Source organism: Anoplophora glabripennis, unplaced genomic scaffold (genome assembly GCF_000390285.2).
Source record: "Anoplophora glabripennis isolate ALB-LARVAE unplaced genomic scaffold, Agla_2.0 scaffold339, whole genome shotgun sequence".
NCBI lineage: Eukaryota > Metazoa > Arthropoda > Insecta > Coleoptera > Cerambycidae > Anoplophora > Anoplophora glabripennis.
Genome location: NW_019416451.1, coordinates 381,826 through 453,914, shown reverse-complemented (window position 1 = coordinate 453,914; position 72,089 = coordinate 381,826). Strand labels below are relative to the sequence as shown.

Genomic DNA, 72,089 nt, shown 5'->3' with positions numbered 1-72,089 from the left:
AACCAGTTACAATAGTTCACTCTTTTATCATTATCTAATGGTAACAATTCTTGCACCGTGGAAACTTCATATGGATGTAAATGTAATTTTCTTACAGCTCTGTGTACTGAACCATATGACATTCCTATAATTAATATTTTTAAATACTGATATTTAACGTTTTATAAATATTTACCCGCCTGAGCTGAAATTTGTCGTAAAGGTTTAGTGGGGTTTGCTGCTAAACGCCCTCTAACATCCTCCAGTTTATCTTCAGTTAAAACTCACTTTCTTCCAGGTGAGTTCCCTTTATAAACACTGCAAGTATTTCAGAATAGTGTCACCAAACGTCGAAAATGCTGAGCAAAAATATAATATTCTCTCGTTGACCATTCCAAAAGTAAGCATCTGCAATAAAATCGTTTAACGAAAAGACCATTTTCTAACTTTCGACAATTCGAGTACTTTATATCGAAGAAAACATCAGTATTTTGCTTCCTTACCACAAAACTAACAGTTAACAGATGATTAGCATTAAAAACACTGCTTATTCAGAAGATTAACAATAAATTAAAATAAAAATACAATCGGCGAACATAATCAAAAGCACAGACGTACGTTTCTGATTTGACAGATCGTGAAGGTCGAAAATCTAAGAACACGAAAAGTAATTTTGATCAAATGGAAGTAAATTTTAATATCTTTGGTAACATTTACGTGTGACATCAGCTTCAATCATTCTGGATCGCTTGGTATAATACGATAAAGTTGAGATAATAATAAAAATACTACGAATATTAATTCGCAGAGAAACTACTATTACTCTCTAAACATGGTTTTTGACAGTGAATAAATAGATACTTCTTTTTTCTTGTTAAACAATAAAATAGAACTAGAAATACAGAATGAGTGGTTTTCTTGGCAAGTGATGAAATTCATTTGACGATAAAAATAAAATTAAGGTCATACTTTCAGTCTTATCTAAAGCTTTTGATATGGATTGCCTTGGAACAGATTGTTGACAAAATTATGTAGATATGGGATAATACGTATCAGACGACTGCAGAATTACCATCACTGATAAAGCTGGAATGTGTATAACTTCCCAATAGGGGTTCCACAGGGTACAGTAGTAAGACCATTGTTCTTCGATATTTGCAGAAATATTCAGATGATACATGTGACAGCTTAATTATGTTAACGTAAAAATTATCATGTGTTCCCCACAGTTGAAACACGATATTAGGAAGCAATATTTTGTTAAAAATAAAAAAAGGCTAAGATTTACGTTATCTATGTTATATATTCTACTGATTTATAGGTTAAAGCAGTAAAAGTAACTTGCGACAAAATTTGCCTACTGATTCCCTCGCCAAAAAAATAAATAGGTAAATAAATAAACAAAAACTCTCCCAAAAATGGAATCCTTATAACAACGTCTTTGATAAATTGTTTATCAACAACCTATACAGGGTGTTAATGATAAGTTTTGCCAAACTTTAATGGCGTCTTCTTGCGATGAAAATAATCAAAGTCTGCCTTTAAAAATTTTTGATAGGACGCTTCCCTACGGAGATGCAGGGAGTTAAAAGTTTCAAATATTTATATTATTTTTTCCGTAACTTCACTGGTATAAAAGATTGAGTGATAAAATAATTTTAAATGTTTTTAAAATGTACAATCAATTTGTGGCAATAAGGTATTCTTATAAAGTATTTGTAAAATTTACTGGGAAATCAAATAAGAAGATACTTTAGTACCTACGTTGCTATTTATCATTTTCTATTGATTGCTAAATATGTAACAATAAATTCAATACCTAATAACTGAAAATTAGGCTGTTCGCATTGTTGTAACAACCAGTGACAAAATTCAATCCTCCGTTGATAGTCATTTTCATTTAATGCATGAATTCGATGTACATGATATGGACGTAATTGCTGCTCACGCAAGACGTTCCAGATTGGTATGTACAAGTGATACACCCAAATCTGTTGATATCTGTCTGGTACTGGTAGATGGGTCTTCATCTACAAATTCCACAATTCTGTTTTTGAGATGAACTGTACAAACAGCTCTTTCTCTTGCTCGACGTTTTAGTAACGACAAACATGCAGTTTCACGAGCTCGACGATGAACTCTTGAAAAAGTATTCCTTGTTGGACAACGTCGATTTGGAAAAGTCTTTCTATAAAGTCGTTCAGCTTGTCTAGCATCGCCATTCGCTCTACCGTATGTAAAATGTATATCTGCTTATTCAATATTTGTATAACGGGCCATAACTAGCAGAGAAACGCGACAAAAATGTGTGACAGTTTCAAAATTATTTCCTAGCAGGCGTTACATAGTGTTTTGAAATCTCTCAAAAATATTAGGTATTGAATTTATTGTTACACATTTAGCAATCAATAGAAAATGATAAATAGCAACGTAGGTACTTAAGTATCTTCTTACTTGTTTCCCAATTATCTAAAGACCAGTTTTTACGAATACTTTACAAGACTACTTATTGCCACAAATTGATTGTACATTTTAAAAACTTTTAAAACTATTTAAAAAGAAGTGGCGTGCGATTTTTTTTAAAAGGTAGGGGACACCGGGGCTACTTGTCGCAGATTTGGTATTAATTAATTTTATAAGTTGTTTTTGGAACTTTTTCAAATAAATATGGTCATAAGATTTTTGTANCGTTTTGGTAGCGACAAACATGCAGTTTCACGAGCTCGACGATGAACTCTTGAAAAAGTATTCCTTGTTGGACAACGTCGATTTGGAAAAGTCTTTCTATAAAGTCGTTCAGCTTGTCTAGCATCGCCATTCGCTCTACCGTATGTAAAATGTATATCTGCTTATTCAATATTTGTATAACGGGCCATAACTAGCAGAGAAACGCGACAAAAATGTGTGACAGTTTCAAAATTATTTCCTAGCAGGCGTTACATAGTGTTTTGAAATCTCTCAAAAATATTAGGTATTGAATTTATTGTTACACATTTAGCAATCAATAGAAAATGATAAATAGCAACGTAGGTACTTAAGTATCTTCTTACTTGTTTCCCAATTATCTAAAGACCAGTTTTTACGAATACTTTACAAGACTACTTATTGCCACAAATTGATTGTACATTTTAAAAACTTTTAAAACTATTTAAAAAACCAGTGGCGTGCGTTTTTTTAAAAGGTACTCTACTCCCCTAATAACTACGCCAATGCGAGTGTATTATGGAATAAGTTATCCAAGAAAAAATAGTCCTTACTAAAAAATGTCATCAATGTTATTACTAAATATTTTTTGCCAGTGAAGTTAATCGAAAAATTATATAAATATTTGAAACTTTTAACACCTCCCTGTAGGGAAACGTTCTATCAAAAATTGTTATTGGGCAAAAGTTGATTATTTTTATCGGTAGAATACGCCATTAAAGTTATCATTAACACCCTGTATAGCTGGCAGGCTTATAATTGGAGCAAAAACTAACCAGTGGCGTTGGAATTTAGAGTGGTCGAAGGATTTGATTTTTACTGTTAACTGTGTATTTCGTTTTAAAATAACGACTCTGCGAAACAGTTAATTAATGTTAAGTTTTGCTAGAAAGCAGCCTTAATCTTGCATAAGAAACCATTTTCAATAATACGTACCTTTCCAGGTTGTCCTACATTGTAGATGAAATAAAAACTACAGAAAGGAAATATCTGGAAGATTTAAATAGAGTGGTTACGGTAAGGATACAGATCATATTTTATCAAGCATAGTTTGTTACTTTTGTCTATTGTTTTAGAAATATAAACCATACATTGAAGAACACACTCCAACCAATTTAATTGGCAGGCAATGTTATATATTTGGAAACATTGACAAGTTGTATAGTAAACAAAAGGAGTTTTTTGTGGCTCTGGAAAATTGCGGGGATACCGTAGACGAAGTTGTCAAAACATTTATAGACTTTGTAATATTAACTCGCTTGCTAATTAAATATTTATCTAATTAAAATATTTTTCAGGAAAAATTATTCAGACTCTACCCCAGATACTTTAAAAATAAACCAAAGGCTGATATTGTATTGAAAGAATTTAGTCACATCATAAAAGTAAGTAGATATATTTCCTATAGATTGATGACATTAACCTTTCCATCATAAGCTTGAAGCTAAAAAATAATAATATACCAAATGAGTCATTCTCATGCAATAATGACTCATATATGTAATCAATAATCATGTAAGATTTTAAGAATATCAAAATAAATATTGATGTACCTATTTATACCTATAATTAAGTATGAAAATGATTAATTATATTAATTAATTAAGCTTACATTGCAATGAGCATTTTCTAAATCGTGAATCGTTTTTAATTTCCACTATTGGTATATCGGAAACCCTAAAAGGTACCCACCTGGTTAAAAAGTCTTTTTCACACACTTGAAGGCAAAAAAAAGTTCGAATAGAGAATTTCGAATAGAGAATTATCTGAAATATATTGAAAGAGCTGAGGTTACTCAAGATAGAAAATTGAAATTAGATTACTTACAGGGCATAATAACTTAGGCTGAATTTCAATTTACAAAAAATAAAAAATTAAAAAATTGTGAGCCTGCTCCTAGTGAGAACATGACAGTAAAAACCTTTAAAATGACTTAATTTTGATTGAAGGTTGAATAATAATTTAATCCTTTTTTTGTGAAAGAAATTTTGAGAAAATTAAAAAAAAAACTACAGTTATCTACCTATACCAAAAGAAGGCTTTGGTAAAGGGATATTAATTTACTATGGTTTTTCTAATATAATGTTGTACAATTTTTTCAGCTAAATAGTAAAATATTTTTTTACAATCGTTTAGATGTTCACGACTTACATCCTTTCATAAATTAACTGGTTTTTTTCTCTTTCCAAATTTATTAATTTAGCCAAATTAAACCATAATCGAATTTACTTGCTAATTTATTGAATGATGCTTATCGTATTAGGTATATTTTATTAAACATTACCAAGAGAAACGTACATACAAGCAATTCAAATAATTTTTTCTTCTGTGGTGCCGCTTTAAATATCTAGTTACTATTTTACAAACAAATCACTATATACCGTCTTCTTCCCCGGTCGTAGGCCATGTAATAATATCATTACAGAAATCTTGAATGTGTCCAATATTCACATAGTTAATTTTTTTTAATATTTATAGCAAACTTTCCATTTGGGTAGGCCTTTTGGTATGATAACTGAACAGTATTGTTAGTATTAATGGCTAGGATGTAAGTACTTTTCTGCAATCCTTCAATAAATTTAAGAGTTTCAACAGTTCCCTTTCTGGGTTTGTCGTAACGAAATTCCATGAAACTCGAAACAGTAAATGATTCCCTTTTATCAGGTGTAGTACTTTTACCTGTGGTTTCTGATGAAAGGCAATTTTTTGTAATGCCTTCACCACCAGTCTTTAAAATTTCAAACATTGCTGTCATATATAATTTGAACAAAGAATTTAAAAATAATAATAAGACTATTACAGAAATGGTATGCACGTGCGCTAAGTGGTGAGTTGTGTAGTTGTGAAAAGATGTATGTCAGCGACTTATACACTTTTATAATGAAATTGGATTATAATGAATTTGGATTAGAAATATGTAAGTCTGGACAGTAGTGACATATATCTTTTCATAACTAAACTATAGATGCATGCCTCAAGTATCGTTTTCCGTTGCTGAATTATTTTTGACAATTTGGTGACTTATATCCTTTCACAAATAAGCGATTCAATTAAAGTATAGTCAATGGAAGAAACGTTAAAGTGACCTATTAAATTAATTGAACGTGAGTACGATTTTTAGCAGCTTCAAAATGTGAAGTTTTATATAAAAGCTCCAAATGGGAGATGTTACAGTATTGAAAAACAGTAAAATAACGTAAAGATTCTAGTTAAATATAACGTTGAGAGGTGGGATATTTCATTGGTTATTCAACTGAAGGTTGAGGTATTAATAAACGCTATTTTAATGTTCATGTCCTCTCGGTTATTTTCAGATTCTTAACTATGTCGTTATATTCAGTGTTTTAATAGACCTGTATGACCTTCAGGTGCATGAAAACCGTAATGGTAGAAATAATCAATTTAGACGCTGAAAAGGCTTCAATAAGTGATGCATATGTACTTTGTTTGCAATCCTGCAATCCTTCATTAATTTAGGGAGTTACATGTTAAATGTTTGATCTTACTTCTTTTTTTTGGAAAGTTCATTTTTTATAAATTATTCTGATTGTCTTATGCATATGATTCACAAAATGCCATTATCAACAACACAAACATCAGGTATACTTTGGTCTTCTGCAAAATTCTTTTTGTACTTCTTTTAACAGGAAGCATCTACATATCCCCACTTATAAATCAGTGCTTTTGTTAGTAAATACTCGCCTTCTTTTTTTGTACTATTAATCGCCGAATAGTATAATCTAATGCTGACTGGAATTTTATTTCAGTTGGTACTCCTGTTAACTTGGTTTGCAGACTTCTTAGCGTTTCGAGAGACATATAGCTCTTTTCTTCAGAAAAAACTTCGGCACCCTAGAGCGCAACGTTTACAGAAAGCTAGCCCACACGGATAGATATCTGAACGCTAAACCTCATTACAGAAACATGGTAAGATTAGTACATCGAGTATCCTCCTGCTGCAAGCCATAACACTTGAATCAAGATCTACAACATCTATCATCTATTCTTAGAGGAAATGGATACATGGACAGTAATATTAAACGCGCTATCAGAAGGATACTTCAAAACAAGGAAGAGGAAGAATATCTTGCAATGATTTTTCTGTGTTATGTACTGAAAAGACAGTCTAAACCTGGGGAAAAAAATTAATACTATCTACAAGATCTCAGGGAAGATAGAATTACCCTTTCTCAAGACAAGTTGCAAAAAAGATCTACTCCAAGGCCCCTGTGTATAAAGCATTTCGGGAAAGTATTCATTGGAACAACACTGGATTAATTGAGCACCAGTGTTAATTGGAAACTAGCACCATAACAAAATTAGCAATTGTGGAGCACAGTTCAAATACAGAACGCGATAGTCTTAATCTCCAGTACCAGGTTTCTTTTGACGAATAGAGCGATATGCCTCTCGAAACGTCAAAAAAGTCTAAACCAACGACATGACAATCAGTCCAGAAATTGTTGAACCATTGATACTTCTGTTATTTAAGTTTCATCTAAATAACAGGTTTTGTCAAAAGTCTGATAAATTGGTTTTGCACGTAGAAGGCTAAGCTTTAAGAGCAGCGAGTTTTTTTGGTAATATCAGGCTTTTTAATGTGGTAGGTTTTTTCTAATGATTCTAATACATTTTTAACTGTATTTTCGATAGTAAGTTTTTTCCGAAACCGGAGGTTCATTGGGATAGCCAGTACTCTGCAATTTTTTGTTCAAAGTACTCAGAAAAATATTTACTTGATTTACCTGACGCTCCACTAGTTGTTGGTATATTTATCACCTTCTCTAATATATCGTTTAATATGAAATATCCATCTATTCATTTTGAGTAGTTACCTATTTAAAAAGTTTTGCATATTAAACAGGTATTCTCGCCATTTGTAATGGATTTACTTATCAGTGTTATCACACTTCAGCTTTAAAAGATTCCTGAATGCATCGTATCAGTTATTTACCCCAAATGTGTTAATGACGTACAAATGCAAAGCAAGTTTTACGTTTTTTTTTTGTTAGCATCATTGTGCTATGTATGGAACAACACTTGTCGAAATATGCTCTTCTGGAGAACATCTCCAAATACAAGTAAATTATGACAGATTTTATGAGATAATTTTTAAGTGTTTCTATAAAGCTAGATAATAGTTCTAAGGGATAATTATTAGCACTTCAACGGCATATTGTTTCCGAAAAGCACATGCTATTATATTTGACAAATAACACAGCTCCACAAAAAAAAAATCGAGAAAATTACCCCTGCAGTCTGACTATGTCTATCATATGTTTTCGAGGACGCTGAATCCAAATTAGGGGTCCATTTAACCCCATCACATCAAGATTTTTCATAACCTCAACAAATATGCAAAAAACGTAATAAATCCCCCTATCCATTGGTTATTGGGATTGAGTGGTCAATCCCAATAACCCAATAACCCCTTAATCTCTTAAACCCCTTAACCCCATAACCTCATAATGCCATAACCCCAAAACCCAAGGTCCCGGTAAGAAAGAGACTTATGCACGTTGAAGCCTGAAACACAGTATGTTCGAGGCATGAACCTTAAACCCACATTCTTCAATAACCCTATAACTCCGAAATCCCATAACCCGGTGAGAACGAGACTGTTGTTGGGAGAACCTACGTTTTGCCGAACCCAGGAACAACGTTGAGTACTAGGTTTCCCTTCCCTTTGGGGTGCTTTTTGAAAGTGTGTTCCCCTTGCCTCAGACGAATAGCAATGATGTCCCAAGATTTGACTCATAAGGGTTCCTACATAAGGCTATTCTTTACTGGGTTATTAAAGAGTATAGAAGAATGTTCATAGGTTACAAGTCAAGGACGAAATTGAAATGCACGTAGAGCCTATACTAGACTATAGCTGTCCCCCAAGATTACATAGGAGAAACCTATAACATAGTGGTATAGGTTTAAGGCTCAAAAAGCATGCACGGCTCGAACATACTGTGTTTCAGGGCTTCAACGCGCATAAGTCTCTTTCTTACCGGGTTTTGGGATTTTGAGGTTATGGGATTTAAGAGTTTAAGGGTTTAAGGGTTTAAGGGTTTAAGGGTTTAAGGGTTTAAGGGTTTAAGGGATTAGGGGATTAAGGGATTAAGGGATTAAGGGATTAAGGGATTAAGGGATTAAGGGGTTATGGGGTTATGGGATTGAGTGGTCAATGGATTTTTTGAGGTTATGAAAAATTCTGACGTGATGGGGTTAAATGGACCCCGAATTTGGGTTTATCGACCACGAAAACAAATGATAGACATAGTCAGACTCCAGGGGTAATTTTCTCGATTTTTTATGGAGCTGTGTAATTATCACAGGTCGACAAAATTTAGTCGTTCCTATAACCCAGAAAGCAGAATATAATTTCCCGAAAGATTTTTGTGCTCTGAATTCGAATCCGAGGAGCAAATTTCTCAATTGGCTCTAATTTTCGAGATATCCTAACCTAAAGTTGCCAAAATCGCACTGTGTTGTTAGTATATTCAAAAATTGAGAGACGAGTCAAACTACTAAATTTCAACTTGCGATTTTTCAAAGACGAAAAATGATATCGGGATAAATCCATATGCGTTTTAAAGAGTAAGTATAGTACTTTAAGACCCCATTAATGATTTCAGCAAAAAATTTACCTTTCCATGTAACATAACCTCAAGTATGTAAAAAAATCGCGATTTTGGCACTTTTAGGTTAGAATACCTCGAAACCAACAGCCAATTGAGAAATTTGGACCTAGAATTCGAATTCAGCGCACCAACCTTGGAAAAAGTACATTCTGATTGTTGGGTTAAAATCTTGTCGGCCTGTGAATTTACTTATTTTAGTACTAGATAATATCAGAAAAACTGTTGTTTATGCAATGTTTTCATTTGTAAAACTTACTTAATAACCCCACTGAAAGTTTTGTTTCTTTTATAATATTTGTATTAGTTTATAACGTTTCATGACGTAACGTATTCATGATTATTGTTTTTTTGCACAATAGCTTAGTCAGGCTAAATTCGACGAAAGACTGGACTTATCATCATATCTATTAACACCTCTACAAAGACTGGGAAAATACAAATTGTTCCTGGAAAACATAGAGAAACAGCTGACCAAATTGAAACTACCCACGGGCAATGTACAAATGGCTCTGGATATAATTAAGGGAGAGATGTCGAAGGGTAATGACTTTGTGGCAATTGAGTCTATTGAAAATAGTCCTATTAATAAAGAAGATTACGGATCTTTTAAAATGAGAGAAAAATTCAATATACTGAAACCGAGGAGGTTTGAGGCTATGGTATTCTTATTCGAAAATATTATCGTATTTACTATATGTGATCCGGTAAGTATTTAGAGTTAAATCATAGTAAATTACTTAGATTATACTTACAACGGGAATAAGTTTGCGGATGTGTTAGATCCACCCACGGGTGCGCACTGGAGTTCTGGATCAGAGCACCTTGAAGAGGAGAGATAGAACTTTTGCGTTTGTATAACAAGTTCTGTACCTCAGCCGTGAACTTATTCCATTTGACTTGTATTTGTTTCTTACAAAGCAGGTAGCTACAGGATGCTTTCAAAAGAAAATTTAGCTAGTAATGTATTCCATTTAAGACTTTTCCTGCACGATCGTTTAACAAGATTCAGAATGTTGAAAATCAAAAAAATCACCTTTTATAAAATATTCCGGAAAATGTTTGATATAGAATAACAAAACTTAAGCTAATGATTTATCTAATAAAAGGTAAAAATTCATTCAATTCTGATGAAAATATGTGTATCAGTGGCGGAAATACCGGAATTACTTTCGCTAAAACCTCAGATATTCGACATCATTGGATATTTTGAATATTCAATCAATAGGTACTTCTAACTTGTTATTTTAAAAAATAGCCATTTTCGACTCTAATTTAAACCTAACATAGAATTACCTGTTTCTATAAATAAATAATTCTCATTTTCCTGGTCAAACTTGCTGTCTATAACGAAATGCAAAATTTCTACGCCACTGATTCTTTTCCGACTAGTCATTTCTAGCAAAAAAATCCTATGAACATTACCTGAAAAATGAGTAGTTCCAGAGTGGTCTTATATTTTATGGAGTTTTGGTAACACAATGAAAGTTAAAAAAAAAGGAAGAAAACGAAGATTATTGTTTAATGGAAATAAGGAGTTAAAAGTAGTGACTAAATTTTCAAAATATACAGAGGCGTCAAAGTTCTAAGGTTTTAACCAAAGCGACTCCCAGTATATGCATCATTGGTACCTGTATTTACATCCGAATTTAGGGGATTTTTAATTTTAATCAGATAAAACATTAGCATAAGTTTCATTTTCTGCATCAAACTCCAAAAGATATTCTAGAAAAAGTAAATTTTCTTTTTTCTTTACTTCAAAATCCTACATGTCTAAAACTGTTGATTTGTAAACCTATAACTTTTTACCTTGAAATCATTCAAGAAATCGCCCTTTAAAGTTTCTGGAATTACTCAATACACACCCTGTGGGTTTTCAAAACACATTATACAAACTACTATAGTCTTTAAAAGTTTTATGTCAAATATATTTCAATAAAAAATAAAAACTGCCTTTTTCTCTAAGATTTGAAGTCAAATAAAAAATAGACATGATATTTTAGAATTATCTAATGTTGTAGACCAGAAAACTATTTAAAAAATAATAACATTTACATTTTAAAATACCTTTTTTGTGCAATAGTTACTATATTTGTCTTCTGTGTTGATGTTATCATCACATTATCTTGTTTACAAGATCAGTTTTAATAATTTTAGTTAGTATTTTATCTTCACTGATAACAAAATTAAGTTTGGCAAGTTATGGCTTCCTTGAAAATGCTCGATTTTTATACTTATATGTATACACATATATATTTTTATATGAATTAAAAAGTTTGAAATTTTATAATCACCATAATACTAAATAAATATTTTAATTATTGAATAAAATGCTGAGAATTTTAAACAAGCAGGGATGGATTTTTTAGATTTTCTAGTTTTCCTAAGAGATAAATAAGCAACTAACTTAAAAAATAGTTTCTAAACAGTTTTATATACTGCCGTAGTACCTATTCGTTTAAATGAAGAATAAATAGATAATTATTGTTCTTAGACGTAAGAAAAACAAATAGTGCCCTACTATTTTGTTGCCTAACTAGGTTTAATAAAGGTAACCATAATCAAAGAGAACAGTTTCATAACATCTAATCTTTTGATAAAATCAGTTTCTCTTCAAATTATTTCTTAGGAATTTATCTCCATTTTTTATCTGTTATACAATTATTGGATTGATGATTTGAATTATAGATCAAGTGATACTTTTCTCCTTGACATAGTTCTTAGAGATATTTTGTACAGTATCCAACACTTTCGATTATAAAAATGACAAAATTAAAATAGGTACAGATACAGATTTTGTAAGTACTTTTCAACATGTTTATTTAAAAATTTGTTAACTATTATGCGAGCAAACTGTTTTCGTAATAACTAATAAAAATTCGATTTATCATTATTAAAATATATTTGTCTTATCCCATTTATATTTATTTTAATAATTATTATAATCATTTATTTACTATTTTAGTGACAGTTTAAGCTAATAAGATCATTCAAATAAACTCAAAAATTTTCCTAAATCTCATCAAAACAAATCAAAGACAAGTTAGTAAATAATTATCCAAACATAAATACAGATCGTTCTTTTGTTTTGTTTAATTAATTTAAATTTGTTAAATTAAGTCTACAAATATTTAATCGTACATACATTTCTATACCTACCCTAAAACATACCCTTGTTACTATTAGCTCTTCTACTTTCTTGTTTCATTGAGAAATGACAATTTTTTTATATCTTAAACTATGAAACGGTTGACTCTTAAAATGTACACAATATAAATGAGACAAAATGATAAAAGGAATTTTGTACATATTTTTTAAATTGAATTGATAAAAATTAAAAAAATCTTCTCCCAAATATGTACAAAAATCCCTACTATATCCATTTTCATTTAATATTTTATGTTATTCATATATGCACAAAAAATATTATAAATTGATGATAAACCATCTTCAAGGAAGTGTCCAACTATATTTCATTATTATGTGAATCTTTATACATATATTTATTTTTCAGAGAAATATGGACACCTATAATTACTATGCATGTATAAAAATGATAGATTTAAGAATAGCAACATTTGAAGATTTAACAATACATCTAACCGACTTTACAAAGAGCAAAAGGTTGTCAAGAGCTGACAGATTCACATACATCCTTGAAGCGAAAACGCAAAAAATTAAAGAAACTTGGAGAAAAGCCATAGAAACTATTCTTTGGCAGCAGTTACTTAAAGTGAAAGGTATGTGTAGAGCACACATTAATGTTTTTTCATCATTCAAAGCAATATATAGAAATTTAGAAGCAATTTGTATCATTTGACGCCTAGCAAAATGTTTTATAGTTGTTTGTTGCAGTAAATTCCTTTATCTAACAATCACGAAAATCAACATCTAAAGTTTTATAATCCTTATTGTAATATCTTTTTAGAAAATACTCTGAAAATGTATCAGTCTCCATGGGGCACCAAAAAGAATAAGGTCTCAAGAAGACAAATTAAATCAGCAGGTAAATTGAGCAAGTTAATAATAAAATGTATTACAAAACTAACACTAACAATTTACATTTTTCAGGTACCTCAAAATTTTATATTGAATGATTTCTCAATGATGCACAACATTTTCACCTCTTAGACTGTCTTGGAAGCAGACTCTTTTTACAGAATTATTTATAAATATATTTGTAATTAATTTAAGTAATTGTTACTTTATTTATTGATTAAATATGCTTTTTATGACTCACTTAAGGAATTTTTACTGATAATAACGAGCGATTGTTTTCACTGGAAGTCGAATACTTTATCTAGATGAGAAAAAAAAGGGATATCAATATCAATTATTGATTTGATACTAGTACGTGTTTCTTTTGTACAAGCAAACATGGTCATAAAATGTTGTAAGAACCAAATTTTTCGTAAATATCTTCGATTTTGAATGACTATAAGGAAAAGTATTTATAATATTCTCTAAATTTGGGAGTTAAAACATCATTATTTGTAGTATCAATTATTTAACTATTTTACAAATTAAAACAAAAATATTGGTATAACATCCATACTGTGGCTTATATCGGGTGTCGCAAAATTCACGCAAGTTTTGAATTTTGCGCCATTTGCGCGGTAAGTATTGCCAACGAAAAAAAAAAGACAGCATGACAGCTAGGGTTATTAAGAATGGAGTGTTACACGAAAGAATAACGCATTTTCTTTATTGAGTAATATTTTAAAAATAATGGTTTGGCAGCTTTCGCAATTTTCTTGCAAAATAGTGATTTATCTTCATCAATTGCGAAGAGATTAATTTAAAAATTTAGGGAAACTGGATGAATTAGTGATCTTAAACACTCCGGCCGTCCTTCAACAAGTCGTTCAACACACTACATCGAAGCAGTTCATAAGAGTGTTGCTGATAGTCCAGGAAGCAGTACAGCACTGTGGTCATCAATTGGACATTTCGAGAAGCTCTCTACAGCGTATTTTTACAAAAGATTTACATCTTCATGTTTATAAAGTTCGTTGAATTTATTATGGAACAAGTCGATGCTGATTTTTCGAACAAAATCAGCGATGAGGTTCATTTTCATCTTGATGGCTTCGTTAATCGACAAAATGGTCGCATTTGGAGTTCAGAAAATCCACAAGCGATTGTTGAGAAACAAATGCATCCACAACGTGTCACTGTTTGATTCTGATTTTGAGCTAGAGGCATCATCGGACAATTATTCTTCTACGAAAATGCAGCTGGTTCAGTTTTTTATGCCCAAATTGCAAGATATGGATGTAGACAACATGTGGCTTCAACAAGACGGTGCCACATATCATACAGCCCGAGAAACAATTTAATTACTGCATGAGTCATATCCTAGTCGTGTAATTTACCGTTTTGGCGATAAGAATTGCCACCCAAACCATGCAATTTAATAACTCTGGTCTTTTTATTTGATGTTTTTTATGGTCTAAGGTTTATGCCAGCAGGGCCATGACCACCTGCACCTTGAAAAAGGAAATTGAGCGCTGTATCAACGAGATTTATGCAAAACGGTTATGGATAATTTCGACAAAAGAGTGCGTACCTATCAGCAAAACCGTGGAGGCCATTTACCCGATTAGCTATTTCATACATAATCTTATAATGTAGGTATATTTTATGAATCCATAAAAAAATTAGGTACAATTTTTAATTAAAAACCTGTGTTTTCTATCTTACTTCTTACGTGAATTTTAGAACACCCTTTGAATAAATCTTTACGAAAACTTAATTTATATAATTTAGTTAACGATGCTGTGCTATACACAAATACAAGTATACTCAGATTGTAAATATAATCAGTTTGGTGCAACGAAAATGTACCTATGAATGGCCATTGAACAAATTATAATACAAATATTACCTATATTACCATTATTACATTTTCTGATCCGTATGTAAGTTTCTTGCCCATATAATTTTTATTTTTGGAGATTTTCATGCATTGATGAAAAGACTTAAAAATATCGTTACCAAATATTTAACAATTTGTTAATAGCCGGTAATTATTTGATTGTATCAAGTGTATTTAAAATTAAAACGTTTATTATGTGGCAGGTATATTGTCACTTCAGCATTTCCCTCTCTAGGAATGCTCCGATATATTTCTCTAGTTACTTCGACTGTCGTTACAATGTCTTGACATTTATAACCCGATTTTAAGTGATAAAATTATATGTTTGAATCATAACTTACGTTCGATGAAAAGCATCGTGTTTTTTAAAATTGTTTTAGTTTTTCTTCCGTGACAATTGACAATGGTTAAACAATTTCCTTAGTTCAAACTGTGTAGCACAGCACCATGCATCAATATGTAGGGTCATTCACATAATATTCTATCTCCTTTTAATTTATTTTCTCTCTAAAAAAATGGTACTGATGAAACCAAAACAAACTTTTGTGTATTTCAGATGGAACATCCTATTTGAAGTTTTTTCGATTCTTTTCTTTTTTCTGATTATAATGATATACATTGTCATATATTTGCCATAATGGTCAGCGCAATAATTTGGTATGTTTACTGATTCTGGACATATTCAAGATTACTGTTAAATTTACTAAACAAATCTAAATTTTCAATTAAGAAACAATAACTCATTGTTAAAACTGTTTTATAACCTTTAACCTCTTTTAGACAAAAGTCATATATTTCAAGAATTTTTTTTATAATGCCTGGTTACCCACCTCATTGATACTAACTCCGTTAAATATTTTGTGCCATATGTCATATAAACAATTAGATCGTACTTTCAGAATCCCAGAATAAGAACTTCTTGCTTATCATAAAATTATTCCTTTATGAGAAAAACTTATTTTAAAATTGTCTTTTGTCTAAAACACAATGCAGTTAGTATAAAACTCCGTTTACAGTATAGTGTCTTTTAAATAAATTGTTGTGTATTGCTTAAGTAAATTTAAATTCACAATGTGCTTAAATAAATAAAATGGTTGTGTGGTGCAATGTTACTACCCTCTCTCTCAAATAGCAACCCATTGTATTTGATTACTGTATTTATAATACTATTCTTACCAAGTCACACACCATCCGTGATTTAGCTGTAGTATTTGATAGTAAACTCTTTTTCCCACCATATTACGAATGAAAGCTTTAAAATGCTTGGATTTGTACTTTGCTGCTCTAAGGATTTTTATAATTCCTCCACTTTTAAATTATTATATTCAGCTTTTCTAAATTAGAACTTAATTTAGAATTAGAAATTTCTACTATAATATTTACATAATTAATACTGAAGGCCTTCAAAAATGTTTCTTAAAGGCTGTAGTTTTTAGAGAGACTGGCAATTATCCACCGATTGGTATTCCTCAATGTGATCTTTTAAATAAATTTTTATTTCGCAGTTTAGAGAAACGTAGAGCGTTTATTACATAACGCAATTGACTGCCCTTCTTTACTTTCATTGTTAAATTTTCCTATACCTAGATTATCATCTCGTTTTTCTTCATTGATTTATCTACCTGTGTCACGAATTAATAATTAAAACTCTCCTCTCTCAAATGTGTGATAAATATAATTTGTTTCAAAATCAGATTTTAATTGTGATATAGCCATAATTAAAAAATGCATTTGCAAATTAAATTGTTTAATACTGTTTAATTTATTTAGGTGTCTTATATGATGTAGTAGGTATATGATATAGTTTTCTGTTTGTATCGTCTAAAAATAAATAAATAAATAAATAAATTTAATATGCGCTGGTTCCGTGGCAATCTTGGATTTATTCTCTGTGGAGGATTGTTTTCTAAAAACGACAATAATAATATGTTGTTCCATTTATAGAAACACAAGTTTGGTTATATCTCCGAAATTGTATTTTTATATATTTCTTTTAAATATTAAAAAAAATTCCTACAGCTCCAGTCACCAACACTTCTTTTCTAAATTGAAAGTCAAAAAAGATAAGGGGGTAGCAAAATAAATATTAACACTTGAACTTAATATTTAGTTTCAAATTTTATTTTAAAGAAGTCTGGCAAGGTCTTTTAAATTACTACGAATTCAAAATCGTCAACTAACAGTTTAACCAGAGTTTCATTGTTTGATTGTGGCTTAGACATGGAAAATAATAAAAGAATCAAAAATTGTTTGTAGCATGTTTATCCAATATATGATTCTGCGAAAAAATATATTCGGCTTATGTAAAAGGTATGAATTTCTTTATATCAAACTGATATTTTAAGAAAAAACCTTATTAATTTATTGCACCTGTTATATTTAAATTTTACAGTTTTCATCCTTAAATGGGATTTATCTAGAATAGTAAATAAAAACTAAGGACGCCTGCAGATTTAAAATATAAAGCTAAAACAATTGGATATTTTAAATTTTGTAGATATATATGTAGTATATATGTTTGTATACTTGTAGTTACTTTGGTAGTACATAATTTGTGAGGCAATGCACATCCAGCTAAAAAATAAAAATAACAGAATTTGCATGAATAGATACTGTTTAGCAATGCTCTTACTGTATTTTAAGATAAACTTGACAATCTGCTTTTATGAAGTTGTATGAGCGATAATAATTTTATCGCAACTGATAACGGCGATATGGTTATCATTTTAGAATACAATAGAATCCATTTTTACATAGAAATGTTAACTTAAGTCAATATTTTACAGTAGGTACAAACTTGAAGCTGACAAGCTCTAATTTCCAATAAAATAAAAAGGTTTCTTCTGTAAACATTTTAGAAAGCTTTTTAGATTATTTTTTAGGGATAATAACGTATATGGTATATAAGATACACACTATATGTATATTATACTATATACAGAGTGGCCAAATGAAAACGAAACAGAGCCATTTTCAGGAACTGTGTCAAGATTGTAGAAAAACGCTCAGACCCGTCGATTTTAGATTAAAGAGGGACATTCTTTGCTAGCATTTGACTCCGCCACTTTCACCCCTAATCACGGGCAAGCATCACCCCAAAATATTCAAATGGCATTGGGGGTTGAGTAATATTTTTTTTAAAAGCTCTTACAATTCTCTTTACAACGAACTTTAAATTTTATAATTCCGCCCAATACTTTGAAAAAAATTTACATTTTAAAATTTAAATTATGTTTAGTTGCTTACTTACTACTTAGTTGATTAAATGTTCAAACTGATGACCGCCTGCTTCCATACAAGAATAAAGATTCTGTTCGAAACGTTCGCGCACATTCCGATTGATTGATCTTCATCATACTCCGGAACATTTTTAATATCAGTCAAGGCAGGGTCAATGGCGTCTTCTAGTAATTGCAAATACATTTGGCCAGTCAAATTACCAGGTAGAATAAAAGGACCCACCAGCCGATTACCGAAAATTCCAGCCCATACATTTAATTTTTCCGGTTGCTGTGTATGCACCTCGTGAAAGACTTTTGGGTTTGAATCGGACCAATAGTTGACAATTGTGACGATTTACCGTCCCGTTCAAGAAAAAACTGCATTCATCAGAAAAACAGATGTTAAAAAGGAACTGTGGATCGTTCCCTGCTCGCTCACTCATTATTTCGCAAAATTGCAAACGGCGGTCATAATCATCCTCATGAAGTTCCTGGACTAAATGTATTTTGTATGGATGGAATTTATTCTTCTTCAAAATGGTTTGTATGCTAGTTCGATTGATCCCAGACACAGATGCCAGCTGCCTCGTACTTAATGTAGGATCAAGATGAACTTGTCCCAAAACTGCAACTTCACTAGCTTCATTAACTATAGGTTTTTCAATTTCTCGTTTTTTATTGGCTACGTTCCCTGTCTCTTGAAATTTTTTTACTAACTCTAGAACATACTTCCTCCTGACATGTCGATCTTGATGTTGTTCATTAAATAGCTGAGCTGTTCTATTCGCACATTTATTGTTCATAAAGTAAAGCGAAATGATATCTACCCTTTCCGCAATGGAATAAACCATAGTGTTTAATTTTCAAAAACACAATTAAATAAACTACCAACCAACGCTTCCAAATAATACTAGAAAATAATTTGGAATCCACTAATTTTACGTTCATTGTGTGTGTATAGCATTCATTTCTGTTTTTTACAATTGTTTTTTTTTTTTACGAAAGTGATAACAAATCGCCAAAAACCAATGTAACGCAAGAAATACTAAATTTATACCATTGGCGTACTTAACTCGAATGACTGACATTTTTACCGTTACTAATTGTTTGTACATAAGTTTCAACTTTAAAATCAAAATTCTTAATAAGTATTGGGCGGAATTATAAAATTTAAAGTCTGTTGTAAAGAGAATTGTAAGAGCTTTCAAAAGAAATATTACTCAACCCCCAATGCCATTTAAATATTTTGGGGTGATGCTTACCCTTGCTTGGGGGTGAAAGTGGCGGAGTCAAAAATACCTGCAAAGAATGTCCCCCTTTAATCTAAAATCGACGGGTCTGAGCGTTTTTCTACAATCTGGACGTAGTTCCTGAAAATGGCTCTGTTTCGTTTTCATTTGGTCATCCTGTATACTAAACCCTATCTACTATTTCCTTTTGATAAAAAAAATCATCTCTGAGGTTCTAGATTTGCCCCTTGCTATCTCAAAAATATCTGTGCAAGTTTCAATATACCTGAGCCTCAGGAGATAGGTACTGGAAGTTCCCATTTTAAATTTTAATTGCATGAAATAAACAATAGCGAGACTAGTTCTTCTAGAGCAGGTGCAAACTTTTATTTATTTTCGGCTATCTCCAAATCCTTTGTAAATAGAACTACCTGAGTAATACCAGGAATTTCAAACAATAAAAGAAAATCAGTCACGAAAATTTTGCATTACATTATTAATTATTTTATTGTATCTAATTCTCATTAACAATTATAATGACACATTCATTGTATACGTTAGTATACTACAAAAATGTAATTTGTAAATAGAAGTGGAAAAGATAAGAACTAGGAGACCACATTTAACATCAGTAAGAAGAGTAAAGTGTTTCGCATTTACCTAAAGTTTAGTAGACGCGCTAAATGTGTACAAATTTCGTGTAGGTAACGAAGATAGTAGTGTAGCAAAATGAGTGGTAGTGCATGTTTTAACTTTAAGTGGTTACTTAGCGGCAGTTTATTGAAAGGGCTAGGCTTTATTCGGAACAAAATTGTGAATTCGTTGTACAAGGCTACGGCAGATTACTGATTAAGGACAAAATGTTGCTGAAGAAGCCCAAAAGGAAGAAACTGACAGTGTTTTTGTTTGAAAATATTATTCTTCTGACCACTGTAAGTACCAATTGTAAATAACTACAGGGTGTCCCTCAATTCTACTTTTACACCAGGTCAACTATTCAATATCATGTTCGTTACTGTAGAATCATACTAATTATGTAACAAAAACACTACCTACAGATCGTTCATAAATTATTACAAGCCGCGCGACCGTCGAACATAGGCAACAAACAATGCATTGTTGATACCACCAACAAAAAATCCCTAAACCTTGGTAGAGTTATTGAAGGGGTTCGATGTAATGAAATATATACATATATATTTAAATTGGTTAACGTGAACTTTACATACAATTAAATATTTCACACTAACGAAAAATACTCTGATTTAAGAAAAAAAATTATTACTAAATATTTACCCATTTATATAAAGACCTACGTGCTTATTATTTTTTTTGATGGTATGAAACTGTAAGAATACAAATTCTTGTTACAATTTTTGTACTGCTAAATTTAAAAGCTGACATTTTAAAAATGGAACAGCATGTAGTAAACAGTTAATTCCAGTTAATTTACTTTATTTCCCGTGATTTGTTACAGAAAAAATACACGGACTAGCAGCACAAATAACTATATTTATAGTCGTACTTGTAACTAACCTCTTGAAATTCGCGAGAAAAGGAACCACTGTTGATCATATGCCAAAACAAATGCATAAACTCGTAGAAAAATAAACATGAGTCGTCATTTAGGCTCAGTGATCTTTCAAATGATTGCTCATTCAGTTTGTGTTTTTTACTGAATTGTTATTATATAGAAGGGTGTAGAATTGACAGTAGGTGAATATAGGTATGTAAAACAGTCACTGCTGAAACTAAAACTGGATAGATTAAAGTTTTTGCCAATTCAAATTTTACCATAAAAAAATAGCCATCATCTTTTAAGTATCTAGTAGGTAGTTAATAGTGGTAGGCGTCTAAAATTTAATTTCATAACTAATCTCTGAAAGTATTATAATTGAGCAGCTTTAAACAAGAATACAGTCAGTACCATTTGTTGCTATAAAGTTCCAAGAAAATTACTGAAACAATTTACGCTAATGTTTTTCTACCTCGGGCCTCGGGTGTCGAATGAGGGCGGCAGGGTCATGCCCTGATATTTTCCGCCAGTGTCTTTCTACCTCAGGTGTCGAATGCGGTTAATTCCGAGAAAGTGACGCAGGGGCGTTCTTGGAATTCTATCTCAACAAATATCGTACTATATCGTACGTATCGGACTTTTTAATAATAATAATAATAATAATAATATCTCTACTCCTCATTCTAACTACGAGAATTAGACCATAANCCCTAACAACTAAATCTTCGGAATAATTGCAAACTTAGAATAAATATATTTTACATTTTGCTGACGCACAGTAATATTTTGCTTAATTTGCTAAATGTTCCGATGGAACACTTTTTGCCTCAGAAATCAAGCATGTGCTGAAAATAAAAATCGGGAAACAATGATATTAAAGTCTTCAGCTGGTTATCAGGCAGCTCCAATCTAAATGTCATTGAAACATAATGACACCATATGAAAAAGTCCTTCTTGAACAACCTGCAAAGGACAATTCCTAATTTAAAAAGAAAAAACCTGATAATTTGGGAATTTTTCTCTCTGAAGTTTTGTAAATCCCTAGACGACTCTACGCCAAAGAGTATCCGTGCTGCTAAAAATGGCAAAGGAGATGTTACAAGTTAATACGACAAGCAAACCCTTTGTTTAATAATAATAATAATAATAATAATAAAATGTCTTCATTGGGTATTGTATAAAGAAAAAATTGCAATACTTAGGCAAGGGCAAAGTTTAGCTTCCGCTACTTTTATTCATTATATTTGTTTATTTTGTGTTTACGTACAATTGATCAAATTATTATCTTTAATTCAACAAACTAAGGAAATTATGTTTCGGTAGCTAAATAGATCCAATAACGGTTTTACTGATTCACCATTTCTTTTAAAGTGGTTAGCTGGATAGTCATTCTTTTTCTAATACTTCTTATTCAATGTTCTAAATGACAATGCCGTATTAAAAAATACCTAATTTCCAGTTGTTATTTTAAAGCATATAGTACTTTAATTTGATAATAGCTTACTTAGGGCCATCTTGACTGTAAATTTTCAAATTCTTCCCAGTTTTCTTATAAAATTTTGGAAACTAAAAATTAACGATAAACACCATAGATTTTTGTTATCAGATAGACAAATATAATATGCATCTTTACGATAAAATCCATGGAAAAATTTATTTACTTTCTCAATGCAAAATAGCTTCGATTATTGTTGGTCACCACTAAAACAAATGATGAAGATAGTACGAAATATGGTAATTTCACCACTTGAAAGTAATTTTCTCCTTATTAAGAAAATGACTTTGAAGACAAATATTTTAATAAAACCGATAGTTATTGCTACCACTTAATAACGACCTTTCGTTGTCTATTTGCGTTAAATTAAACTAATTTTGACATTCTGGTAAATGTAATTCAAAACAGACAGTGTATTTTTCCTTCCAATGAGATATTTATGGTGTTATTGTCCACACAAATCTTGAATACAGGTTACGAATTACTTTAATTTTGGTATTTGTCATTTTGCTACTTGAACTTTTATAGATATATTTCCTTAACTTAAAATGTATTTTTATTGTTCTTAGTCATGCCTGCAGTTGAAAAAACGTGATCAGTTTTTATGATCTTAATTAATATGTATCCCTTCTAGAATAAATATAGAAAAAATCGCAATGGCTGATCTCGTAAAGGTGGAATCCATAGATAAGATAATAATATTTTTAACCGATAATACTATCGGATCAAACTGGATTAAAAATTCTCTTTTCTACACATCTGTCACGTATTTCTCTAAATGCAAACTTATTTAATGCAAATAAATATTTTCATAAAAATATCATTGTCTGTCTTTTACAATTAATTAGATAATAAATTTAAATTTACCTTCTCTAGAAGTTGTACTGACTATTTGTCTGGTTGTACACTATGTTGTACACTAGTCAAACTGGTCAAATGCCACCAAGACATTCTACGATAAAAATTAAAGAAGTAATTCAAATAATTTTTGAAATTTGCTTCGTTTCCGAGATACAGTGTGTTGAGGCAAAAAATATTTAAACTATCTTTAGGCTTATTTCTAAGATATGGTAATAATTGAAAATAATATTACCAGCACTGAATTACATTAGCAATATCTGGCAAATACTTATCATCAGGTTCTGGACTTATTAGTTCTTTTTAGGATTGTTAATTTCTCTGAATTTTTTGGTCAGTTTTATGAAAAAATAACCAATTTATACAATCGTCGTTATGCCATAGATGAGACCGATTGTCTCACGAATGATTTACTTATTTGGAAGTCTATCTATACGACATGTTTTGACTGTGCGTGAAGTATAACCTACAAAGAGTGTTATAAAGTTTATTTCGCCTAGCACCCACACTAATCTTCCTACAGATTAGTAGGTCGCTCTCCGTCAGTAAGCACGTGGTAATAGCTTGTACCAGTAGACACATTTAAGAGATAACACTTTGTATGTTATGCAGGTTGTTAGTAAATAAGTGCGACAAATTTCAGGGGGTGATTCTACATGAGAAAATAATGGCAGTTTGCTTATAAACGTATGTCCGCAAATGATTCGTTTTCCGAGATACGGGGTGTCAAAGTTTTTCTTAAAAACTGACGATTTAATTTATTGCTCTGAAACCGGTCGAGATGTGCAAATGAAATTTGGTGGGTTTTAAGAGGTAGTTATTGCGCATTTTTTGACACGCAATTAAGAATTTTATGTTCATCATTGGCGCGCGTACGGGTAATAATCTCAATTTTTTTAAAGAAAAAAATGGTACGCCACTGAGATATTACAAATTAAAAATCATTTTTGAATTCCTCGTTCAATTTGTGACAAAAAATCTCTCTTGCCTTTTCTTCGTATGGGGCGCCGTTTTGATGCAAAAAAATAAAACATCTTAACGCGTATTTTTTATTTCTTTAATACATTACCTAGTAGGCTACTGTCAACATTTGTCTGTTAAATACGAATATTTTTAAGAAATGTCAAATTAGCGTTTCGTCATTATTAATTTATTAAGCTTTTAGTTTGCTATAACATTAGTGTTAATAAGTAATTAATTTTTCTTTTATCGAAAAGAATGGAAAATTTTACAAATGCGGAATTGTCAGACATGCATTTTGTCTATGGTCGAAGTAATGGAAATGGTCGGCAAGCTCGACGATTGTATGCTGAGTTGTATCCAGGACGTAGGGTACCTCATCACACAATATTTGCTCGTCTTCATCAACGTTTGCGCGAAAATGGTTCATTTAAGAAACAAACGGTTGACTGTGGGCGCCCTCGAGAAGTACGAACTGTGCAACTAGAAGAAGCAGTTCTCGAGTTAATTGCGGAGTCACCTGAAACAAGTACTCGAAAAATTGCCAACATATTGAATGTAAGCAACTTCACTGTATTTAAAATTCTTAAAGAACAGCAATTGTATCCGTTTCATATTGAACGTGTGCAAGCTCTACTACCTAGAGACTTTTTTCCGCGCCTATTTTTTTGCCAATGGATTAATCATCAAATCGCTCAAATTCCTAATTTTTTAAATGCCGTTTTGTTTACTGACGAGGCTACTTTTGGACGACAGTGTATACGAAATTTCCATAACAATCACTTATGGGCTGAGGAAAACCCCCATGGAATCTTTGAAGCTCATTTTCAGCATCAGTTTTCCGTAAATGTATGGCTTGGGGTAATTGATGATCATTTAATCGGTCCATATTTCCTCCCACAACGACTAACAGGCGAATCTTATCTTAATTTCCTACAGGAAGAGTTACCTGTTCTTCTTGAAGAAATTCCTCTACAGCTGAGACAACACCTATGGTACATGCATGATGGTGCACCAGCCCATTTTAGCATTAATGTACGTAATCACTTAGACACAGTATATCCAAATCGTTGGATAGGTAGGGGAGGTACGGAACATTGGCCTGCTCGATCGCCGGATTTAAATCCTCTTGATTTTTGCATTTGGGGTTTTCTTAAGTCATTAGTTTATTCCACTCCCGTTGAAAATGTTGATGACCTGAGGAATCGAATTATAGTCGGCTGTGAGACAATAAGAAATATACCAGGAATATTTGCGCGAATACGACAATCAATGAGGCGAAGAGTTGAATCTTGTGTCACGTCTGAGGGAGGTCATTTTGAACATTTGTTGTAGCTTTGCGCCTTTTCAAAATTTTATTAGTGTTATTTTCTGTTATTGTTCTGGTTTAATGTTATTGTATTAGATAGTTCTTGATAATGTATTAAAGAAATAAAAAATACGCGTTAAGATGTTTTATTTTTTTGCATCAAAACGGCGCCCCATACGAAGAAAAGGCAAGAGAGATTTTTTGTCACAAATTGAACGAGGAATTCAAAAATGATTTTTAATTTGTAATATCTCAGTGGCGTACCATTTTTTTCTTTAAAAAAATTGAGATTATTACCCGTACGCGCGCCAATGATGAACATAAAATTCTTAATTGCGTGTCAAAAAATGCGCAATAACTACCTCTTAAAACCCACCAAATTTCATTTGCACATCTCGACCGGTTTCAGAGCAATAAATTAAATCGTCAGTTTTTAAGAAAAACTTTGACACCCCGTATGTCGGAAAACGAATCATTTGCGGACATACGTTTATAAGCAAACTGACATTATTTTCTCATGTAGAATCACCCCCTGAAATTTGTCGCACTTATTTACTAACACCCTGTATATCAGCCACCCTATTTTTACACTTATCTCGGAATGCGGATCTCCAACATATGGTACAATTTCATGTCAATACGAGAAAAGTAGAAATAAGTAATGATAAATTTAAAATTTTCTTAAAGGTACACTTGTTGCATATCGCCAAAATGTATAGTTTGTGATAAAACGGAATTTTAATTTTCTATTGCAGTAATCTGTGGTAGACAGTCGAGTATTTGGAGGTAATTAAACATTTTCTTAGCAAATTTTTATCAATAATCAAATCGTGCAAACTGCAAAACGGCGCTAAAAGTTAATAATTGTAGTCAAATTTAATAAAACTTATTGAAAACTTCTGGAATCGTCACGAGTTACATACTGCATAAAAAAGGTGAATATGAAGGTGGTATATGGCGTGTCGTCTGCTTCTTTTATCCATTTTTTATCGGGAAACAGAAAAATTGAGTTTTTTTTTTAATTTTTGTGAAAACAGTGTAATTAATTATGATGTGTATCAATAAGTGCGAATAAGCGTACTAATATTGCCGACCAATATACTAACGATAAATTAATGGTAATAACTAGCTTAGTGCACGTGCAGAGTCTAACAGAGCTGGAGCGGGGGCCGGTGACCTTCAAGGCTGACTCGCGTTTTGAACTGTTCAGTTATGGTCCAGGCGGTAGAGGAGTAAAAGTAGATTTTGGCGTTTGTGTTTGAAGTCATCTATTTTGTTGTACAGAAAAATCAAAAATATTATGTAGAATAAGAATCCGAGTTTGCCTATTCCAAAAAACCATTGCTAAAATCAGGGGAACAACAAACATAGAAAAAGAACGGAGAATGACTCGTTTTTCGACATATTTTTCCTGTAACATTGAAAGTATGCCCTAAATAAAAAAGTGATTCATTATTTTTTGCTTATTTGACCTTTTTCTATATAGTTACAACAACTGCGTATCAAAAAAGTTGAATTTTGCATTAACAATGGGCGAAAAATAGTAGAAAATCATATGTATATTTTGAGCAATTTTTAAAATAAGTAAATATTTAAAAATATTGTGAACAAATAGTAAAAACCTAATGTCAATTCTACCCTTTTCGATTGACAGGATTGTTAATTAAGAAAATTCATTAAAGTTTAACGCGTACCGTGAGATTAAATTAAGGTTTAGAATGGGCACACAATTTTTTAGAGATACTTGTTGTCATAATGAAAAATACTAAAAAAACCTATATTTACACTTTTATAACCATTTAGATTTTTTTTTTAATTTTTTACTCTATAATCAACAATTTATTGCCCAAGAAATTTTCTATGCAAGCGACAAAATCTTGCACACATAAAAACTATTGATTTTTGATGACATATTCGTATTCCTCTCATTTTGCTATATCAAAATAAAAAAAAGTTGAAAAATCATGAAAAATATACCAGCAAATTTAGGAATAATATATTTCATTAAATATTTCCAAATATTCGGATTCCATAACTGTTTATTACAGTAGAAAACTGAAATATTTTTTCTCAGGAGCTACGCGTTTTAGTGATATTTAACATGCAGGTGCACCTATTTTTTCTATAAAAAAACTTCTAAGTTGAATTTTTGTGCACCACTGGCTTCTTATATTTACATGTAATTGTATCTGACGATAGAAACCTACATTACCCTTCATGTTAAATCAGACAAAAAAAATGCTTAACGAGTTCCCAAGATAAACCTGAAAATAGTTAATATTTTTTTAACTTCTGTATCTCAAAAATTAAACATTTTCAACAAAATGATAGGAATAAAACTGAAGATAGTTTAAACTAAACTTTTTTAACCACAAACTCTGCATCTTGGAAGAATAGCAACATATTTGAATTTCCCCCTTAATCTTTATTATATTGGTGACATTTTATTAGTAACTGAATGCCTTATACAGGGTGTAAGAAGTTTGACTGCCATTACTTCAGCATGAGATAGAGTAATTATAAATGAACAAAAAAGTTGTATATTACAGGGGCGTAAGTATAACAGTTTTCAAAATACAACGAGAATATTGGGGAGTTCCATCACAACGTGACAACAGCGCTTAACTTAATGCTACACAGCTGATGCACACCACGTGTGCACGCGCAACATTTAGTAAATTTCAAGAGAATTGTTTTCCAGTTTTTAAATAAATAAAATAAATTGTATCGATTTTGTAAAACGCACAAGTGCAAAACAAATTATAACATATGCTCAAAATTTCCATCACCATTTTCGATGCACACACTACATCTTCGAATCCAATTTTCGCGCACTCGCTGGAAAACGCCTCAAAAAAAAGAAAATAGTGGTACGCAAAAAACACTCCGACACGGTCGAATCCAAATACCAACTGAATTGCGTAATGCTGGACAGCTTAGTACCTCGTGTTATCCGCCGCGCCGTTGTCTCATTGCTCGATATGAATTTTATCGAATTTTAAATTTATTACAATAATAATAATTTTTTTCAAAAAAGCGATAAACATTATATTCTATGCACACAGTTATGTCAATATTCCTTAATTAATCGAACTTTTGTACATCAATTTGGTGATTTTGATAATTTTTTTCTCGGAAATGGTTGAGTTTAGGTTTTTTGTTTATTTTAATGTGTTCTATCGTCTGTTAAAGTTAAGGCAGTCAAATTTCTAACACCCTGTATACATACAACTAGACTAGTAGCCAGTACAACTTCTAGATAACGAAGGTTACATAAAATTTAAAAAAACAATATAGGAATGTAGGTAGTAGGAAAGTTAATTATCCTACTCTCTTAGTTAAATTCAAAACTAAAAGTTTATTGGAAAGAAAATTTATTGGAGGTAAAAAACTATGTTGTTATAGGGTTTTTATTACAAGAATTATCGGAAAACTCGTTCCACAATACCACATAATACTTTTATGAGAATATTTTTAATCCCAATAAAAGTTAATTTACAGAAAAAATTAAGTGAATTCTTAGTTTAAAATGGCGATTGTAAGATAAAGTTGCAGTTGCATTAGATAATTTGCTGTTTTAATGTTAATTTTAAAAAAATATATAAAAGCCAGTATATAAAAAATTACAATGCAGTCTAAAAGAAGACCAAGCCAATGCTTATAAACGAACTGTAGTATGTTGCGGCAATTATAAGCCCTTAATTTATAACATTATATCAGCGTAATAAACAGATAAGATAAGAAACTTGAGACATATTTTTATACAAGTAAGCAAAATAATGGTGTTTGACATACAGTGACGGATGCTGACGCTCAGAAAATTTATATATTAGTATGGAAGGCACCGCGACAGCACAGACTGAGACGACTAACAGAAGAAATTCGTTTAGTAATAGACTATGGAAACAACTAAGGTCAAGTGTAAGAAAAAACAAGTCTCAGTCGTTTGTTGCATATTGCACAGAGGATAATGTTTCGGATACGGGACTGAGTTATATTTCCCAGCCTACTAATTTCCACAGAAACGAAGTTAACAGAGAAAATTTTTCGTTGGAATGTAATTCGATACAAGAGTGTCCATTCGATGTATCTGGTTATGGCAAATTACTGATGAAAGACAAATTTAAATTAAGGAAACCCAAGAAAAAGAAGCTGATAGTGTTTTTGTTTGAAAAAATAATGATCTTAACCACTGTAAGTACTTAAATATATAATACCTTTTTATAAATAGCTTAAGACATGTTTTTAGTTACCATATTTTTAATAAGAATGAATAACTAAATCATGAAGTTTAGTGGATGATTATTATTGTTAATTTTAAATTATTTTAATTAATTTTTTTTTGAGTGAATATAAGCATATTTTTTAAAATATGTTATGTTCATTTACACTTATTTTGGACAATGTAAAGGCAATATTACTTTTTCTTTTATTATTAGGAGAATTGCATATTTTACATATTTATATTGAGCGTTTACAATTGCAGCGGCATAAAGTTTGATGAACTGTCTCTAAAAGCAAGAGGGATATGACCAAACGAAAATATCGTAAGACTAATATGTTGAACAGAACTTAGTTACACTGTAAAAAATATTATTGACTTTACTAAATTATGTACCGCGAATTTTAACCAAGGAAATTTAGTAAGTAAAAATAATGGCACTTTGCCAGATAAACTTGTTCTCAAAGCAACACCGCTTTTTGGGATTTAAACAAATGAAACTATCGGAATGAAATTTGGTATGACCTAAAACTAGTGGGGTATTCATAAGGCGTTCTGGTTACATTTTTTTTCAAAAATTATAACGCGCTATTTTTTTTTTCTTTTCTAAAATACAAAATACAAATTTCGAGTAAAAATGATTTGTTGACTTTTTTGCATAGTTTTTATAGGTTTTGTACAAATTAGATTAGTGTAGATAAATTTAAAATTATACAGGATGTTAGACTTTAACATGTCAAAAATAAAGAAAGTAGGTAGGTATTATCCTCGTTCAAGTTTGAGTCTTTTCTTATTTACATATTAACCCTCACTTTTTTAAAGGAGTAGGAAAATATATACAAAAATGTATTTAACAGAATATTGAGGCACAGACACGTCATTTTAAAAATATTTTGTAAAATCATTTAAATAAATTCTACATTACGTAAACGTTTCAAAACATTTTTTCCAATGAAAATATAACCAAACTACCATACCTCATATATACGACACTAGTATATTTTGAGACTGCTACGGTGAACGCCACACCGTCTTTCTACCTCGAGTGTCGAATGCGGTTAATTCCAAGCACGCAGGGGTCTTCTTAAAATTCTATCTCAACAAATATCGTACAGATTGTATTAATTCTATTAAAAAAAAAAACATTTTAAGCCCATGCCCTACGGCTTACATACTATTTTGTTTTTTTTATTTATCGGGTATTTTTCCACCAGTGATAATAATTTAAAAAATTTAGAAAAACCTCTTCTGTCAAAAGGATCAGTATCAAGGATTATCCTTTATGAACATATGTAGTTTTTTGGTGCAAGGTTTTATTGAATTAATTATTATTTTTTAAGAAATAAGTAACTTCAGATAATGTTTCAAATACTATTTAGGTATCCAAAAATGAAAATAGTTTCCGACGACTTTTAACCTTACACTTTTTCCCTGAATCGAAAAGTAATAAAAATGTTAATGATAATTATGATGGTGCACAACATATAAGTTATAGTTGAAACGACAGTAAGTCTTATTAAAAAACAGATTATAGATGTTATAATTTGTTGTTTTGATTAATTTTTTATCAAAACTAGAAAGAGATTACTCATAATAACAATACTTTTTCAATCGAAACAGCACTAAAAATAGCACGATTAATTATATTCATCCTCTTTAAGTTTTACAAATACAAGCACATTCATATTCAGAAAGTGCTTTTGAATGAATAATAAAGCAAATCAAAATAAGGTTGAAGTAATGTTGAAGTTTATAAAGTATTATCTTAAAAAGCTGTTAGACTTACAAGATGACACTGAAAAAGATTTTATGAGATAATGTTTTTTTTTCTGCTCAGTACTGATTTTTAAATCTGACGGTACACCCTGTAGATGCCTACCTATTTTATCATATTTAATTTAAACAGTTACTACAACTGATTCTGGATTTAGATAACCTTTAAAACTGTCTGAAATATGTTACGCACATATTGTTCTAGGAACATAAAAAGGAAGAAACATATTACTATTACGCCAGCATAAAAATAAGTAACCTAAGTTTGGCACCTCTCACCCACAACAAAAAGAAGCTGCTACTTAAAGACTTTACGCATAGCAAGTACAGCAAAAACGATATCGAGTATCAATTGGAGGCAAAAACAGAAGAGATGCAGAATACTTGGAGGGAAATCATACAGAAGTGCTTGTGGTTACAGTTGCTCTCTGCTAAGGGTTAGTATCCAATTTATTCCAATTTAATCGTTCCTGATGACTAATATATATCTTTACAGATGAACAGAATGGTTAAATGAGATCCACAAAACGTTATATACCAGAAGAAGGCTCAGTGATTATCACATTATTTATAACTTCTTATAATGCTGGAAGTTGTAAAAAATATACCTTGAATATTCAACCTAATACTATAAGTCTTTGGATATTAACGGATGTGAAATATTTAAATTTTATAATTCCATATCTTTGTGATAAAATAAACAGTGTCATGACATTTTAGTAGCTATCATTTTCATAAGTTAGAGATTGTTGTATGTACCTAACTTCAGTAATTACAGTAAGTCAGAAACAACAAAACGCGGTTACTATAAAGATAAATATACTACTTACTAACTATTTATATCATAATACCTGGAATAACGAACAGTAAGCAGTAATTTCAAATATTTATTTATAAGAAAAAATGTTGTAAATGTTGAATTGTTTCCAACACAAAATATTCTTTTGTCAAAAATACATAAGTATATAGTATCTTCTAACTTAAATACATCAAGTCATAAACGATGGATGATAAATAAAGCAACCATAGAATCAATATATAGGGTGTTCCATAAGCACATGATCAAAAAGGTACTGCGATATTTATTCTTCAAGGCTCTTCATAGAAAAAAATCTAACAACGTTAAGTTGGGGGACCTGGGGGGCCATTCGACAGGAACATCTCTCCCTCTTCTTCCGATCCACTTGTGTGGAAAAGTATTATTTAAATGTGCAGTTACATGTGCACTAAACTGCGGAGGAGCACCATCGTGCATGAACCACATCTGAGTACGAAGATCGAGAAGGACATCTTCCATTAGAACCGGAAAAGTATTCGTCAAAAAATTGAAATAATTTTCTCTAGTCAAGCGGTGCGGCCTGACATAAGGACCCAGAAGGATGTCACCGATGATCCCGGCCCAAACATTTATTGGAAATTCCACCTAAAAGTGGTTAATACGCCTCACATGAGGGATTTCTTCTGCATAAAAAAAATTTGGATCACGTGCCGACGCTCCTTAAATAAAGGGGCGAAATTGAAGTCTTCTCTCAAAATGGTATAGTAAAAGCTCCTGAATAGACATCGCATGATAAGGATGGAGAAGCTGCTGTCTTATAATTCGATTAATTGTACTGTTTGGTCCGCCAAATTCCACTGTCAGACGGCGAGTACTGATATTTGGATCTTCAGCGATCCTATTTAAAACGTCTCCCTCAACTGCTGCATTTCGTACTTGAGGACGACCCACACAGTCAACGGCTCGAACACCAAATTTCCCAGTCTCCCGCAAACTCTTTTCAATCCATGTAAATCGGTAATTTGGAACTCTTCGATTTGGGTATCGCGTCGCGTAGCCGCATACACTCCCACCTAAGTTGTCTTCGCAAAACCCTAAAGCTTTGGTTTGTTAGAACTGTGCGTCGCAGACGACATACGCGGTTAGCACAATCTGTAGCGTTCAACTTTATCTGTTTTGAAGGGGGGTGTTTTGTTAGATTTAGTGCTTATGATTGTATGCTGGTAAATGCAGACGAAATTATTTCATATTATTTTGGCAAAATTTATTTTTATCATGATAATGGCTGAACATTTTTTGCTGCCAATACTTATTGAGGAAGAAGAACATGAAGAAGATCTTTTGAATTTAATTAGTTGTCGTCGTCAAAATAAAGGTGAAGCTCGAATGTTTTCTAACAGATGTTTGGAAAGGATGGTATACATATACAATGGGAGATGTATCGTACGAGATCAATTAATGTCTCGTCTTCCTTTGGTGAAAACTTGGTTGCCATTTTAAAATTCGTTAAAAATAAAAGCTGTACGCTGTGAGCTCATCTGAACGACTTCGTTGAAATCAAATTAAATTTGATTTCGACTGAACCGACGACGCACATAATTTTCTGCCTACCGTGAGTCCACCTGAGCAGAATCTATCAAACCGGCTACGCATCTTCTTGTGTTCTAGATTCCAACGTAAGTCCGACGCGCACAACTGACTGTCTGCTTTGCGTCGCGTACAGCTCTAACAAAACATCGCTTAAGACTTTGATCAGTGGGTCATCTCTTCATTATAAAACGCCATTCGAAACGAATTGATTGACATTTCATCATTGATTATAAAATGACATCATCGCTTACTACTAGGATAATAGTAATTGTAGTGAGTAGTTGTTGTGCTTGAGCAGTAGTGATAATGATTGTCTGAAATTGAAAACATATTTTTTGCATAAAAACTATGAATGTTACAAGATTTTACCAAGAGCACGAAAATCTCGAAAAAGGACTGATGCATCAATATTAAATAAAATGAATTAATTCCAGCGACCAAATAAAAAGTTCTGGTAATTCTTCACTCACGTCAAGACACTAGCCCAAGGCAGATGGACGCGGTTGCTTCACCAAAACATGAGTTTTACTTAGGAACAAGTCCATAGCAAGTTTCATTAAAATCCATCGTAACATTCTCCAGATATTACAAAAAACATTTTTTTTTCAAGAAATTTGACAGTCAATAGAGAGGAACCAGACATTTTTTCTTAATGAAAGTTAGGTCAAATCGTCTTCTTTTGAGCCAAAGAACGTCGCAGTACCTTTTTGATCATGTGCTTATGGGACACCCTGTATATTGTGCAAGATAGTATTTCTTGCTATATCCTGTATTAGGACATATTCACCTCAGCGTAGGCGTCTGGTATTTATAAACAACTCAAGCGGTAAGTTGATACCCATTAGTTTTGTTTAGTTTACAAATTTCACAGAGTCCCTTTTACCTAATCTTTGAAAAGATATCACTTTAGGTATTGACTGTGTATTGACTTATTGAGAAGTTAGATATTTGATTTGACGAGCATCACTAATTAGATTGCATATTCTTTTTGAAGAAATTTTTACGTAAGTGTTCTTTTCATAGCATAGTAAACTGTCATTTGAGTAAGAGTTGTTGTTATAGAAAGAATTATTTTGTGTTAGTAACTGTTGTTGAATGGATATTATGAATTACGGTGCTAATCTGTACAATTGATTGGCCAATTAATTACTAATTAGTTCAATGACATTTGATGTGAATAAGTTGTCTATGCATTTAAGACACTTTACTGTTTTGATCGTCAGTACTGACAGTGTAGAGATCCATGGCTGTTTTCGTACGTGTCTTGTGATGTATTTGTCATGGTATTCAAGTGGGGTGCATTGTGAGTATTTTCTTTGCATTCATTAACACCTGTACTTGTGGATTAGTGGGCAAACTCACAAAATTACATATTACATTGCACACCTTGAGTTGACCACAATATGCTTAGATTTGTTTAGATGTTTAGTATATAAAAGAGTTTGGTGATAAGAAGTAGTATCACAGTTGCTTATTGATTGTGCAGTAGACATATCACACACTGTATATGTCTAATGTTAAATGGACATGGTCATTATTACAAATAGAAGCGAAGTACATTGATATACTCAGTAATCATTGATACATTTATTAAGTACCTAGATAGAAGTCTTGATCTGCTACGACAAGAGGCCATGTCAGATATTTGTCTGAGGCATTTACGTTTTCCTATAGTTACACATATATTTACACCCGCAAGACAGATAACAAATATTCACATGTCAACGTAATAATCGACAAATGATTTCTACCCTTTATTTCCCCTTAGGAAAAACTGCAAACCTTACAATTGATTTATTTGTTTGTTATAAACGCTAAACTTTTGCTTGAAAATATTGATTCATTTTTTTTATTTAAAATTTGACATTAAAAATTATGATGCAAAGACGTAGATATACGGTTTCACAGAAATACATCTGATATTTTTATTTTTTGAAAGGTGCGTCTCTAGTAACAATAAATAAATAAATATCTACGATATTAGACAATTTTAAAGAAAACGTGGAAGTTTATTTTATTTCGTATTTAGTAAGTATTATCTATATTTTTATCGATAATATATTTACCCATAAAATAAAAAACAGATACGCTTCTGATGGCACGCAATGTTTATAACAAATCCCTTTTCTACAGTCTTTTCCCCTTTTTTTTGTTTCATTGCTACATTATATAACATACATCGTACACAATATGCCAGTTTCAATGGTACATTATAAACATAAATAACGCTACAATAGTATTGACGAGATCAGTAATTTTAAAACGATAACTGTTCCAACTACTTCTGACATCTATCGTAATATTACGTAACGCTTATATGGTGTGTGTAGAATACTGCTGATGTATTAAAAGAAAACTGTAAATGCAACTCTAAAGGCTGTAACAGTTTACCACATTTAATTCTGGAGGAAAATTCATATACATTAGGAAAAATACATAGACGCAAATAAGTTTTTAACAATGTATTCTGAATTCTTCAACTAAGAAGTGAAATATTAGGTTGATAATTTTTGTTCAGTTTGTCCAAGGAAGAAGTTTTCGTAATTCAGTGAGAGATGGCGCAAGCGTTAACTTTAGCAAATATATTGCATTTTCATTACATTTATGTGACTAACTACTTGTGTACAGAAAACAGAAAAAGACTTATTGTTAGTTAACTTTAGTTAAATGCAATTATGCTTTTAAAAAGTTGTTTATGTAAGAAGATTCAGGTATATAGATTTTATATTTTAAGAAATTATTATTTTTTCTCTCTTACGACCAATTTTCTGCTGTTGTGGCATAGACTTGGAAAATACCCTACGTATTAAATATATAATAATAAAAATTACTTACAAGCATATTCCGGATCTGTTCGTTTATGATTCATTACTCAGCTTCTAAAAATATATTTAAAGTTAAATATTTTTTAAAATATAATGAAGCAATAATAACCATTTAAAAATCGATTTTGAGATTCCTTGAAATGGTCAAGGTGGTTTACCTGAAAGTATTTCTTAAATAAATTAAGTTTTATGAAAAACCATGAGCATTTTACGCTAAGACTTCTGTAAATGTAAGTAATAAAAATTCATTTTTTTTTTCAATGAAAATTTGTTGATTATAAAAATCACATATAGACTAGGTGTATCTGTTTTGGTTTGGGTGAATCGTATATTCACGGAGATTTTTGGCTTTTTGGCTTTCAAATATCGCTAGAAATTAAAATTTTTCTATGTGCATAAAAAAAAGTGGGCTTAACTTTTAGCGGCACAATATGTTAAATAAAATCGAAATATGTCATATTTTTCTTCCTATTTAATTATGTATCTTTTCAAGAGTTGATTTTAGGCGAAAATGGAAGAGGAAAAAAATGATTGTTATTAAAATTTTTACAAAACATGACTAGCTATAAATCGAATGAATCATGATTATTATGGTAAAAATCGAAAAAATCGCAAAAATGGGGTTAAAAAAACAATACTTTTTTTGGGAATTTTTTGGGGTGACCAATCGATCTGTTTTTTTTAAAGAAGCGTCTTTCCAAGAGCTTTTAAAACATGGTTTAACAAATTTGATTTGATTGAATTGAACAAAGTTATTCTAATTGTTTATAAGTACAAAAATTCGACCAATGTTTAAACAAGCGCCAAAGCTCTCCTAATTGACGGATTCGAATTTTTCAAAAAAAGTTTGAAATCTTGAGAGCCCTTCTATATATGATTAAATTTTCAAGCATCCAAGGGCCTTTGTTTTTGCTGTGCAAAATTTTGAAAATTTGCAATTTTTTTTCAAAATCTGGGTTGCAATATTATTATGCAAAATCTATGGAACCGATTTTGATGTAATTTGGTGTGATGATTCCACATAACATGAAATTTTCTTTAGCCAAGTATAAAGGTCCTATACCCAATTTAAATACTCCAAAAAAATCCCTAAAAAGTATTGTTTTTTAACCCCATTTTTGCGATTTTTTCGATTTTTACCATATTAATCATGATTCATTCGAATTGTAACTAGTCATGTTTTGTAAAAAAATTAATTACAAACATTTTTTTCCTCTTCCATTTTCGCCTAAAATCAACTATTGAAAATATACATAATTAAATAGGAAGAAAAATATTACATTTTTCGAATTTTCTTAACATATTGTGCCGCCAAAAGTTAAGCCCACGTTTTTTTATGCGCATAGAAAAAATTTCATTTCTAGTGATATTTGAAAGCCAAAAAGCCAAAAATCTCCGTGGATATACGATTCACCCAAATATGGCTTTTTCAAACAGATACCGTCTGGACTAATAGGTATATGTGGAAAGTAGAGAGCGTTAGTGTTAATGCTGTCATTTTAATTTTGTTTCAATTTATTTTTCCCTTTACAAATTGTAATTTGTAATAAAATCAAAATTTTAATAGCAGTATCTAAAGTAACACAATTTAAATTATGTTTCTAAATAACAAGAAACAGTTCGTTGTAAGACTTGGCAATGGCTAGTTGCATAAAGGCCAATATTTTGTTTCATTCAATCGTCATCTGTCAAATTATTATTCAGGTGGTGTCAAAACGTCAAAATAATTTTATATTTGTCAAGATTTGTAAAATGCTGTTTGTTTTTAATTGTTAAGTAAGTACAATTTCGCCAAAATTATTACTTGAAAATGGATGCATCCAAATCGTCGGTTAGAACCAACCCGAAACCCATTAATGTGTTCTACGTATGGTACACCGAACTATGTCGCCGTATAAACTGCACTCCTGCACCCGCCGTCAAACCTGCCAAGCCCAAATGCCAGACTGTCTTAGACTTCGTGGCCGACCGTCTTAGGCTAGAAGAATGGAATCCCATCATCAGTGCCCTTCGTCACGATACCAGTCTTCATGTTATTCAGATCAAGAGTAGAATAGGTAATTGTCAGTTTTTGCAAGATATTGACACCGAAGAGAAGGCCAGACACATGAAGAGGCGTTTTGGCTTACTTTGGACAGCGTATATATTGAAACAGCTAACCAAATCTCTGTCTATATCACTAAGACACACTGAAGTTCTAACAGTCCTGGAACTAGATGGTTTACCTATGTTTAGTGATTACCTTGAGCCGCTGTTACAAGCTTTAAAGAAAAATAAAACCATCAAATCATTATCTTTTGCCAACTGTCCAATAAAAGATGTTGGTTGCCAATTGGTTTGTGCTTATTTACGTTTTACGCCAAACGTTGAGGTAATCAATCTTTCTGGATGTGGTTTGACTGTAAAAAGTGGCGAACAGTTAGCCAAATTAATAAAGTATCAACAGATTAACAGATACTGTGAGAGTTGGCACAACTCCCTTCGTTACGAAGATCCAATGTCTGGAGTTATGCGAGGAATTAAAAGAATTACTATTAATTGTAACCCAGATTTAGGAGACAATGGGTTTAATTATATTTTAGACGAGCTGGAGGATGATCTTTGGATAAAGGCATTAGATGTACAAAGGTGTGGGATAACAGAAAATATATCGAGTAAAACCATAAATGTAGTCGAATATAACAAATCCTTAGAAATAGTGGACTTGAGACAAAATGACATGATGTGCATATCAACAGTTAACAGGATTCTACAGCTGTTGAGAGAAAAACAGTTTGGACACCCACCAGAATATCAGTGGGGTAATACCGCAGTTTCCCTCACTTGGAACTCACTTCATGATTCTTCTTCCAAGTTTTCTTTTGCTGTGAACAACTTATATAAAACTAAATCAGCGCCAATGGGAAACTTATCAAAAAACAGCACATCGACATTTGTGCAACCAGTAAGGAAATCTAAAACAGTTCAAAATGTTACGAAAATGACAGATAAAGAAAAGAACCAATTGAACGAGAACGAACGCAAAGTTTTAGAACTAAACTCCAGATTAGAGGCTGAAATACAGAAACGTAAAGAAATAGAAAAGCGTAATGAAGTATTGGAACATAAATTGGAGGAAATTCAAAGCGCCACGAAGACTGATGAAAAATCCTCCACTTTGAAAACAATAATAAGCGCAATCGGAATAAAGGCAAAGAAGAGCATCTCTGCAGCAGGCGATGTGAAGAAAAAGACTAAACAAGACAAATGTAAAACAGCTAATTCCAAAAAGAACGGTTATTGTAATAAAAACGAGCAAGAGTGCATTGGGAAAGCGAATGGATATAAGAACGGAGTAGCTTGTAATGGTGTGCTCAATATATATAAAAACGGTTATTCCTCTAAGGTAGTGAACGATGCTTATAAGATATTAGAAACTTTAGTAAATAGTGGGAGCAAAGTTGAGGATGATAAAGATGATCAAAATATGCTGAGTTGCTACATAAATGATGCAGAATCCTGTAGAACCTATACATGTGAAAAAAAGGATGTGTCTAATGATGTCTCAGATAGCCAGGTGTCTTTAATTAATTACATGGAAGAATTAAAGCTTGCTAATAGCGCTATCTCGAGTACAAATCGAAATGCGACGTGTAATTCCAAATATTTTATTAAAGAAAATCAGAAAAGATAATTTGTGTAAGGTATTAATTTTACGAATTTATTCTGTAAGTTACAGATAAGACATGGAGAAATCTAAAAGTTATATCGTACTATAAATCGTTTCCCAGTTAGTTCATCAGTATAGTTGTACAACTTTTATAAACCTAGTTGTTAGTGTCAGACGATGTTATTATAGCTATTTGTCTTTGGTTTATGTAACGACAGCAATATATCAATTTATGCCGGAGCTGACCATCAGACACATGCAATTTGTTGTGATAGAATAAATCCATATAACTGTGTACCAAATTTGTAATATATCATAAACCACCTGCAGTTATTTTACTCTTCGTGCAGCAAAAATATATTTAATGGTAGTTAATCGACAGCAATTAATTATACTTAAATTAACTTTTAATTTGCCATTGATATTATTGGTTTATCTGAAAACGGGTGCATACCTGAAAATTAATAATTATATCTGAATTCAATTTTGCTTTTACATTAGTGTAGTGAGAAGTATTTAAATTTAGAAAATTTTAAAATAGTTGACAACATTTTTCAGATTAGGAATTAACGAATTGGTCTAGACTTTCTGTTAGGTAAGTGCTTTTCTATATATAAATATAAATATTTAAGGTGTGGCGTGTAGAATCTATAAAAATTAATCTACAGCTTGCTAATGATATTTGTAATAGAAAAGTCATATACGAAAAAGTTCTATCTTCGCGTTTTTTTTTTTTTTTTGTAAATTAGTTCAAGTTTAACGGAAATGAAGGCCGACCCTGTGTTATTAATTAAAAACTTTGGAAATGCTTTTATGCGGCCCAAGCTTGCATCTCGCTTATAATTTAAGTCGGTATAATCTAATACCAGTAATACTAAAAGAAGGTTAGGCACAAAAAATTTGTGCAGTCAACTGATTTTGTATTTGTATTGAATTCATTATTCACTTAATTATTAAATATTAATCATCGTCCATCGACCCATCACTATTAAAAAGTGAAAGATTTCAGACAAAAGTTTTTATTTTGTAATTCCACGATAGTGACAGTGTAATTTTTATAAAGAAGTAAAAAATAAGAATAGCGTGCAGATAACATTAAAAACGAGATTCTTATTTCTTACTTTGCTTAATATTCTAGTTTGTGCACAAACTAGTTTTACAATGAACAGAGGAAACAATGCATTTCCGACCGTGTCGATATGGTATTAGTGTATGGTGCAGCCGGAGAAAATGCGCTCGCGGCGACTAGGTTGTACCGGGAACGATGGCCACAGTGTCACCCCCCCTCCCCCATGTGCAAATACAATTCTACAGTGCGTTCAGTGATTGTGAGATACCGAAAGTGTGGTCAGCAATGTTGAATATGCAGTGTTGGAAAATCTTGACGAAGACCCCACAATTAGTACTCGACGACTCGCCCAGCAAGTAGGAACCTTATCTTGTACCGTACATCGCATCTTAAGATGCCAGCTGTTGCACCCCTATCATCTGCAACCAGTTCAACATATTTTAAACCCGAATGCGTTTTTGCAGATGGCTTTTATGGCAATGTGCCAATCAAGTAGACTTTCCTGCTTATGTTTGTGTAACAGATGAGGCGACATTTACCCGTGATGAAGTGAATTTCCATAATATACACATACGGGCCGATGAAAATCCTGACGCGATTAGGGAAACTCATTTTCAACATCGGTTCTCGGTAAATGTTTGGGCTGGCATAATAGGCGATGAACTTGTGGGTCCCAATTTCTTTGACGGACGACTAAATGGACCAACATATGCTGACTTTTTGGAGAACCGGTTGCCTCAATTATTGGACAATGTGGCATTACAAGTTCTGGCACACATGTTTTATCTTCAAGATGGGGCCCATCCACACAGTACTCGAGAAGTAACGACACTTTTGAACGAAATGCTTCCTCAGGGATTGACTGGACGCGTTGGTCCTGTGCCGTTGCTAGCGTGGTCACTCGATCTAACTCCAATGGACTTTTATCTTTGCAGTCACTTGAAGTCATTAGTTTACAATACTCCAATTGCAACGGTGGAAGAATTGCGAAACCGTATACTTGAAGCTGCTGATGCAATTAGGGCAACATCTAGAATTTATAAAAATATTCGCCAAAATTGGGTGCGTCGGTGTCATGTCTGTATCCGCGCTAATGGGGATCAATTTCAACATTTTCTCTAGAAATGATAAGTTTTATTTCATTTTGTTCTATATTTTAATGGAGTTTGTTTAGTGCACGCAATTGGCAACTACAGATGCTTACGGATGTGGTTTTGTTTGCGAACTATTCCTGTAGCACAATGCATTTAAGTTAGGAATTATTATTAATTGTTATAATAAGAAAATATCAGTTTTTTTAAATATCTATTTTTCTTAGTTTATACTTTTGCATTAAAAAATTCCCCAAAAATTGAGAAGTATGTTTCTATCTCATCGTATAGCAGACGGACAGGACCGTTCCAGAGAAAATATTTTGATCTATGATTAATTGAACTTTAATTTAAGAAAAAAAAAACGCAAAATAGAACTTTTTCACATGACTTTTCATTACAAATATCGTTAGGAAGCTGTATACTAATTTTTATAGATTATACACGCCACACCCTGTAGATATGTCTAATTTAATTGCATTGGTTTATGTTAATATGTTTTTCTTAGTTAAATCTACATCGCATCAAAAAGTTAGTTGCTACTAAAATTAAATAATAATAATAATAATAATGATAATGATAATGATAATGATAATGATAATGATAATGATAATAATAATAATAATAATAAATGGTCTTTATTCATTGTCAGTAAGTATACAATGAAAAGGTGAAGTATCAGCCAAGGCTGCTTTTCAACTTAACCTTAAATTAATTTAAATTTATACAATAATTGTAGCAATAACAAAAATTACATAATAAAAAACACAGAGAAACATTACCTAATAAAGAACAAATCAGAAAATACTAATTATACCTTAATAATACATTAATAATAATAACAAAATGCTAACAATAAATGCTAACAATAAATAAATAAATGAACCCAAGTGAAGTCCGAAACCTGGCAGAATCCGTTTCCTGATAATTACCTATCCGTATGACACACAAATTCTTTTATTTTCTTTTTAAAATTAAAAATTGAGTAATGTCTGAATTGTGGAGGCAAGTTGTTATAACACTTACTAGATGTATATGAGAAACTACGTTTCATAGTGGCAGACGAGTGTTTAGGTATAAGTAATAAGTGCTTCTTTCTCGTGTTAGTGTAATTCGAGTACAGAAGTATAAGTTTGTTGAATAGATATTCAGGTGTACGCATGATTAAAATTTTATGTACGAGGCAAAAACCATGAATAGCACGCAGTTTATCGAGTTTCATCCAATTAACTTCAGTAAATTTATTGCTCACATGATCAAATTTACGCAGTCCTGTAGCAAATCGAAGACATGCGTTTTGTAATAGTTGTAATCTATTGGCATCGCGTTCCAATAGTGCAGGACCATAAACAGTATCGGCATATGACAATTTTGAGAAAATGAGTGTCTCACAAAGTTGCAATTTTATTTTAAAGTCTAATATATGTCTTTGAGAGTAAAGCTTTTTGAGGATATTATGACTTGATTTGGACAGATAATTAACATGTTTAACAAACCTCAAATCAGAGTCGATCCATACACCTAAATTTTTCCAGCTATCGACTGCAGGCCTCATCATTCAATTTGATATTTATTCTATGACGAATGATATGTCTTTTTGCCTTGAACCCAAAAAGTATCATAGCAGATTTATTAGCGTTCAATTTTAAATTATGGGCCAGTGATATATTATGTAGTGAATTCAGATCAGAACTAATCAACTGTTCTGCAGCATTGTATTGATCAAAACTAAATGAGTGGTAAATCTGCGTATATCAGCATAATGATGTATATTACAGCTATTTATAAATGTATGAAAGTCGGATATATAAATTGAAAATAACAAGGGTCCTAATATGGAGCCTTGAGGTACTCCCAATCTAAGCGGTAATGGGCTAGAAATCTCAGAATTAAGTGAAACACTATGAACACGATTACTTAAATAATTACGTATAAAAGAGACAGCATTAATACTAAATCCAAAGAAATTTAGCTTTCTACAGAGTAAGTCATGCTCCAAAGAGTCAAACGCCTTACTATAATCTAATAACACGAGGCACGTTAATTTCTGGGTATCAGTGGCACGTAATATGTCATCAGTAACATTTAAAAGAGCGGTCGTAGTGCTATGTTGTGCACGAAATCCGGATTGTACTGCAGGTATTATTTTATTGCTAAAGACATAAGAACAGATTTGACCTTTCATTATTGATTCTAAAATTTTTGACATAGTAGGTAATAGACTGATGGGTCTAAGATGCAAGTATTCAGTAGGGTTCGAGACTGGCTAGACGTATGATATATGCATCCTTCCAATTAGAAGGGAAACTGTTGGTTGCAATTGCAGTATTTAAGATATTGGTTATATGATGTAGTAAATGAAATGAAATCATTCTAATTATTCTTAACGAAATCTGATCTGAACCGACAGAATTGCTTTTTAATTTATTAATTACTTTAACAACTTCATGGGGTTGGACTGGGGAAAACTTAAAATCATTCACTACGTTTAATGGACGATCATATTTTGACAACATATCAATGCAAACTTGGGTTTTATTGACACTAAGGATAGTATTAAAAAATTAATTTACTGAGTTTACATCATTAAATATAGATGGAAGATCAGATGATCGTTTATTTTCAATAACAGTTAACTCTCTAAAAGTGTTCCATAATATTTTGCTATTTTTTTGACGCACGGAAAATTGAATATAAGCTTTCTTTTCACGCCTGATTGCACCAGTGACATAGTTGCGAATTTGCTTGTAATAAGTCCAGTTATTTTGAGTCTTGGACAACTTATATCTGCAAAACGCATTGTCACGTAGTTTTATCATATCTCTAATAGTTACAGTTAACCAAGGGCAATGAGATTTAGTAACTCTGACTGTTCTAAGTGGAGCACGGTTGTTTAACACAGCCAGTACATTAAAATTAAAGTAATCAACCTGTAGATCTACGTCATTCGAGGAGTAAATATGGTTTCAATTTATGTCAGCTATGTCACTATAAAACTGTTGGTCATTAAAGTGCTTAAAATCTCTATAATTAACATAGTTATCGATAGGTTTAATTTTTACTTTAGCCAACAGTAAGGTTCTGTATGGTTCTTACCATACGGTAAGAAAGTGATCAGAAATAGTGCTTATACTGTGTCACAAAATTAGTGTACAATAACTTATAAGTAGATTCTGCTATAAAAGATAAGAAAAAGGTTATAATTAACATGGGCCCAAAAATACTTTCCAAGGGAGCTAGAACCCCTTCAAAGTGCGCTTCTGAAGAGGATTTTTCTGCAACATCGCTGAAATGAAATTTTAAAGGTCTATAAACTATTTTATTCTCAATGAGATCAATTGGAAATCATTCTCAGTTTAGTTTCTTGGCTTCCTTGGCAAGTAGTACCAATGGCTGAAATTCTCAGGCTAGTTACCAAGTGGGCAGTTTAAGCTTCTTGACGTTTCAAGAAGAACTTTGAAACTGGAGAAAATGCTGAGCTGTACTGGAAAATACAAATGCAAGTGTATGTGCAATATGTGCAAATCTTCAGGTCGGTACCAAATAAAGAATGGAGTTACAAATTGTCCAAAGACTTCATGGTACTAGCTCTGTTCCATTATCGGCCCATAGAGGCGTAGCAGTACAAGCAACTGATGAGGAAGATCTGTAACTAGTAGAAGAAAAGAAGAAAATCTGAGCCCCCAAAAAATTGTCTGTCGCGTCGGAGGATGATCACAAAACATGAGTTGAAAATTTTATTATACTTATTGCACTCATGAACAATTCTCGATAGCTCCAATAATTTTATTACCATATTCAGACATTGTTATGTACCTTTTTAATCAAATCACCAGAAAGTAGTAAATTTTTCCATTTGTTATAAATAATCAACAAATTTAATATCTGTCCAATTTTTTTTTCTATTAGATATTATTCTAGTTCTCTGTTTGGTGACAAAACTGTAGGTTATAGAAGCAGATACCTCTTGTAGGCTTGTCATTTGTTAATCATGCAGTGGACGATCCTTTAAAGCCTGTGAATAATTAAACGTTTACACGGGCTATTCACTTAACTAAACAAACTAATCAGAACAGTTGTAGTTTGTATCAGTTTCCTTTCATCTGATCTAAATTATGCCGTACGTCACCCGCAAAAAATATTATTAGGTATCTTAATCAAAAGAATACATTTTAAGTTTGATATGATGACAACCGAGATATGTTTGATTAATATCATAGCGTCAATGTCAATGTTGTTGATCTTTGTGCCATACATAGCAACTAAATAAGAAAGCCACATTTGGTCAGATATGAAATTGAAAATAAAATCACTTGAATATGATATGAAGTCAGTAGATAGTATTGTATTTGAACGTATGTAATATTAATTAAAAAATTAATTAAAAAAAATGTAGAAAATTTTGAAAATGGCGGTTACATCAAATAATAACGATTTCTTAATAAAAAATCTGTTTTTGTTTTTATCTTGCAAATTGGTTGACAATATTAATTCAAATTTTGTAGGGGTACCTAATAAGTCTGTAACATAACATTGCCTTTACACTATTTAAATTTTCGCAAAAAATAGTGGCGTTTTCAGAAAGAGTAAGGTGAATTAAAAAAGGCACTTTTATCTCTATTCGAAGATTGCAAAATACGATTTGAAACACAAAAAAGATCTGGTACATGCAAATCGCCGATTGAGCGTCAAAGAAATTGCAGAAGAAGTTGACATCTCAATTGGATCATGCCATGAAATTTTGACTGAAAAATTGAACGTGCATGGAGTTGCAGCAAAATTTGTTCCTCGTTTAATGACGGAACAACAGTAAGAAAATCATGTGGACCGCATCTCCTTGAACAATCCAATGACGGTAAAACATTCATTCAAAAGATCATAACGGGAGACGAAAGCTGTGTTTACGACTATGACATTGAGACAAAAGTTCAATCATTATAATGGATTGGCAAAGGATCTTCACTCCCCAAGAAAGTACTTTAGTCACGATCCAATGTCAAAGTGATGTTCACTGTTTTTATCGACTAATTGAATTGTACATTTTAAATTCTTGCCTCAAAGTGAAACAGTCAACCGTCTGTACGTGCTATCAAGACGTTTTACATTGGTTATGTGAAAAAATCCGCAAAAAGAGATCAGAGTTATGGCGAGACAACTCATGCCAATGCACCTGCAGACTCAGTTTTGTCAATTTGTCAGTTTTGTGCCAAAAATCAAATTACTCTCCTCCCTCATCCTCCCTACTCGCTGGACCTGGCTCCTTGCGATTTTTTCTTATTTCCAAATTAAAATCAATGCTGAAAGGACTCCGCTTTCAGACTGTTGATTACATCAATATGAGTTATTTCTACCCCTTTAACTAACTGGTTATGACAAAACTGTATTCGACATAGGTAGAATACAGGGTGATTCAGAACACATTTGGGCCCGTCTTACCCAGTTTCTACGAATTAATATAAATGTTGTTTTGCTTCACCATAAAACGATATCCAACTCCCGAGTTGCTATACACGTAAACCATTTTTGACACTTGAAGAACTAATGTAAACACTATCGCAGAAACGTAAATACTAACATCGGATTTCAGTATTTGGAATCACCTGGGGCCACGTGGATATAGAGCGCATTGCGCATGGCGCATAACTCGAATGGCGGTAAAGACTACAGTATTCCTGCGATGTAAAGGTTGAAAATACTACTTCAGTATTTTTTTTCTCGGAAATTATAAGGATTTTACTAATATTTTTTACGATACGACTCCATTTTTCATGACGCATCTATTCCCAAATATTTTTGTATAAGCTGTGCATCACCACGTATATTCTCGAGTAGGTATTTATAAATTTTCGGTATTCATAACTTCTCGATATTCATGAGTACTTGAATATTCATGAATATCCTATTATTCACAAAATAATTCCACTATTTATGAATATTGTTTCCGAGTACTGAATCCTGAATACCCACCTTTTATGGTAAAACAAATAGTTACCAAATTTTTATACTTGCTTCGATTTTTCGAATCTAATATTTTAATTTTTACAGATTTCCAAAGGACGTTGACATAAAGTACAGATAGGTAGGTAGAAAGCTTTTAAAACACAGGATTGGATACCATCAAAATTTTCACGTATAACTAATCACTTTGAAGAAAATTTTTTAATTTTCAACACAAATGTAGCCCGCAAACTAGCAAAACATGCAGTTCCCACATTAAATCTATTAGAAATATTAAGTAATTATACTTTATATGTATATTATATATACACAATGTGTGCAACTTTGACCTAGAACACTCCTGTAACATTTGCTTGGACTGTGCGATTTGAATGATTTTTTTTGCATGTAGGGCTCTCTCAATACTTAGTGAACATTTTAATGTTCACCACATAATTTTATAAAAATTATCTTCACTAATAGTTTTTATGAAAATGAACAGTCCCAAACTTCAGATTCTTTTACGTCTCCTATCAGCCAACCTACCACGTTGCAGTCATCATATTTTGACCTAAGTAGTACATCTTCGATGTCAACTTTGAATGTCAGGGATAATGAAAAGATTATATAAACGTTTTAGTGATGATACCCCAAGAAAGAAGAAACTAAAATATGAAGTTAGGTGGCTTTCCTTCATTTCCAAAAACCAAAAAAAAAAGAAATGAAACGTCGTTTAAAAAAGAAAAATGACAATTTAAGAAACAGAAAAAATTATAATTTTTTTAATAACTATAAAAACAGTACACCCAAGCTACAGAAAAATAAAATAGTGTATCATGTATTAAAAAACTTTCTGAATGTGAACATATTTGAAAATTTGCATGAACATCAATTTGGTAATTTCCCTAACAATTGTAATAATTTAATAGAACTTGTAAGGGCTGTATATGAAAATTATATTGATGTGAGAATAAATCATGAAGTCAAAATATTTATTTCAGTAAAATCTACGAAAAGACAAATATTAAATAAACTAACATTATTAATTTAAAGGACAATAAATATTTAAATTATTTTGTAGGTTTATTTAATATAATCAAGACATTAAAATATATTATTTTCTGGATTCCAAACTTAAAAAATGAATATTTGTCATAAGTGTAAAAATATGGCTTAATCTGGACCTGTTCAAAGTATGCGCGGTCCGATTAACTCGCACACTCCACTTCTCCACAGTTTGCATTCACTGGTACCCGTGCTTTGGAATTAGATACAGTCAGTTCAGGTGGTCTATGATCCTCTCAATTTTATTCACCACCTGCCATTCTTTTATTTATAACGTCCTGTATGAAACGAATTTATAGGAACTTTTTTTTTTCATCTCAATAAATACAACACTCAAATACCGAGAATTTGAGTTGTCATGCGCATATCGTCGAAAAGGGTCTTAAAATCATATTTTGCGATTTTCTTGGAAACGGAAACGTCCTATCGAAAAAAGATATTAGTATCTATTTTAATTCACCTTACTATTATTTTTGTAGCAATGGCATAGAGGTACTTCTAAAAAAAAAAATGATGTCTTTGAATCTTTGTCCCTGTTTTATATTATTTGTCCACACTTAAATCGTAGACACATATTAGGTGTATTAAATTTAAACTGATTTATTCCATCCGATTGGAAAATATAAACAAAAATAGATTTTTTTACGAAAGCTTCCGGACATTTGTTCATATAAATTTTTTTGTTTTGCAATTTTTTTTTCGTAACGTAATATTGTACAGTATAAGGTACGAAAAGAAGCTTCTAAGTTGATTCTTGTGAGTAGGTACCTATTAAGATTAAAATTTTAGAAAAATTTAATAATTTGGGATTTAGCTTTGATTTTGGTTTTCTTAAATGATTACAAGCCAGGTAACCTGTAATTTTGTTTGGTACGGTAATACTATTTCCTTCACGTTGGCCATTAAAACAATAAGATCAAGATTACATTAAAACACAACCTTCTGTTTCACCAGCTGGTGATTGGCCTAATTTTTGACGAGACTGTACCGCGAGCGGAGACGATTGAACGGTTTATCATTGTCCATTGTGAACGAATCATTAATATTGGTGACGCCAAAATTTAGGGATTTTTGGTTGACGGTACCAGACGTGCAATGTTGATTGCCTAAACTCGGCGATCATGTGGATTGTAACCATTTATGAATGCTCTGTACTTACAAACCTGTTACAATATGAAACGAAATAGAAAACATTTTATTTTCTTGGAAACATTTTTATTAGGTTACTGTCGCAATTGATATAGAGTCGTAAACAAAATTTATTACATCCCAATTTTCTCTAAAAACAATAGCCGGATACAAGTTTTTGCCTAAGACCCTCCTGTTATTAATGCCAGACCATAAATTCCGCATGTCATGAACCTTAAGATTAAGCGTCCATACTTTGTATAGGTTTATTAAGGCAGAAATAGATGCCGAGATACACATATCATTATTTATAGTCCTTGGGAAATGTGCCACGTGGATCTCGAAAAAATAAATTAAACTGGCTCTGCATGGAATAAAGCCCGGCTGTAAATCAAAATATGCAATTGATGGGCTCATATGTTTTTTACACGAGGACCTCGAAGCAATGAGGAAGTCTCAAGTGTCCGACTTCTATTTATATGCAGATCCGACCGCATTCTGATTCGAGACATCTCAAAGTAAGACGCAAGATTTATTAATTTGCATATTCGTCTGTTGAGCTTCAAGTTGTTTGAAGTCTGCAGAGACGCTCTCTAAATTATTCATAACATTGTCACCCTATGTATGTAAAGTATAACTATCCTTTCCTCTAATCGGTTTTCCGGATTTTGATGACTAATTACCAATTCAATACGCCTCACTCATATAAGTAGTTTCCAAGGAGATACGCGGGCGGACTTGGAAATCAGGGTGGTTTTGAAAGAAAATTATTTTCACTTCACTTTCCAGTCTAAAACGATGAGGAATAATAATGTTATACTTTGAGGAATTTCTTTTTTCAGCGATATTAGGTTTTTAGAAATTGTACATATATTTTTCTATCAATATTTAATCATTTAATTTAAAAAATATTACATTATAGTCAATAATGAATTGAGGAAAAGAACATGCGTGGAAGTCAGCTTTATAGTTTTTTTAACCAAATATTTATTATTATTTTACAAAGTACCACGTATAATATTGCAATTTGACTAAATTTATTTATATAATAGCAGAGATCTAAGCCTTCAAAGTGAGATCCCAAATTTCTAAAATAAAATAATAACTGCCATGCTTTACTTATGGTCCACGGGCCCACGTACAACGAAAAAAATGATTACCAGCAAACTGTAACTTTGCGTGCAGCTTAAGTTTGACGAGTCTCCCAAGATTTGATTACGAGGAAAATTCAACAGTGGTAAAATTTCCCGTGATTTTTAGGAAAACATGTCAATCTGGCATAGACATGGAATGTTATGACCCACCCCAAATATGTCGATTTGGTGACATTATGGTTGGTGATAACCAGCAAGCTGATTTTTCTGGGAGGGTTTTGTAATACGATTTGAAATGAAAGTATCTTATTGTCCGACAAAATTGTTGAGAAGTTTTTGCAGTCCGACGCCCCGAAGATGTCGACTTAACGACAACACTGTCGGACAAAAGCGTCATTATTTAAAAAATGCAACATTAATCTGAGAATTTAATTGTCCGACAAAATTGTTGGTTTTTTTGATTGTCCGACAAAATTAAACTATCAAATTTTGTGGTTTCAATGCTTACGCATGATGTAAGAAAAATTTATATTTAATAAAAAAAATATATGAATAAAAAAAATTTTTTAAATTTCTCAAATTTCAAAATAAATATGACTAATTTAAATTAATTTTTTTATACAATTACAAAAAAATTGTATACGGGGTGGTCCCGAGCTAATAGGTCAAAATTCATGGGTAGATTCTCGAAGCAGAAATATTGCGATATAGCCGAACTTACCTTAGTCCAAAAGTTGATAGTTAAAGAAATACAGGGTGTTAAATGTAAAATATTATTTTAGTTTTTTTCATTTATTCCTTAACAAATGCAAATATCCTCACAAAATTTTGGGGATTGGAGTTCTTTGAGTAGAGGAATTGAAATCTGTTCACATTTTGGTTAAAGTTCATAGAGGGCGCTAGCTGCAGTAGATTGAATGTGTTAAAAACGACATAACTTTTTTGTACTTTAAGGTTTCTCATCTTTGGTAACAAATTCTTATTTTTCAACTTTTTTAGCACAAAAGAGGTATACTTTATTAAAGTAGCTATCTCGCACCGTTTTCGAGATATTTGTCTTTGAAACTTCCAATGCTGTTGAATTAAATTACAATGAAGTACCTACCTATTATTAATTTAGCGGTGAAGTTTCTTAAGTTTGGACGAAAATCAAATAATTGACATATTCCACTTGTCTTATTGCTGTCATTTGTATGCTACTGTCCATTAAGTATTATTCGTACCTAAAATTACATCTTAATTTAAATTGTATGTACATAAATGTGAGATGGAATGCCGAGACTTCCGTTTTTGGGGTTACATGAAATCAGTTGTTTATGGAGAAACTATAAACACCTGTTAAGAACTTTGGCAGCAGGTTTTAAATGCTGCAAAGTCATTTCGCATTAAGGATTTATACTTTACAACAAGACAATCTTTTAATAAACGCGTTGATAAATGTATAATAATATTTTTAAAATTGTTTTAAAATTGGTTTAATTGGTTTTTCAAGAACAAAACTATGTGTAAACTGTTTGTCAAAACAAGATTGCAAATTTTAATTTAAAAAAACACAAGCAAAAATTTATGCATTCATTGTACAGTTACCATTTTTTATAAAATAGTTACAATAGTTTATAAAATAAAATGTACATATAAGTTTTTTGAACAAAGAAATCATTTTGATGGAGATTAATTAAATTAGTTAGACATAATTATTTATGAATTTCAATTTCTGTTGCTCCTGTTAACAAGATAATTTTCTTATTTATTCTTCTTTATTTTTTCATTAAAAAATTAATTATTTTATAGCGGAATGAACATTAGGTACCACAAAAATAGTTATTTTTCCCATTTTTAAGGCAAATTTTCCAATCTTTTTGGCGGACAAGTATATTATTGTGTTATACATTTCAATTATTAGAGAAAAAAATCAAAACCAGATTGCTGGTTATCACCAACCATGTTGTCGTTAAATCGACATCTTCGGGGCGTCGGACTGCAAAAACTTCTCAAGAATTTTGTCGGACAATAAGATACTTTCATTTCAAATCTTATTACCAAACCCTCCCAGAAAAATCAGCTTGCTGGTTGTCACCAACCATAATGTCACCAAATCGACATATTTGGGGTGGGGGACAAACTTAAAATACCCAACATTTTTGTCGGACAAATTTTTTGGGCGGTTTAAAAAGAATATATCTTTCATTTAAACTAAATAAAAAAGTGCTGGTCATAACATACCATGTCTATGCCAGATTAACATGTTTTCCTGAAAATCACGGGAAAACTTACCACTGTTGAATTTTCCTCGTAGTCAAATCTTGGGAGACTCGTCAAACTTAAGCTGCACGTAAAGTTACACAGCTTGCTGGTAATCATTTTTTTCTTTGTACGTGGGCCCGTGGACCATAAGTAAAGCGTGGCAGTTATTATTTTATTTTCGAAATTTGGGATCTCACTTTGAAGGCTTAGATCTCTGCTATTATATAAATATATTTAGTCAAATTGCAATATTATACGTGGCACTTTGTAAAATAATAATAAATATTTGGTTAAAAAAACTATAAAGCTGACTTCCACGCATGTTCTTTTCCTCAATTCATTATTGACTATAATGTAATATTTTTTAAATTAAATGATTAAATATTGATAGAAAAATATATGTACAATTTCTAAAAACCTGATATCGCTGAAAAAAAAATTTCCTCAAAGTATAACATTATTATTCCTCATCGTTTTAGATGGAAAAGTGAAAGTGAAGTGAAAATAATTTTCTTTCAAAACCACCCTGATTTCCAAGTCCTCCGTTTCCTACTGGATTTTTGTTGCACGATTCTTTCGAAGCCGCGGCTAGTGAGACTCCTGGGGCAGCGTAGAACTTCGTGTTGCTTTTTTTGTAAAAAAAAATCATAGAAACTTTAGAAAATGGTTTGCTACTGAAATAATAGTCTGAGTTATGATTTATCGTGGCCTGAAAGTCAGTAGTCGATTCACATTTATGTGACTGTCACTATCTTATTTGATTGATGACTGATGACAGAGATGTCACTGTGTTTTCGCTGTCTACGATGACTATATTTATTTAACATTAGATTTAATGCAGTCTCGGGTTCGGTGACACCTCCCTCCTTCGTGCGAATCGACTTTACTAGGCCTAGTTTTAATTGAGACTAAGAAATGTAATGTTTACATGAAAAATGGAAATCAATGTGCACCCAGTGCGAAAAAATGAACGTTTGCAAAACGTTATTTAAAAGTAAATGTTGTAATGGGACAAAAGATGATGCAGTCTGTTTTCTGTGTCTGGGGAATATTTGTCACTTTCACTCGCGAATACCTCTAGAGTATTTGTTACTTGGCTCGGCTGACGGTTGGATCGGGCGTTCTGCTCCAGATCTGCGGCGGCGTCGTCGTGGCTGCACTGGGACTGGATTCGTGATGTTTTGGCTGAACTTGGGCAGCTGGCACGGCGACTAGAGCGTAAATCGCCCTGATTTGATGACTGTCTGTTGTCGGCTCGCTGCTCTGGCATGGACTCTGGGTCGGTTGGGACAGCGGCTTGGGAACGGAGGTCCTCTCTGGCCATGTTCGCTCTGGGCTGCTGCTTATGGTGTAGTGTCGGTGGTCTGGTTTGGGTTTGTTACCATGGCTATGTTGCGGCTTAGGTCTCTGGACTCGCGTTGGCTCAGATTTGGCTGCTGCAGGAGGAGCTGACGATCGCTCTGACCTAATGGCTCTGCGTCTGCTGCGGTGGACCTTGGCTTAGGCTGTCTGCGGCTTGGACCTGGCTGTGGTGGCTCGACCGGGAGCGGTATGTCACCTTGACATTGTTGCTCGCTGGTGACTGGCTGGCCTGGTTGTGGAGGTTGTGGTTGTTGGTGGTCCTCTGGTACTGGGTCGTCATCATCGGACTCGTCGTCGCTTAGTTCGACGTCCTCATTGCCCTGGGGCGCTGGGCGGAAATCGTCTATGTGATGGAGTTGAGTTCGAGCGCCGTGTCGCCCAATTTCGTAGGTAACGTCTCTCAAACGTCGTGGTGCTCTGCCGGGGCCAGTCCAGACCGGGGCGAAAGCTTCTCGATTCGTCGGATGAAACCTCATCATGACTCGTGCGCCGACTTGGAATTCTGTGGATGGTTGGGTGTCTGGTTCGTAGAGTTTGGCTTGGAAATCTTGTTGGCGAGCTTGGATGACAGCACGTTCTGGTCGCTGTTGTTGTTGTCTTGTCCCGAGTATGGATAGTGCTTGGGACAGGGTTAATCCCATCTCCGGCGTTGGTGTCCACGCATCAAAGCGCGAAGAACGTTGCAGGACACTTCGTGATTGCGCCGCTATAGATGTGGCGGGGTGTCAGCCATGTTTGCGGCTGTAGCACGTTGCGTAAGTCTGCCGTAAACGCATCAATGAGTCGTTGTTCGGATGTGGGTGATTCCTGCCTTGGAGTGGAACGTTGTGCCGGTCCAAAAGACATTTCACTGTCTATTTCTGAATGTATTTGTGGAATTGCAGGTGGTTATCTCTTTTCCATATCGATACCTGGTTGTGAGGTCCTTGTGGGTGCGCTAGTCCACTCGAGGCCCCTTAGTTGGGCGCCATGTTTACGTCTCCGATTCCTAGTAGATTCTTGTCACCCAATTTTTTCGAAGCCACGGCTAGTGAGACTCCTAGGAAGTCGTAGAACTTCGTATTGCTGTTTTTTGTAAAAAAAAACCACAAAACTTTCGAAGATGGTTTGATACTAAAATAATAGTCCGAGGTTTGATTTACCGTGGTCCGAGAGTCAGTAGTCGATTCGTAATTATGCGTCTGTCACTATCTTAATTTAATCGATGACTGATGACAGCGATGTCGCTGTGTTTTCGCTGTCTACGATGATTTTATATTTATTTTACATTAGATTTAATGCAAAGTCTCGGGTTCGGTGACAATAGNCTAGTGGCAAACTAAAAGAATTATAGAATTTATATATTTAAATTTAGAGAACAATATTGACTTTTTTAGTAATTAATAAATCAAAATATGATATCAATGTTACTGAGCATGCGCATTAAAGGTAATTCCGTGTAAAAGATGTATCCTCGCAATAGGATATCATTCAAGAAAAGTTTGGTTATAGTTACGTGTATGTCAACTTGACGATTTCTTGCTTTCTTTCTCCTCAGTTATGTAACAATTTTTGATATAGTATCATGCTTAAAAGACCAGTTAGTATAAGTGCAATTTTCGTGTACTTTGAAGAAAAAAGGCTAATCGAAAAGGGAAAAAATTCTGTTCCCTCTGGTTATGTGCAAAAAATGCTTTCTGATGATGAACTTTCAGTTATCAGAAAAGTGCAAGCCAGTATGAAAAGGGAAATATATACAGTCGAGGCATACATTTTACATACAATAAACCTGTGGGAAATATTTATCTAAACATGCCACGCTTTTAGGTTTTTCTAAGTGATGGACAAATATCCAAATGCACTTGTACCTGACCTAAAGGATTAGGTATATGCCATCACATAGCAGCGCTTACCATCTTTGCTCACGCCAGTGGCGGCTCGTCACATTGTGAATTGGTGAGGCACATTACTTTTTTACTAGGTAAGCAAGAAAAAAAAAGCAGCGGAGGCAAAATTTTTTTTAATTTTCAAGGTCATACAAATAATTTCAGCTGGAAATTTTAGTTGCATTTATAATATTATAGAAAAACTGATATTCACGTGCAGGATTTTCATTCAGATTGTATAAAAAATTATTTTATTAATCCGCTCTCAAATAATAAATAGGAAAAATTTCTACGTCATTTTTTATTACGGAGATATTTGCCAATAGCCCTACTATAACCGTAAATGAAATATAAAGACAAATTTTCATAAGGTAGCCAGCCAACTTATCTATTTATATATAAAATATAAACGTCGCCAGCTTTTCGTTTGCCTCTACTTTTAACCAAATATTTTAAAAACATACTGATGTTTTTATAAAACAGGTTTATTTCTTCTAAATTTGCAAATTTACTTATGATGTCTTCTATCGTTATCACTGATAATTTGTTTAAGCGCTCTTGTTTTATCGCATTTCTAAGTCTTATTGCGCTTAAGACACAAAAAGTTTCTTTCTACACAGAGCCTTGTTGCAGGATACCGGTCAAAACAATTTGTATGTTTCCGCAAATACCATTTTGAATAATATTTCTATCGGGTTTTTAACTTAATTACGAAATTGTTCGTCTCTATACAAAATATTAAGTTCGTTTTTCAACCTATCTATTTCAAAAACGTTTGGATACATTTGTAATAAACACTCAAACGATTTTTCGGGAAATTTGTTTGCATTTTGAGGAAAATCTGTTAAAGCAAAAAAAATTAAATCATGTTAATTCCCAAAACATGAGTACGAGTAGGTACTTAATTAAGGGGAAATATATTTCGAAAATATTTCTAATTCATCGCAACTTTTGCCCCGTTTACTTAATCCTGTAATATTTTTCGTATAATTAAAAGTATTGTTAAATTTTTCTTCGTTTCTTAATTCAGAAATTCTTTGACTAGTTGACAAATTTTAATTTGTTTAGATCAGTAGTTTACGTCATTACGTCTTGAAAAAGGTGTTTCAAGAAATAAAACAATATTGTGAGATAGTTTCATTATTAGCTACCTATGTAAGTATTTGATAATATAATAAGTATCTATTTTTCAATAAAAAAAAAAAGATTTTTCTTCATTTTTTTTATCCATAATGATAGTTTAGCTCTTCTTCTTTCTTATGGTACCCGTAGAATTGCTGTATCTTCATTATTTTCTGACTAATGTTATTGCAAAATAATGGTCTCTGGGATAAACAATTTGAATAAAATTTAAACTATTTGATGGATCGATTTGAAATTTGGAAGGTTTATAAAGCATCACAAGACCCAACTTTTCATGCACATAACATAGTTGTAGGTGGATTTTTAAAAGACTTATTGTCAATTTTTATTTTCCCCTTATTTTGCAAATTTCTAAGCAACAAATTAATTTATCAACTTTTATACCACCATTTTAAAGCTTGATTTATGTTTCAAGTAATGATTACTTTATATTTTCAATCGGATATAAACTTTTTCAATGGTTGGCAGAAATAGCGAAAATTTGCATTTTTGCACTTAATTGTTAATAAATAAAATACTTCAACGAATCTCACGCAAGAAAGTGGTGGGATTTCTTCCTATAGGTCAATATTACCTAAAACACTTGTCAGATACCTGGATAATTTTTTGTCCCGAACAAGGATTTTTTTGTCTTATTTCCCTGGTCTAAATGTTGATTTTTCACATATGGGAAACAAAATATATATTATGTCCATTTACTCTATTAACTGACTGTTGACACCGATGTCCCTATTGGTTATATTTTTTGGGGCTCAGCTTCTTTGTTTCTTATTATTTTGTATTTTTAGTCATTATTCACTCTAAATTTACTTATATGTATTTACTAGTAAAATTTAAAGATTATAATACGTTTATTTCATTCATATATGAGTCCAGGCTCATAATAGTTCGGCCGGCCCACGTTTTTAATTAAATACATGAATAAATTACAAATTCTACCAAAATGATGAAAGATTTCCTTAAAACTACCTCACTTGTAATAAATTATAGACTATCAATTTACTAAATTTAATCACTTTTGACAAAATTCAAATTTAGGAAAACATACTTAACAAAAATGCAATCCAACCAATGGGTCATTATAGTTTGGCCACTTATCATATCTGCCATGAAACTGATAAGGTAAATCTAGGAGAGATGACGCACATTTTTTAAAATAATTATAAAACATATGTGAAATTGAAAACTTCAGAATACGTTAAAAGAGCTTAATAAGTTACAATATATGACTTCAAATATAACAAAATGTCGGAGATTTTGGTAAAAACTAAAATTTTTTTTCTTATGACTGCGTCATCTCACCTTAGGTATCGAGGAGAGATAACGCAGTATGTTAAATGATCGCACATTTTTACTTTTTTCATAAATTTGTATTAAAACTTCATAGAATTTACTTTTGGTTTATTTATTTATTTATTAATAATAAATAAAATACTCATTATTGTAGTTAGACAAATAAGCATATACTCTGTTGAAATTGTATGGTAATTCTAGTTTTTCTGCTAACTCAAAAGCCATAAAGCGCATAAAGGATCTCGTAGGTACAAATCCATGTGTTTTCAACTTTTGCTTTACTAATTTATCCTATTGTGGGCTCCTAGTGTACTTGAAGATCCAAACGGTTTAGTTTGACGTCTTCACATTTCCTTCGGCGTCGTAAAGTGCATTCGGGGCTACCGAATTCGCGACCTGCCTCAGGAATACCCATCTCATCTCTATCGATAGCCCTGATTGCTCTAGACGACTGTTCTATTGTCCCCTCTCATCTTTTAACGTTTCCATTTCTTTTAAATTTTGTCGGTATGCTATAAACGATAAATTAATAACATTTCTGACAAAATAAAATTTAAAACCATGTGTCTATTATTGCGCCNTTACAAATTCTACCAAAATGATGAAAGATTTCCTTAAAACTACCTCACTTGTAATAAATTATAGACTATCAATTTACTAAATTTAATCACTTTTGACAAAATTCAAATTTAGGAAAACATACTTAACAAAAATGCAATCCAACCAATGGGTCATTATAGTTTGGCCACTTATCATATCTGCCATGAAACTGATAAGGTAAATCTAGGAGAGATGACGCACATTTTTAAAAATAATTATAAAACATATGTGAAATTGAAAATAAAGAGCAAAACTTCAGAATACGTTAAAAGAGCAAAATAAGTTACAATATATGACTTCAAATATAACAAAATGTCGGAGATTTTGGTAAAAACTAACATTTTTTTTTCTTAGGACTGCGTCATCTCACCTTAGGTATCGAGGAGAGATAACGCAGTATGTTAAATGATTACACATTTTTATTTTTTTCATAAATTTGTATTAAAACTTCATATAATTTACTTTTGGTTTATTTATTTATTTATTAATAATAATAAATAAAATACTCATTATTGTACTTAGACAAATAAGCATATACTCTGAACAAAAACGTAATTGTTTTCATATTGTTCTTTATTTCTTCTTAAAGAAAAATCTAACCATGCATACACAGTCTGCCTTGCGAGATTTTCTGTTGAAATTGTATGGTAATTCAAGTTTTTCTGCTAACTCAAAAGCCATAAAGCGCATAAAGGATCTCGTAGGTACAAATCCATGTGTTTTCAACTTTTGCTTTACTAATTTATCCTATTGTGGGCTCCTAGTGTACTTGAAGATCCAAACGGTTTAGTTTGACGTCTTCACATTTCCTTCGGCGTCGTAAAGTGCATTCGGGGCTACCGAATTCGCGACCTGCCTCAGGAATACCCATCTCATCTCTATCGATAGCCCTGATTGCTCTAGACGACTGTTCTATTGTCCCCTCTCATCTTTTAACGTTTCCATTTCTTTTAAATTTTGTCGGTATGCTATAAACGATAAATTAATAACATTTCTGACAAAATAAAATTTAAAACCATGTGTCTATTATTGCGCCAACTCCCCTTACGCATACGAGCGTCAACTCACCTTACAGTATAAGGTGAGTTGACGCAGCAATTTTTAACTAAATTCTTTAGAGGAAATGTGTAATTGAGGTTAGAACTACTTAACAACTCATTATCTACAACAGAATCCTAGAACACTTAATAAAAATATAACTTAACGTACCTGTATATTTTTTTACTTTAAACGATGTAAAAATATTTAGTGTAACCTCGGTAAATTTAACAAAATACCGTCACTAACACTACTCAAATATAACTGTATTTGATACGTATATATGTGACGACATAGTAAGAATTACCGGTGTAGCCAAATATACGCTATGAACAATGATTGTGCCAGAACCAGCAGTGCGTCATCTCACCTGATGCGTCATCTCTCCTAGATTTACCCTATACTCCATCAAAACAAAACACATACTGAATAATTCATCAAAATATCTGTCATTATTAGTTTTATCCACGTTTTGCTTCAGATTTAACGTAAAATGCCTCGTGGTAAACCTCTATGTAAAGATTTACGAGTTTCTACTATTATAAAAGCCCATGAGAAAGATATTTCGGCCCGCCGAATATCAGTTTCTCATTCAATTCCGCGTTCTACAGTGCAGGATATTATCAATTTATACAGAAGAACCGGCGGAGTCGACCAAAAAGTCAAAACCGGCCGACCATCTACAATTACAGAAGCAAATAAATGAGCTTTACGCAGAATAGTAAAAACAAATTGGCGTTCCAATACTAAAGAAATAACTGCACTATGGAGGGACAGTATAGCAAAGCCTATTTCAATGTCCACAACGAAAAGAACTATTCGAAAAATAGGATTCAAGTTTTACAAGGTAACTTTTTATCTTTTTTTTCTTGTTTAAATTCTTGGCAATTTTTTATTTTTTTCCAATAGGCAAAAGAAAAACCTCTATTAACAAAATTGCAGAGGAGAAACAGGTTAAAATGGGCACGAGAACATAAAAATTGGACGAATCAACAATGGCACAGCGTAATTTGGAGCGATGAGTCAAAATTTGACGTTTGTGTAGGTGACACACGAAAACGGGTTTTGCGTACACCTTCAGAGGCCTATCATACGATTGTTTAGTCAAAAAAGTAAAGTTTCCAGCATCTGTTATGGTCTGGGGTTGCATGTCTGGTAGAGGTGTTGGTAAACTGCATTTTGTTGATGGAATTGTTAACGCGCAGAAGTACAGAGATATTCTGGAAGAGAGCCTGTTACCATCTGTTGGGATGTGTCAAACGGCGGAAGGGCATTTCATATTCCAACAAGACGGTGCACCGTGTCATACGGCAAAAACTATTAAAACGTGGTTGCAGAATCATCAAATTACCAGTATTAAAATGGACGTCTTCCAGCCCAGATTTATCTCCTATTGAGACCTTATGGCACAATATGAAAAAACAGCTTCGGAAACATCCAGCACGTTCAGTGCCTGAATTAAAAGCCACACTACTGAATATTTGGGATAATATTCTACCAGAAGAATGTGCTTTGTTAGTAAATACAGTGTCTAGCAGAATTAAAGCAGTTATTAAGAGCAAAGGCGATGTAACTCAATATTAAAGAGTGGCCGAACTTTTATGACCCCTGAGACGGATAAAGTTTTCTATTGTGTAACCATTGGTCGATATATGTATTGAATAAAATGTTAATTTTTGTAACTAAAAATATTTTACTGTAGTTAAAAGGATTTTCAGAAATATTTCGTTATTTCTGCATAATTCATAGATTATTAAAGTATTTAGTTGAAAACGTTGGCCGGCCGAACTATTATGAGCCTGGGCTCGTACATATAGAGTCGCCTACGTTAAAGGAAATGTCTCACATTCCTATCGGAATTACAGTGGTGTCGCACTATGACTGTAGCAATAAAAGTTTCGCTTATTATCTTTCAGCTCAGGTAGGTACGCCCAGAATAGAGGTTTCGATTAAATAAGTTATTAGCAAAAAACCAAGTAGAGGAGAATTTATACGCTGGCCTGGGATCAAGGTAATATTTGCTCTGTTTTATTACAAAGTAATAAAAAGTGTTTAATTTTTCACCCTCCAATTTGTGGGGTCGACGTAAGTTTTCCGTTAGCTCTCGGGTAATATGTATTTTTATTGACTGTAAATAAGTTTTCCCATGTTTAAGTTCATAGACGTAGCTAAGCCATCCCGGGGTCGGCCGTTATGTCACGTGTGCCCCGCAATAAATAACTCATGTCGGTTTACGGCCGGGAAGGAGCTTTAGACGGGCCAAATAAAAATAATGCAATAGCCATGTCAGGAGTTAAACGTACAGTCGCGCCTATTACACACTCTCGGACGTGCTTCTTATGTTCTTTTTATGTTTCCTCCTCTCAAGTAAAATTCACTTATAATAGGTCTGTCAACAAATTACTCTGAAAAGAAATAACCCACGTTCCGACCACTCATGGGATTTTCCCGCGCCTAAAGGGGATTAGGCGGCGGCGGAAATGCCTGTTATAAAAAAACAAATTAAATGTATATATTCTTTGCTCTTCAGCGCGTCGCTATTCGTATGATAATAGTGGTGTGCTTTATACTTTCGGTTTGTACAATTTTTTACATTTCCTGGAAAGCTTTCGTAAGAATCCTACGCCAAAAAGCATATACAATATACAATATCCGTTAAAGAGATTGCAACGTACGGGGAAATTTATTTATTTATTTATTTATTGAGAAGGAGACAAACACAGGCTTTATAACCCAAAACAATGTCCACAAATTACTTAAAACTAATTAAATATAGAAGTACAGAAATAATTACTATAACAGAAAATATTAATTTACAGTAATAGTTCCCTTTAAAGATTTTTTTAAAACTAGTGAGCGAGGAGTGAAAGATACCTAGAGCACTGTAGTAGTAAGTTCTAATGTCTGCATATTCTGTTTATAGGAGAGTTTTGACCAGAATTAGTTCGATAAACAAGTAGGTATGTCGATATAATAATAATGTAAATAAAAGTATAATAAAGCAAAAGGCGAAGTTCAATTTATTTGAGATAAATTGTTCTTCCACTTATCCTAAGAAAATCATTGCTATGACATTTATGAAATTTTAACCTTATCACTGCACATAATATAACATAACATAAAATAACACTAATGATCATTAAATAATAGTTGCCTATAGGATGTCTTAAATTTTTGAAAATGATAACTTTTGAAATGTGAAGGAATGTCATTATAAATTAAGCATATTTGATAGGTATAGGCTCGTCTAAAAATTTCTAGCTTAAAAGATGGAGGAGAGAGGATGCCTTTATTCCTCACATTTATGTTATGGACATCTGAGCGATAGGTAATCTTTCTATGAAGATATGACGGAGTTCTGCTAACAATAATTTTATGAAATAAAATTGCCGCATGCGAAATCCTCCTTTTAGACATATCTAACCAATTATTATCTTTTAGTTTATGGGTAATATGTTGCCCCTTACGAATACCAAATATCAGACGCAAAAAAGAATTTTGCACCTTCTGGATTTTGGTTTTGTATTGTACTGTTAAAAATGGGGCATAGAGAACACCGGCGTAATTAAAAATAGACAAGATCAATGTTTCACATATTGTAGACTTTACTTGTAATGGCAAAAAGTGTCTACTTCCATATAGTTGCTTTAATGTACAGTACGTTCGTTTTAACAAATGATTTATATGTTTTTCAAATTTTAAATCGGAATCAAAAATGACACCCAAACTTTTAGCCTCACGTACAATTTGAATACGTTCGTCCTCGACAGATATATTTATGCTATCACGTATTTCATCCACCTTTATTTTATTACCAAACAATAAAACATTAGATTTATCTCAATTAATATATAAACAGTGATTGGATGCCGCTTTAATAAAATTATTTAGATCTCTATTTATAACAGTATATGCATTTACCACTTCCTTAGAGTCAAAACTGTAATAGAGCTGGGTGTCATCGGCATAAAGGTGGAGTTTTGAAGAGTTTTAATGAGACTAGACGTATAAACAGCAAAAAGCAGAGGACCCAAAATAGACCCTTGAGGAACTCCACTCTTTAGTTCTAAACAGTCGGATGATTCACCATCAATCATAACCATTTATGACCGATTAGTTAGGAAAGATTTTAATAAGGTGATAGCTTCTTCTGAGAGACCTATGTAGTGTAATATTGCGGTTAATAAATCATAATTTAAGGTATCTAAAGCGCGACTAAAATCCAATAACACCAGCACAATACATTTTCCGTTATCTATGGACCTTACAATATCATCGATAATATGAAGAAGAGCAGTCGTGCAACTATGACCTTTCCGAAATCCCGATTGAGTTTCAGGTAGTATTGAATTTGAGTCCAAATGTTCTTTTAGAAGTACCTCCATAGCTCTTTCAAGAATTTTAGATAAAACTGGCAAAATACTAATCGGTCGCAAATCCTTATATCCAAGTGGATTTGTTTCCACTAGAAATAGTAATGATCGCAAATGTGATCCCTGAGGAACACCTGACANCAAACACAGGCTTTATAACCCAAAACAATGTCCACAAATTACTTAAAACTAATTAAATATAGAAGTACAGAAATAATTACTATAACAGAAAATATTAATTTACAGTAATAGTTCCCTTTAAAGATTTTTTTAAAACTAGTGAGCGAGGAGTGAAAGATATCTAGAGCACTATAGTACAAGTTCTAATGTCTGCATTATTCTGTTTATAGGAGAGTTTTGACCAGAATTAGTTCGATAAAAAGTCTCATGAAACAGTGCGTTTACTCTAAAGTCATGTTGTGGTATATGTAAACAAATCAAGATTAATAAATCTGGAAAATCGATAAAATTATTAAGAAGCTTATACAAAAATACTGCTTCGGCAATAATTCTTCGATTTTCCAATGAAATAATATGGTAATGATTTCGTAACAATGAAAAGAATACACATCATTCTCCTTGTAGTGTAAATATCTCATAAATCTATTATGTATGGCCTCAAGTCGAGATTTACTTCTTACAAAATATACAGATTTAATGGCAAAAATCGACTTAAAATTTTTACAAACTCTGACAATGAAACCAAGCATTTTGTTGCTTTTTAAAGTTATGTAATCAATATGTGAAGAAAAACTCACTTTTCTGTCAAAGACAACCCCAAGATCTTTTACTTCTTCAACTTGATTTAAAATATTCTTATTAAAGTTATAATTATTAGAGTATATATTTTGGTTACGGGTAAAACAAATATGGAAACATTTACCTAAATTTAATTGAAGCTTGCTGAATTTACAGCATTCAAAGAAAGAGTTTAAATTTCCTGATAGGTAATACTACGAGTATTATGGGAATTATTTATTTGAGAGCAAATTTTTAAATCGTCTGCGTAGAGCAAAAATTTTGTAAAAATTTGAAACAGTGACGGATATCGTTGATATAGATTAAAAATGTGATCCCTGGGGAACACCTGACATTGTAACGTAGGGAGGAGATTTTTAACCACTAATAGTTACCAACTGAGACCTGTTGACAACATAAGAGATAAGCCATTTCAGTAGGTTACCATGTACACTAATTTCAGACAATTTAGATATAAGTATATTATGATTAATTTTATCGAATGCTTTGTTGAAATCGGTGTACACGGCATCCACCTGAGTCTGGCTATCCATGGCACTTGTAATATATTGAGAGTATATTACTAAATTAGATTCAACAGATCTATTTAAAAAAAATCCATGTTGGTCAATAAATTATAGACGATTTAACCGCGCTAAGTAAATGCTTATAACATACATGTTCAAAAATTTTACTAAGAATATTTAATTTACTAATTGGTGGATAGTTGGAAACTCCTTTTTTTTCATCACCTTTTTTGTAAATAGGAATCACAAATGCTTGCTTCCATATATCAGGAAAATCTCCTTCTTCAAGAGACTTGTTAAACAACAAAGTGAGAGGATAACAAAGAGAATCTGCACACTTTTTACAAAAAATTGAGGGAATACCGTCTGGTCCGGCCCCTTTGTTTTCGTCCAATTCAGTTAGAGTATTAATACTTCATCTCTCGTTACAATTGCATTGTTAATATTACCGATATTAATGAAGTTGTTGGAATGGATTGTTTAAGCAACTGCTTCTGCATAATAATATACAACTGAAAACTGAAATATTTTTTAATGTAAAAGACACGAGACGTACAGTATGTAATACTCGTAAGTCAAGAACATTGAATGATACAAAATCAATAAATCTTGCAAACAGAATGATTTGTATTTTTTGAAGATTTTGTTAAATTTTACGTCCAATTGTTTTAAAGCTATGCCGTCATGATCATTCTTTTTAATAAGAATTGATCTTACTTTTCTGAGTTCGCTGATGCCCCAGAAGTGACGTTCTGCTTTCTAATTTCAGTTTCAGAAAAACATTCAGTTAAAGACAACGTTTTAAAAAAATAGAAAGTTTAATTGACAACAATATTTATGACGAATATTCAAACTGGAAATCATTTCTTACTTTCCGAATGAAGATCAAATTAACATTTGCACACACCAGATAGTCCCAAAAAATCACTGTGGTTTCAATAGGATGGCACACTCCCTCACTACGCAATACCCCTAAAAAACGCTATATCTGACATCCTTCCAGAAGATTCTATAGATAATGATGCAATTCAGAGCGATTTGAATCAATTAGCCAAATGGTGAGAATCCCACATAATAAATGTAAAGTAATTTCTTTTACCCGTAGAAAGAATATTTGAAAAAAAAATCCGGTTTTCCGGATTTTCCCTGGTTGTAATCAACCGATCGAATCGCTCGACCACTCATTTTCTTTAATTTTTTACAACTTTTCCAATTGAGCAATTGAGATTGCTCTAGTAGTTAATAACAAATTAATTAATAAGAATAAGAATTGCGAGTTGAAAACACATCGGAGTATATCTATGAACTATTTAAATGATGGCACAGGTGGTATGCGGATAGTATTTTTGTCAAGATATGACTTTTTTTGCTCTATTGATTGGCCTCACTCGTATTATGTCTAATTATAGCATTGATAATGACGTTTTGTCACGACCGAAAATATTTCGAGATCTGGGCGTTGTATTTGATGAAAAACTATCATTTAATAATCATATTGATATAGTTGTCTCCGAAGCTAATAGAGCATATGGATTTATAGTTTGCAACTGTCGTGTTTTTTAAGCTTGTATATCATAAAGCTTCTTCACTTTAGTTACATTAGATGGAATCTTGAATATGCCTCTCCTGTATGGTTTCCGCATAGTGGTGTCCACATTAATAAACTGAAATCAATTCAGAGTCGATTTTTTAAATTTTTAAATTTTAAATCTGATGGTTGCTGATATCCACATATCTGATATCTGCATGAGTGCCTTTTAAGTAGACATTCCTTTATTAGCTTTGAAACTAGACGGAAATACTTTTCGCAGGTCTTTCTTGTTAAAATATATATCCAAATTATAATTTTCTATATCTAGACTTAGTTCTAGAGAAAACGGAACATTTTATTTACCAACTCCTCGTATTAATGTACTCAAACATTCACCTTTTTATGAAATTTGTGATAACTGTAATAATTCTGTAGATATTTTTTACTGTAACCTTAATACTTTGTTTGTCTTGCAGTTTTAGATATGTAATTTTAATCTTCATTTATGTGTATTATTTAGTGTATACATTTTATTTATTTCGTTCTGTTCTATGATGTTCAGTATTTTTTGTTCCTTTTAATTTGTTTGTGATTAATGTACTTTTTTATTATTATTCTCTTTAAAACCTTTGTTCTATAGTTGGGTAGTACCTGTGCATTAATCGACAGAAATCTTTTTCAAAAAATATCTGTTTTGGCGTTTTTCCAAACTTTAAACAATGAATTGCCAAAAATCCATATTTAATTAATTTATTTTCCCAAAACTCGTGTGGTTTTAAAACCGAATTTTGAAATAATGTTTATTTAATAAAATCCATTTCTCAAATTTCATAATACATTTTTTAAACTTGATTATGAATTTTGTAAAAGAGAATTTATTTAAATTATAATCACTGAAATATAAAAAAGGTAAAGCATATATACTTATTGTCCAATAAGGACTTTAAATTTTAAAATCAAGATAGTGCAACTGAGCAGCCTTCTATATTTCTGATCATATTTTACAACAATAGGTAGGTATTATTCTATATAACAATGCGATGTTAGTCCTAAAAATGTGTAAAAATAACACACATAGTTTTTCCTTACGGTGATTACATAGTATCTGATTTCAAGTTCAAGAGGTTTTAAAATTTCATTAAACCTGTCTTCTGGCAATATCTTACAAACTGGTCTGATAAAGCACAATTAACCTTCAAAGTATTCTTGAGTGAAAATAAATTGATTTAGATCAGGTTAACTTACCACAATTTTACTGCTTTAGAAAGTCGTCGTAGAGCTTCATGAAAATATTTTTATATTTTCAAAATACCTTCGTCATTCTGCAAGGTATTTTAATCGAATTTGACATGGGGACGTTTCTGGGGTAGTCGAAATGAAATATTTTCTACCCAAGTCAATCTCTTATTTCTTTTTGTCTTATTTTTTTTTTTGTTGGCAGAGATTTTAAGATAACTTGGTATATTTTTTAAAACTCATATATTTACTTTAAAAATTGTGTACTTATGATAATTTATGTATTTACCGTAGTCATCAGTTATGGACAACCAAGTATTTAGTGGTATTCCAATCTAATTAAAAATAAAAAATTGCAAATTAAATATTTTTTATGATTTTAACCAACATATCTCCATTCAATAGTCCAAAGTCAATATCTACACTGGGATATAAACCTCAGAATTTATTTTTGGCGTACTACATTTAAAAGCTTATACCGTAGTAGACACTGACTTTTTAATTGAGGTTAGTTTAAATAGTAAAATATATTTAATTTCAGAGAAAATCTAACAAAATAGTAAAACTTAATTGGATTAGTATGCTCCAAATACTTATTGGTTGTCTGTAACTGCCGTAAAAAATACTGACAACAGAAAAAAATGGAAACCCATTTTCCTCTATAACACAGATCATTTTAGCTGCAAGTTCTCAAGTAGATAAAGTGACATTTAGAAACACATGTATTTTCACAAAATCTCCACCAATAATAGAAATTTTACATAAAATTGAAGGTTAAAGAGTTCTTAACAACCTGTATATTTTAGGTAAAAAGTAAGCTCACATTCATTTTGGGCCAACAAAAAAACTCACGCATATTAAAATTTTATTCAAATATCTTGAAAATTGATGAAATTATATAAACATCTATCCGGAAATGCTTCGTGTTCGAGACAGGTTGTCAAAATACAGAAAAAAGTTCACGTTTTTTAAATTTACATGAAATCTGATGAAGCGATTCCATTCAAATTTGGTGAGTAGTTCTAGTTTCTGATTATTCACAAATATAATATGTACATAGGTACTACAGATTTAGTTTTCGAGATAGATAAATGGTAAAATGTTATACAATGTATAGATAGTTATTGCTAAACGTATCATGACATCTACATAGTTATTTTTTTATATAATATTAATAATAATAATTAAAGCAACCACGTTATCTATTGTGACATTATCACTTCGTTCCTCGGTGATGAAGTACGTCTGTCACTATGACGTCTCAACGGCGGCGGTTACCTTGGCGGCACCAGTTCCTGTTTACAGTACAGAAACACCACTACTCAGGCAGCTACAATGAAGACACGATTTGTCCAGGGAGAGTTATACCTCACACAAGAATAAAAGGCACATTTGATAAATAGTTACATTTATTAAATGGTTCATCGACCGTTACGTGAGAGCGATAAAGTAAGTCATAGAAATCCGTGCGATAGAGAAATATGGCTATAATGAAAGCGTCTAATAGTCACCGCCCATTTCGCCTTTCCACAAATAAGAATTGGATCTTCTCTCACGTAACGGTCGATGAACCATGGGGACTTTCCGACCCTGTATAATCTCTCTGTAGACTTGCGCAATAGATATGCACGGAACCTTACTGCCTTCGGAGATCTTCCTGGTGTTGCCGGACTGGACTACTCGCTGCGACGAGTGCAGATGAACTGAATCACAGAACACCCTCTAGAATAGAAACTGATTACTCAGCATTTTTACACACAGTTGATAGCAGCGCCTTAGGTGAATGCGATCCAAAGTTTCGCATTTAGCGTAGACAATTACTCCTGATCTGTTACTGAAGCGATTCAATAAAAGATGGCGCTACTTTGAGGGGTAAATTCGATTTTGACAATTTTGATTAATATTTATGTATCTAGGACGAAAAGTGAAGCTTTAAGGTACAAGTAAATTTTTACGGCAGAAGCGTAGTCGAGGCCGTAAAAATTTACGAGTACTATAAAGCTACTTTTCGTCCATGGTACATACAATTTTTATGACTTTATTTAAAAAATCAAATAGTATTTATTTATACTATGGTAAAACGTGGGTTACCATAGAAATTTCTTTGAAGTACTAGAACTTTCACTTTATCGTCCTGGAAC

General features: G+C 32.1%; 3 protein-coding genes across 3 annotated transcripts in view; all 3 read left to right on the top strand.

The window, feature by feature from the left end:
• The window catches only part of LOC108908124, a 20,598-nt gene extending 7,054 nt beyond the window's left edge, over positions 1-13,544 (top strand). Inside the window, exons 2-8 of the mRNA XM_018712047.1 lie at positions 3,627-3,699; positions 3,759-3,926; positions 3,981-4,067; positions 9,674-10,018; positions 12,826-13,051; positions 13,240-13,317; positions 13,383-13,544. Of these exons, the coding sequence (XP_018567563.1) occupies positions 3,627-3,699; positions 3,759-3,926; positions 3,981-4,067; positions 9,674-10,018; positions 12,826-13,051; positions 13,240-13,317; positions 13,383-13,408 (1,003 nt within the window). The 3' untranslated portion in view covers positions 13,409-13,544. The remainder of the gene's footprint in view (positions 1-3,626; positions 3,700-3,758; positions 3,927-3,980; positions 4,068-9,673; positions 10,019-12,825; positions 13,052-13,239; positions 13,318-13,382) is intronic.
• Positions 13,545-29,574: 16,030 nt separating this feature from the next.
• On the top strand, positions 29,575-32,487 carry LOC108908121. Its single transcript, XM_018712044.1, has 3 exons — positions 29,575-29,971; positions 31,978-32,209; positions 32,269-32,487. The coding sequence occupies exons 1-3, from the start codon at positions 29,612-29,614 to the stop codon at positions 32,283-32,285; spliced, it is 609 nt and encodes a 202-aa protein (XP_018567560.1). The 5' UTR covers positions 29,575-29,611; the 3' UTR covers positions 32,286-32,487.
• Positions 32,488-38,775: 6,288 nt separating this feature from the next.
• Positions 38,776-40,638, top strand: LOC108908119 (protein Cep78 homolog). The gene has a single exon (XM_018712041.1). The coding sequence runs from the start codon at positions 38,776-38,778 to the stop codon at positions 40,636-40,638; it is 1,863 nt and encodes a 620-aa protein (XP_018567557.1).
• The last annotated feature ends 31,451 nt before the right edge of the window (positions 40,639-72,089 follow it).

What these genes read in the sequence shown, in the direction of transcription:
- LOC108908121 (XM_018712044.1), top strand. Translation starts at nt 29,612, where the DNA reads ATGGAAGGCACCGCGACAGCACAGACTGAGACGACTAACAGAAGAAAT. An exon ending in AAATAATGATCTTAACCACT is followed by an intron (nt 29,972 to 31,977) that starts GTAAGTACTTAA and finishes ATATTGTTCTAG; the next exon opens with GAACATAAAAAGGAAGAAAC.
- LOC108908119 (XM_018712041.1), top strand. Translation starts at nt 38,776, where the DNA reads ATGGATGCATCCAAATCGTCGGTTAGAACCAACCCGAAACCCATTAAT.